Raw genomic sequence first — 72,089 nt, 5'->3', positions numbered from 1 at the left:
CTCTCCTGGGTTCCCGATTATACAGCAAGCGCCAGGTTGCTAAATTCGCCGTTGCTTTCTTGTTCGGGATCAATTCAGCAATTGGGTACCTCCTAATGTTGGCGGTCATGTCTTACAATGGAGGTGTATTTGTTGCAGTCGTATTAGGGCTTTTTGTGGGTTATTCGATTTTTAAGAGCGGAGAAGAAGAGATCGTTGTCGTCGATAATCCCTGTGCGTGTGCATGATGGAGTGTTAGATCACTGGTTTGGATCTCTTTCTATTTCTTAATATGGGTTTTCTTTTATTTTTTTCTGATGTTTCTTCTATGTCGTCAATTTCTTTCTGTAGAGTTTTGTTTTTTTTTTTTCAGTTTGTAGTTGCTTCTTCTTCTCTCACTCTTCCACCCCTCCCCCTCCTCATAAATTTATAGTGTATAATTCTAAGATATGTAGCAATTCAAACATGGAATTGCAATGATTTAAGATGATATGATGAATTTATAATTGAAAAATAGTTTGTTTTATTGCTTTGAAGTGGAGCGAAATCGATTGGGCACCTGCACCAGGTCAAATCTTATGATATTTAAAAAAATCGTGCTAATTGTCTGCCCGAGATATTATTTTGTCTTCATTGGGCTTATCATTATGCAGGAAAAGAAAAAAAATAATGGTGCTTTTGATTTTACAATATTCAAAGGCTTCACTTTTTTATCCTAATGCAACTTGTGACACTTGTTCTGCCGTATTCAACTACTGCACTTACGAGTGACAGCCTGGGCTTTATATTAGGATCATAGTTGTGATTCTCTAACAGGAATCCCCTGTAAATGGTATGTGCATCTTATAGCTAAATACGGATCATGGATTCCACTGTGAGTTTTCTTCGTAACTTCCTTTGAGAGAGTACCTGCTGGTCACTTCTGGTTTCTTAAGGTATAGACAAACAGTACTACTTAAGTGGTATGAGATCTGTTACAGATGATAACCCACGTCTTATATTATTGTGACTTGAAAGTGAAGGCACCACTTTACTTAGGTTGCAAACATGTTTTCTGATTTACAAAGTTGTTTTGCTTCAATTGAATACACTTGGTTTTATTGGTCGATCCTCTTCATCAAGGTGGTTCCTTTAGTGAGTGAGTGAGACATATGCCTACCATTATTGAATGACCTGCATTCTTCAAGAGATAAGAAAACCAATTCAATGTTGTCAAGAACACTGGAACACTTGTCTCTAGGACTGAAAAGCTCATCTAGATTGGTATTTTATCTCCTTCTCTGCCTTTAGAATTTAAAATTGTATTATTTCTTATTCTCGTTAGCTTCCCATTCTTTCTCCAAAGGACACAGTGTTGTTGCACATGGAGGGGCAAACATTCCCATTCACCAATATCTAATATCTAGTATAGAAGGCAAAGGGAAGTTGAGGATGAGAAGATTGCTCATAGGATATGAACTCATTTTAGTGGAGATTGACATCTCTGGAATGTTTTGTCTGGCATAATGCTAAAAATGCTGAAGGTGAAAATCTACTAGCCAATTGTTAGATCACTCATGCTTTATAGTGACTATTGTGTAGTTCAAAACTGCATTAATTGGAGATAGAGGCAAAAGTGAGTTCAATGTTGAGATGTGCCTGTTGCACAATTTGGGGAAAAAAACTTGAAATGAACATATTGGAGAACACTGAGTGATACAAGAAGCTGAAAATTAAGAGAGAGTTGATTGAGATAGCGTACCTCGAGGAGTTCAGAGAAGCAGAAGAATAGGTGACATAGATCAAAGTTTTGGAGAGAGACTTGAAGAAGGATAGCTTTTTGACAGTGTTAGGCCAAGTAGAAAGGATGACTCCTAAAGGCTTAGAGATTGAAAGAAGAGGGTATTTGTGGTGTGTGATGTATTGGGTAGCGACTGAGTGCACTGTCTTTTTTTTTGCAGGTGCTTTTCTCTAAATACCTTCTAATATGCGAGAGCTGTATAAATCAACTTCATTGCTGCAACTGATAACTAATCAGTATCCCAAACTTTGAAATAGACATAATGAGTAAACGTGCCATTTCCAGTGGGTTGGTAAGTGTAACTGGCAACCTCACATGCTGTCATGAGTATACAATTTGCATTTCCAGTTTCTTTTGCATGGATGAATCACCTCTAGTTTTTTTAGTGTGTTAATCTTGGGTGATGGTACTATTCATTGAAATGTTTGGCACAGAAAGAAATTTATAAACTTATAGTCAAGGATGGTACAACGTGTGAAAGGCTTTTGAATTTGAGAATGCTGCGAGGTGATACAAGCCTTAGGATGAATTATTCAAGTTTACCTGTCCAAAGGAATTATCGCAGGAGAATGCTGCCAGGTGATACAAGCTTTAGAATGAATTACCTTTGAGTTTATTTACCTGTCCAAAGGAATTATCGCATGAGAATGCTGCGAGGTGATACCAGCTTTAGAGTGAATTACTCTTGTTTATTTACCTGTCCAAAGGAATTATCTCAGGAGAACGCTGCAAGGTGATACAAGCTTTAGAGTGAATTACTCTTGTTTATTTTCACGTCCATAGGAATTATTGCAGGAGAATGCTGAGAGGTGATACAAGCTTTAGAACGAATTACCGTCGAGTTTATTTGTACCTGTCCAAAGGAATTACGCTTGGTTTGATTTAGATTAGGAGTTTTTTGGGTCAAATCTTTCAATAGAGGTAATATTTAGTTAATAGTGTAATAGGTGGTTAAATCTCCCAAAAATGTCTCAATTCTTCCCTTTATTTCTTCAAATAAGACCCAAGTGTCGATCATTCCAAGCATTAACTAAGCCAAATTTCAAAGTGCAAATCTTGTGCGTTATTCATAGATGAGATCAAGTGAGACTCATACAATAAAAATCACACAATTATACATCGTCTAAATGAATGGCCATAACAGTCTTATATCGAATTTCCCTAATTTCATGATGGTAAGTGCTCCTTGTCATATAGACATCACTCCATGACACTCCCCAAAAATATGCTAAAAAAATTACTCTATTAAATACTATACAAATGAAATCATATAATAACAAATGAAATATATCAAAAATTTTAAAAGTAAATTGTGAATTTTTAGGGTTTAGCTCTCCTGATTATTTGGATGTATGAGAGTTTTATGTAAAAATATCTCCTTGTACTTCTAAACTTAATCTCTCCCAAGTCTCAACTTACAAGAGTTTGTTATTTTTAGGAAACTATAAAGATGATTTCTTTATGTTGGATCATTGTTGATGCCTTATTAGCTCTGATTCTTGAAGACCAAGAGGTTTAAATCATCTAGTTACTACTACAATAGATAAAAAAAAGAGAAAAGAAGAAGAAAGAGAGATGAAATTTGACTATGAGGGTGTTGAGAGAAACAGGCAAAGAACATGGGAAGGTGGAGAAGAAAAGAAGTTATGTTGGCCTAGGTGACTTCTCAAGAAGGAGAGGGAGAGTGAATTGAGTTTTCATAATTTCAAAACAAGTGTCCCAATTTGAAATTTAAAGGCAGTTGCAAAATATAACATGCATACACCATAATTAACACAAAAATATTTTTTTATCGATGTTTCCCCTAGTGGTAGTCACCACCAAAAAACCTTGCTTAGAAATTCCATGCATTTTCTCTATTTGATGGAATAGATTTTGTCTCTTTTTTAAGCCGTGTGTATGATCAAATACTTGATTACAATAATCTCCCCTGAGATTTTTAGCTAGATTCTAGCTATAGCAAGCTCTTCTATCTAGAAATAAGGTCCTAGATCAATCTATGAGTATAAATGTAAAAATACAAAAGAAGAAAATTTTGTTGACCATAAGTTGACTTAATAGACCTAACACTTTGCAGACTAAGTATTTCAAATACTTTAACTTCAAGAGTCAATACATCTGAAGGTCTAAAACTTCAAAACGATTAAGCCTATTCATGACTTCAAGCAACATTGAAAGAGATCTTTTGAAGAAGAACCTTCAAGGAAGAAGACAATGAAGACTAGAGTTTAAGTGTAAATGTCACATGACAAAATTCAGTGACAAATGTAAGAGAGATTTTCTAACTCCCTTCTTACAGTACAATTGTGTATATGGAATTTTCGGACATATATTGCATATTATAATGTTTAGTAACATCATATTCATCTTTCAGAACATGTTAGATCACTTAGAAAAATCATTCCCATGCTTTAAAATGTCAACTTAGTTGAACTAACACTGGAATAATCGATTAGCCTTTGCCAATGATTGATCATACAAGAGTGTGCAGGCCAAGGCTATAAAGCATGATTGGTCAACCTTAGTCAATTGATCGATCATCTAGAACATAGCCATATCAAGCTATAATACATGATCGATCATCCCATTTGGATTGATCGATCAATATTGTCCAAGCAAGAGAAAATCACATGAAATGATTGATCATCCCACACGATTGATCGATTAGAAAGAATCTTGCCAGTCAAGGACATAAAGCATGATTGATCTTAGGAAACTCACTGATCAATCATACTTGTATTGCACAACTAAAGGGAATTCTGATTGATCAATCATCCCTTGGTAATGATCGATCAACTTAACCTTTCAGGACCAATGGATATATATTGATCAATTAGTCTATCGATCAGTAAGTCACATCCTGACAAAAAAAAACTGTTATGATCGATTCATCAATCAATCACTTTATAGTGATCAATCAACGGTTTGAATTTTTCAAACGGGTGAAAACGGCTAGTTTGGCTTGGGAAAGTTATAAATACCCCACTTAACCATACATAGAGAAGTTAATCAACATTTATGGACAAATCATTTGAGCATTTATTCTCAATTATGAAAAACTTCTCAAAAGTGCTTTGGAGTGAAAGAGAGAGACTCAACCTTGAAAAATCGTTTACTCTTTACATTCCTTTCCTTGCATTAGATACTAAGCAAGCTCCCCCACTCCACATTGTGCTGCAAATGAAGTGGAAGCTTGGATCTCTCAAGGAAAATGAACTCTTTAAGTCAAATGTGTAAGTTTTACTTTCTTTTATTTTCAATTTATTCAAGGTTCATCTAGAACCTATTCAATCTAGATAGAAAGTGCCAACTAGAGCTATTTTCTAGCTAATATCTTGGGGAGATTGTTATTTTAAAAAGCGTGTACTGAGCTACACGTGGCTTGAAGAGAGCTGAATCTCTTTCTGTAAATTCTAGTTATTAGAGCTTTGAAATAGTGGAATTTCCCAAGCAAGGGTTTTTTGGGTAGTGAATACTAATAGGGAAATATCGATTACAAAAATTCTCATTGTCTCATGGTGTGTGAATGTTTATTTTTCATTGAAATTGTGATTTTGCACGATTCCTTGTTTACATGCCTTAGTTTTTAAGTCAAAATACACATCCCCCCTCGGTGTTAAGTTGTGGAGCCTAATTAACGCCCTACACTGAGTTGGTCACAGATCGTTAAGGGTGCCACAATTAGTAATTAATGCCCTATGCTGAGTTGGTCCCACTCCACAATATATTAACTATTATTTCATCAAGGGCAGTCTAGAAATTTCTCTCTTGTAATGCAGTTGCCTGAATTTTCTCTTTATAATTGAGGGGCGCCACTATTAGGGTTTGATAATCATCTTACACTGAAGTGCATCTCAAGAGGTTAGAGAGAAACACCTGTAAGTGTGCAATTTCACTTGTCAAGTATTTCATCTTCATAGTGCATTATTGTAGTAACGGAAGACAGGACGTAGTTTCACCTTGAGGCGAACTTGTATAAATCTTGTTGTGATTTTTCGTGCTTGTTTTTTTTCCTTCTTCCGTGTTTATTATTATTGCACTCGTTAGTTTGGAATTAGGGTGCCTAATTCCTAACACTCGGGCTAACAAAACTTACATCCTTGTTGATTTTCAGGATTCCATATCATTAAGGTATTTGGTAATGAGAGAGAGAAGGAAGAAGGAGAAGAACAGAGGAGGACAAGATAGAAGAGGAGGTAGAGAAAAAAAGGAGCACATTGACGAGAGAAGGAGAGGAGGATTATGTTATGAACTTATGTCATAATTTAAGCTTTATTTATAGATAGCAATAATACAAAAATTACAAATGTACCCTTCACCCTTAAAGGAGTGAATAAGAGACAAAGATCATAGGATAATTACATCAATGGCACCCACGTTTGTCTATAACTTCTAAGACTCCCCCTCAAGTTGGCGGTGAGAAGACATCATGTATCCCTAGCTTGGTGCATGCAATGGAGAGAGTTTTTGAGTTAATTATTTTTGTGAATATATTAGCAAGTTGTCTGTGAGATGAGACATGTTTAAGACATATAATGCCTACTTGCAACTTTTCTCTCACAAAGTGAAAGTCCACTTCGATATGCTTACTTCTCTCATAAAAGACTGGGTTGGAGGCCATGTGGATTGTAGCTTGATTGAAGCAGTGGAGTTCCATCGGGCCTTCTTTGTTGAATCCCAATTCTGCTAGAAGAGATTTAATCTATGGGAGCTCACTTACTGAATGTGCCATGGCTCTATATTCTGCTTCTGTATTGGATCTTGCAACTATATTTTATTTTTTACTCTTCCATGTAACAAGGTAGCCTCCAACTAGAGTACAATACCCTGAAGTGGATTTTCTATCATCTGGGTATCTAGCCCAATTTGAATCATCAAAACTTTCAATATTGAAATGACCATGACACTTATATAGAAGCCCTTGTCCTAAGTACCCGAGAATTTCCTCCAATGCTTTTTAATGAGAAATCTGAGGTTTATGCATATATTGACTGATCACACTAACTACAAAAGAAATATCCAGTCTAGTCACAATGTGACACAGTGAGATAAATCAGGTTCCCAACTAGCCTTTGGTACTTGCCCATATTTACTTCATCTCCAAAACCAACACATAATCTTGTATTTGTATTTGTATCCATAGGTGTGTCAGTAGGGCGACATCTCATCATTCCTATTTCTTTGAGCAAGTCAAGCATATATTTTCTTTGTAATAATATAATGCCATGCTTGAACCGAAGAACTTCAATATCAAGGAAGTACTTATTGAAACTTAGAATTCCATGATGTATAATCACATTAGAAGAGGATTAAGGGGTGAGAAGAAGAACAAGATTTTTAGAGAGAAGGTTTTAGGAGGAGAAGAGGAAGAGTGAAAATTTTGGAGAAAAGAGGAGGGACAATAGGGTAATGGACTTAGTCTAAACCTTTCCCTTAAGATCTATTTATAATTGATAAAAGTACAATGTTACAATTATGCCCTTCACCCTAGTAAGAGTGAAAAATAGACAAGAAACATAAACTAATTACATTAATGACACCCTATTTACATCATATTTTCCAACACTCCCCCTCAAGCTGGGCGGTAATGGCAGTGATCCCATCTTGAAATAAATAACATTGACGTAGTAATAAGCTCCTCCATCATGGTATCCCAAGGATAAGTACGACATTGGGCACAAACTCTCAAAGGGTAGAAATGTGTGGTAAGTCAAAATCAACCTCAAATGATTTTGAAAAAATATAGTGACAATAATCACTAAAGTGGGTAATGCTTGTCATTCACAAGGCGATGGTAAAAAAACCAAGGGTACCAATAAAAAGTCTTAAAGGACTTAAAAAAACCTGTATGTATAAAAGGGACCAACCAAAGCAACACTCCAAAAGATTTGGCCAAAGGGTAAGTGGATTTTTTTTTGTCCAAGTTGGGTCTCTACGTTCTTTTTATCCCTATCTTGAGAGGGAGAAGTAGAAGAAAAGTAGAAGAAAAGTACAAGAAAGTGGTATTTTGTTCCATATGTTGTGGTAATTTTTATGGGGCCAAAATATTCAAAAAGAGTGAGCACAAAAGATGAAGTTTCTACATAAAGATGTAGCTTTTACATCCATGGAGAATTTTTTCAGCAAAAGAAAATTGAAGACCAAAAATTGTTTTCTTTACGAACTGAAGTTATAAACTCCAAAATGAGGGCGAGTGTTGAAGAGCAGGCATGGAATAGTTTTACATGACTCTCATAGTAAGAAGTTCACAAAACTAAAATTAATATAGTGGATTCTAAGAAGAATCTCATGGAAGGAGGTCTCACAAAAGAGTCTCAGTTAAAAATGTTTTAGTTATGTTAGTCTTCTATTTATGTTTAGTAGTTCAATTGCTCTAGGACTTATCTTGTAGTGTTTAACTTTGGGTGTAACTAGGATAAGTGTAGTTTAATTGTAATTGGATTCTACTTGTTTCCTCTAATTATAAATAAAGTCTCATTGTATTCAAATTATAACAAGTTAGTGAAATATTTATCTTTTTCCAGATATTCAACAATATGTTTTTGGCTCCATCTCCCTAGATCATTGACTATGGAACCTCTAAACATTTGAGGAGTACATTGACATCAATACCTTGTTGTAATTGGAGTACATGAACCTCTATTTATAATAGAGGAAGGTGGTAGAATCCAATTACAATAAAACTACCCTTGTCCCAATTACACCCAAACTCTATCACTTAAAGATAAGTCCAAAAATAATTAAATAACTCAATATAAATAAAAGACAAAAATAACTCATACTAAAACTCTTCTTTGACGTGACCATAAGATAAGATACTTTTGTGAGTCCTTCTTGATTTTCTAACTGATGTGATAAGGATGCCAACTCATGGTAATCATTGTGGGTCCTACTTCTTATGGGCTTGGCCCATCTTATGGGCCTTCCTTGGTCGTGTGGCCCTTCTTATAATAATCTTAGATATATCGGCCTTCCTTGGTTGTGTGGGCTTGAACTTATCTTCTAACACTCCCCCTCAAGCTGGGGGTGAGAGAACAACGTGAACTCCCAACTTGCTGTAAATGATGTATATAATATTTTTGTATAAAATGGCACATCTTCCAATATGTCTTCATCTTCCAACATTCCCCCTCACGCTGTTGCGTTCTTCCATGAGGCCCTGCGGCATTATATAAGTGAGAGTAAAAATCACTCCTAGCCGGTAAGCCATTGCTTCATACTCCAGCCCTAATGTTGGATGTAGGGCACACTCCATCTTTTATCGGTAGTGTCTATCGGCATTGCTCTGAAGTGTCCACCACCATGTCCCTCCACAAGACAACGACTCTCAAGTGGTAGGAGACATAAAAGCCTTACAGGGGGGGGGGGGGGGGGGGGGGATAACATAGATGTAATAATAAGTTCCTCCGTCATGGACTTCCAACCACAAATAATTTTGATCCTTTTGAGTGGATGAAGTTCCTCCGTCATGGACTTCCAACCACAAATAATTTTGATCTTTTTGACGGGGATGAAGTTCCTTCAACATGGACTCCCAACCACAAATAATTTTGATCTTTTTGACGGGGTAAAATAAATGATGACATGAGGCCAGCTCTTCTTCAATAATACTATCCCCAAAGCAACATAATAGCTGCAACCGAATATAACACGACCATCTTCCAACACATATAACATGAACCAAAATAATAAACCTTGTAGAAGGACCCATGAAATAATCATAATCCGATATAAATATTTTTTCTTAGATGCAAAAACTTCATCTTTTGTGCTCTCCCTTTCTTGAATATTTTGGTCACATAAACTTATCCACAACATAAGGAATAAATACCTCTTTCATGTACTGCTTGTACTTCTTCCCCTCAAGCTGGGAAGTAATGGCAGTTATCCTAGCTTGAACCAAATATCATAGATATAGCAATAGGCCCAAATAACAGAGATGTATAAATAAGCCCTCAAACCAGGGAGAAGTGAGATATTTTCTTGATATATCAACTCAAAAAGGGACACAAAACAATCAGCTTAAATTCAGATTTTCAATGTAACAGAATACCAACATGACCTTTGATTCTTATAATGCTAATATATCTTTAAATATAAATCAGATTGACATGAAATTTTCTTCGTCTAAAACTAGACTTAAATAAATTTCATCCAAGTATAAAGTCTCTTCATAAAATATAATTATCAGAAGACAAATAATCTGATAGATTTTGGTCTCTATCATCTAGCCGAACTAAATATTGTTTCTCCTATTTTTCTAGAATAACCATTGACTCTTCAAAGATCAATATCTCCTTATAAAAAAATCATACCGAAGATTGGTTTTATAGATAAGAAAATAGACTTACGTGTATTTATTTTGATATATAATTCTCTATATAAAGTCTCTTTCTTGATAACATAAAATACCTCGTAATTTGAAGCATTCTGTTGCAGCTCGAACCTCTTTTTCAATATGACCTTTGTTGCTTCAAATATCGATTTATCTTTATAGATAATTTAGATAAAAAATTGGTTGAATAGGTAAAAGAATAGACTTAAAGATATTTATTTTTATATAAATTTATCCATATAAAGTCTAGTTCTTGATAGCAAAAAAATACCTCGAAATCTGAAGATTGCTGCAGTTGCTCGAACCTTTTTACAATCTGACCTTCGCTCATTCAAATATCGATATCTCTCTGTAGATAACTCTGATTGTAACAATAGTTTTTATTTAGAAATTAGACTCAAATATATTTCAGTCAATATATAATTTCAATATGAAAAACTAAATATAGAGGTGAAAGACGAAAAGAAAACTACAGGTGTAGGGACCTAAAAAAATAACTACGAACCTAGACTTAGAGTTTAGGATTTAGAGAAAAGGATCACATTACCTCTGTGAGTTGACCAAGTGAACTCACAGAACCTGCTCTGATACCATGTTGAATTTATGGACAAGTGAAATACTTCATTGACATCAATACCTTGTTGTAATCAGAGTACATGAACCTCTATTTATAATAGAGGAAGGTAGTAGAGTCCAATTACAATAAAACTACATTTGTCCCAATTACACCCAAACTCTATTACTTAAAGATAAGTCCTAACATAATTAAATAACTCAATATAGATAAAAGACAAATATAACTCATACTAAAACTCTTCTTCGACGTGACCATAAGATAATATACTTTTGTGAGTCCTTCTTGATCTTCTAACTAATGTGATAAGGATACTAGCTCATGGTAATCATTGTGGATCTCTTATGTGCTTGGGCCCATCTTGTGGGTCTTCCTTGGTCGTGTGGCCCATCTTATAATAATCTTAGATATGTGGGCCTTCCTTGGTCGTGTGGGCTTGAGCTTGTCTTCCAACACATACCTATGATGGTAGTGGCAGGAATAGTAGTAGAAGAGCCAGTGGTGGAGGGAGTTTGGAACATAGTGTTGAGTTTTTGGAGTAACTCAAAATCTTCACCGGTTAAAGATTTTTTACCCTTTGATGTGTCTACATTCCATTTAGGTATAGTTGAAGGATTAGGAGAGGCTTGATTACCAATAATCCACTTGGGTTTGACATGAATTTTCCAACATGTATCAATTAAGTGATTTAGCCCCCCATAGTTGGTACACATATGATTGTGATTATCAACCCTTTGAGACCCTTGACTTACATTGCCACCCCATCCTCTACCAATCTTATTTTGCCTACCTCATTTTTTGTTACTTGTATTTCCTTCCCTATGTTGGGAGTACATTGCGGAGGACACATCTATTGAAGTACTTTAGGATGAATCAGGAATACGAAGCATTGTGGCATAAATGTCATCAAATGATGGTAAGAAATAGAAATCAAAATTTGAGTTTTGGCCACCTCAAGGTAAAGTTTCAGATTGGTGAGACAAATAGAGTCCACTAATGCCTCCCGCTGCTTCTCTTGAATAGTAATATCGGTAGAATATGGTTGTGCAATCTTTCATTCTTGTATACGACCTTCGAATCTCGCAAAGGAATCATGTAAATTCTCCCCTTGTTTAGTGTTATACCTTGTCTACAATACATCATATAATTTCTATAGACTATCAGTGCTCGAATATAATTTTGCACAAGTATCCTATAGTAACTTTGCAATCTCAAGATGAACCACATTGTTAGCAACATTTTCTTCCATATTATTAACCAGCCAACTAATAACCAATGTGTCCTCTTCAAGCCATTTCTTATATATAGCATCTTCCTCATCAATAACCGGAGGAGGCTTAACCAGATGATCAGACAAATCACGAGTGATAAAAAGTCATTTAACTGTTTGTGACCATCTCAAATAACTTGATAATCCTTTGAGTGGTATAGTGGTAATTTTAAGTAGGTCCCTTTTTCCAAACATGTTGGAACAATTGTCATTAGCCATGAAGAATAAATATTTTTGCCTCAATTAAAAGATAATAGCCAATTTTATCTATTCCAAGCAATTGTATCAAACTGCCTTTTAGCAGCAAGCACATGACTTGGCAAAAGTAGTACCAGAAGTATTACTAAAAAGAAAAATAAACACTCTTAAAAATTGAATGACGTAGCCAAGAGTTGACTTATCAACTTCAGAAACATCATTTTATTTCATGAAGATACCAATTGAGAGTCCTTCAATAGAAGGACTCAAAAGGAGATCGAGTCACCTTTCAAAACCTAAGAGTTGTCTCCAAAGCTTGTCACTCTAGAGAAATCCTATAGACTCGTGATTTCAAAGTTTTACAATCCTTAATGTTGATTTTCATGACTCCATGAATTTAGCTCATGGAGAAATAGGGAAAGAAACCCATTGGGAGAAAACAGGAGGAAGAAGGGTTATGGACTTGATCATTAACCCTCCCCCTGAAGCTCTATTTATAGATTAATGAAACTACTTAGGGTATTATAATAATACCCCTGAACTTAGGGTTTAGGGTTTAGGGTTTTAACCCTGTAACTTTAACTTAATTACATCAATGTCATCTTTATGAGATGACCCTTTATTTACCATCCTACCATCAATGTATGTGGGCCTATGGGTCTTCTCCTTAATCTAGGGGCCTTGAGCCAGTCTTCTATATCTCTTAGATGCATGAGTCTTCCTTGATCTTATGGGCTTGGGCCCATCTTCTAATATACTTGGATACGTGAGTCTTACTTGGTCGTGTGGGCTTGGACCATGGCTTCCAACACTCCCCCACAAGCTGGGGGTGAGAGAATAGCATGAACTCCCAGCTTGTTGCAAATGATGTATAAAATATCTTTTGTATAATATGCTTTCATCTTCCCCTCATGCTGGTGCTCTCGTTCAGGAGGCCCAACTGGTATAATATCAGTGAAAGTAAATCACTCCTAGCTGCTAAGACATTGCTCTAAAGTGTCCACCTCCACCACCATGTCCCTCCACAGGAGAACGACTCTCAAGTGGTAGAGTAATATATGATATTAATGGGGGGAAGTAAAATAAATATAATAATAAGTTCCTCCGTCATGGACTTCCAACCACAAATATTTTTGATATTTTTTTAGGGGGATGAAGTTCCTTTGTCATGGACTCCCAACCACAAATAAATTTGATATTTTTGACGGGGATGAAGTTCCTCCGTCATGGACTTCCACAACCACAAAAAATTGATGTTTTTAACGGGGATGAAGTTCCTTCGTCATGGACTCCCAACCACAAATAAATTTGATATTTTTGATGGGGATGAAGTTCCTCCGTCATGGACTCCCAACCACAAATAATTTTGATATTTTTGACGGGGATGAAGTTCCTCTGTCATGGACTCCCAACTACAAAAAAATGGTATTTTTGACAGGGATGAACTTCCTCCATCATGGGCTCCCAACCATAATAATTTTGATATTTTTGATGGGGACATAAATAAATAATGGTATGAGGCTACCTCTTCTTCAATAATAATGTCTCAAAATGAGACACAATAATAGTAGCTGAAATGGGCTCAGGCCCATTTAACACGACCCAAAATAATCCTTGTAAAATTGACCCATGAAATAATCCGATGCAGGTATCTGTACCAAATAGTATCCTGACCAAGGAATAACCTGTCAATTCTTCAAAAATAATATTCCAGTCAGAGAAAAAATTTACCAAGTCTTGTCGAAATATTTATAAAACTTGTGCACATATACCAAGGTAGAAAATATGTGGCCCGGGTCAAGTTGATCTGGACCCGAGTTGACCCGGACCAAGTTGGTCCGAGTTGACTTGGTCTGGCTGGTGCAGGAGTAGTACCCTCGGGTTGCTGGTTCGCTGGCTTGCTAGTCCGAGTTGACTCAGGCGAGTTCTGGTCTGGTTGTGCTGAACCCGGCGCTCAATTAAATCAAGTTTCCTAACTTAGGAAACTTGATATATCTACAATATTCTCTTCCTCCCCTACTTCTTCAGCAGAAATAGAGCTCGGCTCTTCGGCAACGACAACTTCGACAATGGCAACTTTCCAGAAAGAGACTCCTTAAACTACAACGGAATCATTGTCCAAAAAGGTAACTCATTCCTTCCCCAAGGTGACGATCCTGGCTTCCAAATAGAGCAAAAAACCCGGACTCAGACGGGCTCATGCGGACGTTGAGGTGCCGCGGGCCAGCCTTACTTTGATGCAATGACCGTTTCAGACATGCTGAGAATTGTTGAAGTATGCAGGTACTGTGACAAAGACGTTCTTTACATGAAAGATGAGGAAAGCTTCTGTAATCTCCCTCATCTTCATGAGGACCATGGAAGAAATCTCCTCGACAGAAAATTGCTTATCCTCACCCTTGTAAGAAACAATTATCATAGGCTTGTCGCGTGGTCCAACAATGACCTGATTCTTGGCAGCGTTTACGATCAAACGCTCGGTATCAATGAAAGCAACATAAGAAGACGTCGTCCAATTGCCTTGATTATTGGCAATGATCTCAACACGGTTGTGCTGCCATACACCAATGCACGAGTAGGTAGTACCATGTCGATTCTGATTGCCAGACCTTCACAGAAAAGACTTCCAAAGAATTGACAATGGGAACTCAGAAAGAAGGCTAAGCTAAACTAGAAGCAAAATAAAAAAATAAAAAAATAATGCACAATTACTAAGAGATGAAAAAAAAATTCTAACAACGGACGAGAATGAACTTTAAAAACCCATAGTCGGAGTCCTAAAAATGAAAGATTTGATACCATGTTGATTTTTAGGACTCCATGAATTTAGCTCATGGAAAAAAGGGAAAGAAACCCATTGGGAGAAAACAGGAGGAAGAAGGGTTATGGACTTAATCATTAACCCTCCCCTTAAAGCTCTATTTATATATTAATCAAACTACTATATTATAATAATATCCCTGAACTTAGAGTTTAGGGTTTTAACCTGGAACTTTAACTTAATTACATCAATATCATCTCTATGAGATGACCCTTTATTTACCATCCTACCATCAATGTATGTGGGCCTATGGGCCTTGAGTCCGTTTTCTATATCTCTTAGATGCATGGGTCTTCCTTGATTTTATGGACTTGGGCCCATCTTCTAATATACTTGGATATGTGAGTCTTCCTTGGTCGTGTGGGCTAGGGCCTTGTCTTCCAACACTTAAAACACGCAAAAAAAAAAAAAAAAAACCTTGAATCCTATTACTGAATCCTCTAATGCGATGAAGATAAAAACTCTTATCAATTGAGTTTGATTAGGATTCTGCATGTTTTGAGTTTCAGAACGTAAGTGGCATCTCTTTTAGATGATCCAAAAACCTTATCAGAACAACAACTTTATTTTGGTCAAGCAAAAATCAACAATGGCTATTTTTGTTGTCATTGGTTTCTATAAATAGATGATCTTTTCATCTAATCACCATCTCCTCTTAGACAAATTCTTCTATTAAGTTGTGGAGCCTAATCAATGCCCTACATTGAGTCGATATGCGGATCGACCTTTTCGATAAGGTTGCCATGAGGGTTGGAAGGGATGCAGGAAGCCCCCCTCTAGGGGTGTGAGGGCGGAGCCCTCACCTGGTCCACGATATATTAACTGTTGTTTCATTAATAGCATTTTGAGAATTTTACTCTTTGTATCGCGATTGCCCTAATTTTCTCTTTATAATTGAGCGGTGCCACTATTAGGGTTTTAATCATCACTGAGGAGCTAGAGTTTTAGCCTGATAGAGGTTAGAGAAAACATGTGGAAGTGTGTGCTATTTCATCTTTATAGTGGATTATTGCAACAGTAGAAGATAGGACATAGTCTTACTTTGAGGCGAACCCTAAATCTTGTTGTATTTTCGTGCTTGTTTTTCCCTTCTTCCGTGATTATTATTATTCCTCTCATTAGTTTGGAATTAGGGCGTCTAATTCCTAACAAGTGGTATCAGATCTTTGGTTTGTGATTGAGAGCAACAGTTGGCGGAGAAGGGTCGACACTTGGAATCAACAAGTTCAATGGTATGGATTTTGTGTTTTGGAGGTGCAGATAGAAGATTATCTATATAGTAAAAAGTTGTAGGCACCACTTTTGGATATGAAACCAGAAGGTATGAAAGATGATAAGTGGAATCTCCTCGATAGACAAGTGTTGGGAGTAGTCCGGTTAACACTATCGAAGAATATTGCTCACAACGTGGCGTCAGAGAAACCCATAACGGGAATGATGAAAATTTTGTTTGACATGTATGATAAGCCTTCCAAAAATAATAAGGTACATCTCATGAAAAAACTTTTCAATTTAAATATGATAAAAAATACATCAGTGGCGTTACATTTGAATGAGTTTAGCACTATTTTTAATCAATTGACCTCCATTCAAATTAAATTTGATGATGAGGTTTGTGCTTTAATTCTTTTGGCTTCCTTGCCAAATTTGTTGGGTGCCTATGAGGGTTGCTGTCAGCAACACTGTAGGCAACGGGAAGTTGATCTTTAATGATGTTCGGGATACCATTCTAGTAGAGGAAGTTTGTAGAAATGAATCTGGAGAACCGTCAACATCTAATTCTCCCCTAAATGTCGATACTAGGGGGAAGAACTTCGAGAGGAATTCCAACAAGGGCAATGGTAGAGGAAAGTCAAGGAATGGTCGAAGAAAATCCAAATTCGGAAGGAATGTGGAGTGTTGAAATTGTGGCAAGTCTAGTCACATAAAGAAAAATTGCACCGAAGAAGGATGAAAAGAAAAATGATGCTGCAAATGTGGTGACTAAAGAGGTACATGATGTTTTACTCTTGTTTGTTGATAGCCCTATTGATTCTTGGGTGTTAGATTAAGGGGCCTCTTTTCACACCACTGTGCACCACGAGATCATGGAGAATTATGTTGATGGTGATCACATGAAGAAGTATCTTGCTGATGGAGAACCTTTGGATATTGGCAATATTGGTAATTTTAGTTTGAGAATGTCAAACAAGACAGTGTGGAAAATTCACAATGTGAGACATGTACCAAAACTAATACGTAATCTTATCTCAGTAGGGCAGCTTGATGATGAAGGTCATAATGTGACTTTTAATGGTGTTACCTGAAAAGTCACTAAGGGAGCCATGGTTGTTGCACGAAGAGTTAAAACTGAAACTTTGTACATCACTTCCAGTTGCAGAGACACAGTTGCAATTGCTGATGTTGTTACTAATTCTGATTTGTGGCATTATAGGCTTTGTCACATGAGTGAGAAGGGAATGAAATTGCTTTAATCCAAAGGGAAGCTACAAGGGTTGAAAACTGTAAATAACTGTTTGTGTGAAGCCTGTATTTTTGGCAAACAGAAAAGGGTTAACTTTTCTAAGGTTGAAAAAGAGCAAAAGACAACAAAATTGGAGTTGGTTCACACAGATGTGTGGGGGCCTTCAACTGTTTCTTCCCTTAGTAGTTCTAACTACTATGTGATATTTATTGATGATGCAAGCAGAAAGGTACAAGTTTATTTCCTGAAAAAAAAATCTGATGTCTTTGATACATTCAAGATATGGAGAACAATGGTTGAGAATGAGACATATTTGAAGGTGAAGTGCTTGTAGTCAGATAATGGGGGAGAATACATAGATGATGATTTTAAGGGGTACTGTGGTGATAATGGAATCAAGATGAAGAAGACCATTCTTGGGAAACCTAATCAGAATGGTGTAGCAGAGAGGATGAACAGGACCGTGAATGAGCATGCTAAGAACATGAGATTACATGCAGGATTTCTAAAGATGTTCTGGTCTGAGGCTATTAGCATCACTGCCTATTTGATCAATAGAGGTCCTTCAACACCATTGGATTGCAAAATACCAAACAAGGTTTGGAGCGGCAAAGAGGTAAACTTTTCTTTCTTAAAAGTTTTTGGTTGTGTTTCTTATATTCATAATGATTCTTCTATTAGAAGTAAACTTGATGCTAAATCTAAGTTTCTTTATTAGTATGGTGGTACCGAGTTTGGTTATCACTTTTGAGATGACCAAAGTCATAAGGTTATCAATAGCATGGACATGATCTTCAATGAAGGTGTCATGTATAAAGATAGGTTGAGAATAGAATTTGAGAGCACAATTGTTGAAGCCAAGAAGTTTGAAGTGATTCAGTTGAGAGATCTTCCAGTTATGTAGACAAAGAATATAGCTCAGGAAGACTACGAAAAATTACCCCCAGAAGTAAATCAGAACATTCCTATGACTGAACTCTGGAGATCTGCCAAAACTAGTAGACCACCTCAGAGGTACTCCCTTGCATTGAATTATATTTTATTGACTGATAAAGGTGAACCAGAGAGTTATGAGGAAGTCGTGCAAGCTGATGAATCAACTAAGTGGGAGTTAGCCATGCGAGATAAAATGGATTCACTGTTATCAAATCAGACATGGTAGTTGACCGAGTTACCGAAAGATAAGAAGACATTGTAGAACAAATGGGTGTACTGAATAAAAGATGAACATGATAGCAACAAGCGGTACAAGGCAAGACTAGTGGTAAAGGGCTTTCAACAAAAAGAAGGCATTGACTACACTGAGATTTTCTCTCTAGTAGTGAAACTGACTACTATTAAAACAATGCTTGGACTAGTGGGAAATGAAGACTTACACATAGAGCAGTTGGATGTGAAAAGGAAGAGTGATGAATTTGGAGAAAATAGGAGGAAGATTAGGGTAATGGACTTGTCCAAACCTTTCTCCATAAGTTGTATTTATAGATATCAAAAGTACTAATATTATAAGAATACCTTGCACCCTAATAAGAGTGAATAAGAGACATAAATCATAAACTAATTACATCAATGCCATCGTTATGAGATGACTCTTTATTTACCATCATGCCACTATTGTGTGGGCTTGAACGCATCTTGCACTCACTTAGATGTGTGGGCCTTCCTTGGTAGTGTAGGCTTGGGCCCATCTTCCAATACTCCCCCTCAAGTTTGGGTGAGAGAACATCATAAACGCACAACTTGCTGCATTTGGTATATAAGATCTTCTCGTATAAAATGGTAGTCCATCATATCTTCCAACATGAGTGTTGAAAAGTTTCCTCCTTCAGGGTAAAGTTGTTTTCATTTAGTATTTCTTTAGTTTATCATCTTGACTTTTTATCACTTCAGAGTAATGTTTAAAGCCACTACCTAAAAGTATAGGAGTGTGCCTAACATCCAGATTAAGTCAAGTATTTTTTTTTCTTTACCCAAGAAGTGATTTGTGTTTGAGCTACCCTTAAAAATGAGTAGTCTCTTTGTTAAGCCATAAAGTTAGGTAGTTTCTTTTTGCCTTTAAAATTGAGCAAAATGTGTTTTAGACTATCATCATTTTGACTGGTGTATGGACCTTTGTCGTATGGCTAAAAGTGTTTTGTTCTCCCACATTATGTTTTGTCAAAGTTGGACCTGTATGTCCTTTTTATCCACAGCTTGAGGGGGAGAAGTAGAAGAAGAAGTACAAGAAAGAGGTATTTTGTTCCATATATTGTGGTAATTTTTATGTGACCAAGAAATGGGGAGTCAAAAGATGAAGTTTTTGCATCAATGAATTTCTTTTTTCTGCAAAATAAATTGAAGAGCAAGAATCCTTTTCATTGCAAGTTGAAGTTATAAACCCCAACTAGAGGGGGAGTGTTGAAGATAAGATATGGAAGAGTCTTACATGACCCTCAAAGTAAGAAGTCTCACAGAGCCAAAATTAATATAGTGGAGTCTTACAAGAGTCTCACATGAGGAAGTCTTACAGAAGAGTCTCAGTCAAAGGTGTTTTAGTTATGTTAGTCTTCTATTTATGTTTTGTTGTTCAGTTGTTCTACGACTTATCTTTTAGTATTTAATTTTGACTGTAATTGAGATAATAGTAGTTTAATTTAAATATATTTTACTTGTTTCCTCTAATATAAATAGTGGCTCATGTACTCAAATTATAACAAGTTAATGAATGTTTTTCTCTTTTCCAGAAATTCAACACTATATTGGACTTTATTTATTGCTAGAACAAGTGATGCTAGTGTAGATTTCATCAAGTGGATAGTTAGTCTAAAATGTGACAGGATACAAGATCAATTGGATTATAAGTGAAAGAGGAGGAAAGTTTCTTGGAGAGTTTGAGTAATTTTTCAATGAAAAAGGGTACACAAATGAGTTTTTAGCACTTAGAACACCACAACAAAATGGAGTAGCACAAAGGAAAAAGAGAACCTTTCAAGAGATGAGTATAACTATGCTAAAAGAGTATCATCTTCCAAATATAGAGATTTAAAAAAAGAAGGGAGATTCGATTATTTATGTTGCAAGGGTAAAATAAAAAACTTGAGGGACAAATATCTATAGAAGGATTTGGGTATTCAATATAAGAGGAAGAGAGTTTCTTGGAGAGTTTGAGTAATTTTGCAGTGAAAAAGGGTACAAAAATGAGTTTTCAGCACCTAGAACACCACAACAAAATGGAATAGCATAAAGGAAAAATAAAACCCTTGAAGAGATGAGTAGAACTATGTTAAATGAGAATAATCTTACAAATATAGAGATTTTTTAAAAAAAGGCAGATTTCAATATTTATGTTGCAAAGGTAAAATAAAAAACTTGTGGGACAAATATCTAAAGAAGGATATGGATATTCAATATAAACTCATTGAATGCATGGGGACGTTTATGTCGACACTTTATGGATTTAGTAGCAAAATTAGTCATTTTTTAACACTACACAAAAAGTCGTTTTGCACAATTGATCAATCATTGAGTTCCAATGCCTATATTTTTTTAATCGCCATGGCCTAATGAATAATCAGTCATCAATCATGTGTTTTACAAAGTTTAGCAAAATTTAATGATCAATCATATTTTATAACCTAGCTTGCAACATTCAGTAGAGATCGAACAATTCCTTCTGTCATGTATCCCCAATTGATGCAACCTTAGATGCTTCAATTATCGATTTTAGCATTGAGGGAAAGGTTACACCTATAGGTTTTGTATTGCAGGTTAATCCTACTCCACCCATACCAATAGGCAGAGCATAGGGGAAGAAGCACTACACCTAGGAATCAATATGAAAACTTTGTTATATATTATACCCCTTTTCCTTATTGGGATCGAGACTAACAAGAATGGTTGGGACAACAAACATCCATCTCGTTTGTGCTTTGGATACCCATATAACCATCGAAAATTGTTGAAGTGACTAATTCCTACAAATCAAATAGAGGGCGTTGAGAACAAAGAAATTGTTGGAGTGAGCATTTCTATCTAGAATCAACAAGTTTAGTGTTAAAAAAATGACCTCCTAAAGGAAGGTTGGTAAGAGATTTCTTGTAAAAACACCAGCCCCCATCAGTTCATAATGAAAATATTTCAATCATTTTTTATTCCATGGGTTATTCCCTTTATTACTATGTGTTGGAAGATATGATGTAATTAAGGTGGCATTGATGTAATTAGTTTAAGTTTCTTGTCTCTTCATCACTCTTACTAGGGTAAAGTTTATACTTGTAATATTGATATTTCTGGAATCTATAAATACTTGTGATATCAACTACCCTAATTGTTCCTCATTTTTTCTCATTGTGCTCTCTCTCCCTCTCCTTGGTCGTCTCTTTTCTTTTACATTTTACTTCTCCTTTTTTCTTCTATCTGTTGCATTACAATGTGATCTATAAATCAACATGGTATCAGAGCAACGATTTTTAGGATTCTAATTATTTTTTTCTGCTCTAATAATGCTTCATGAAGGCATTGTTATTTTTTGAATTCAGGATCCCTTTTACAATATTCCGAGCAAGAGAAAGAAGAAAGAGAAAGAATAAAATGGAAGAAGAGCTCTCGAGTAGAGAGAAGAAAAAGAAAAGAGAAATAAAGGGTGTGTGCCAAGCAAAGAGAGAGACAGAGATTAACTCAAGAAAGAGATGTATAACTTTATTAATTCTGAATTACAACACCTCTATTTATAGTAGAGGAAGTGATAGAGTCCTTATAGAATTAGCCTTTCAATCATCTACTCACATTCCAACTCTAACTCTCTAAGATAAGTCTATCAACACAATTTACTAGAAGACTAATATGAGTTGAACTAGAACTCTTTCTTCAATCACATGAATATAAGGGAGGAGGCCAACTTGTGGCCTTATCCTTGTGGGTCCCACGTGATCTTCCAGCTCATATTGATAAGGTTGCCAGTTCGTGGTATCTTTGTGGGTCCCATTTGATCTTTAAGTCTTCTAACTCATTTCAGATTATGCTTCTTAACTCCTTAACCCGTGCTAGCTTGGGTGAGGACTCTTTTTGGTTTCCCACGTCTTCATGACTCAAAAGATTATGTCTACCATATGCATTAAGTTGGGCATTTATGATGTTTTTTCACCCCCAGCTTGAGGGGGAGTGTTACAATGTGGGACCCACCAACTTGTGCACCATGGTGGGTCTCACATTGTAACACTCCCCCTCAAGCTGGGGTGAAAAAACATCATAAATGCCCAACTTGCTGCATATGGTAGACATAATCTTGTGAGTGACTGACTTGGTGAGAAAAGCTACAACTTGACTTTGTGATGATATATGCCTCAGAGATAAAAAAGCCTACTTGGAACTTTTCTCGTATAAAATGGCAGTCCACTTTAATATGCTTTGTTCTTCCATGGGAGACTAGATTCGATGTAATGTGTATTGCTACTTGAATATCAAAATATAGATCTATTGGAGCTTCTTTGTAGAATCCCAATTCAGTGAGAAGATATTATCCATAGGAGTTCACTAACAATGTGTGACATGGATCTGTATTCTGCTTCTGCACTAGACCATGCTACTACATTTTGCTTCTTGCCTTTCCATGTAACCAAATTCCCTCTAACCATTGTACAAAATCCCGAAGTAGATTTTATGTCATTCAGAGATCCGGCCCAGTCTGCATCTGAGAATCCTTCAATGTTGAAGTGACCATGGTTTTTATAGAGAAACCCTCTTCCTGGAGCTCTTTTCAGATATCGTAGTATCCTTTCAAGTGTTTCCAATGATTAAGTTGTGGTTTGTGCATGTATTGACTTACCACACTTACTATGAAGAATTTAGGATCTCATGAGAGGAAATTTAGATCAACGAGGAAGAAGAAGAAGAAGAGAGAAGTAAAGGAGAAGAAGAAGGACGTGGAAGGAGAGAGTTTGGATTAAGAGAAAACAGGTTTGCATCAAAGAGAGGATGAGGGCTGGACGAATTTATGGAATGAGATGAGAGAGCTTCAATACCCTACTGCTTAGACAATGCCTTTATTTATAGTCTTTACAATGCCCTTAGGGTTACAACTTGATGAAACAAAAGACATAAAAAGAACACGTATGTCATCTTTAAGAAAAACGCCATATTTCACACATATGCCACTCCTTTGACGTGTGGGCTTCTTGTCTTAAGCTTGTGGGCTTGGGCCCATCTTCCAACACTCCTCCTCAAGCTGGAGGAGAAAAGACATCATAAATACCCAACTTGAGATGTAACGGGTTTAGTGAGAATGTCAACTACTTGCTCTTGAGATGAAACATGTTTGAGGGAGATTATTCCTGCTTGAAACTTCTCCCGTATAAAGTGACAATCCACCTCAATATGTTTAGTTCTTTCATGGAAAACTGGATTCAAAGTAATATGAATGGCTGCTTGATTATCACAATGCAGACCAATGAAACCTTTTTTATAAAAACCTAATTTGGTAAGAAGGCTAACCCATAAGAGTTCACTAATTGTATGGGCCATAGCTCTGTATTCTACTTCGGTGCTAGATCTTATAACCACATTTTGCTTCTTACTTTTCCATGTAACCAAGTTTCCTATAACCAAAGTACAATATCCTAATGTAGATTTTCTATCAACAGGTGATCCAGCCCAATCTGCATCTGAGAAGCCATCTATGTTGAAGTGCCCATGTTTTTTAAACAACAATCCTCTTCCTAGAGCTCCTTTTAGGTATCATAATATTCTCTCTAAGGCTTGCCAGTGGGTAATCTGTGGTTTGTGCATGAATTGACTCACCACACTTAAAACATATGATATGTCTGGCCTAGTTACCGTGAGATAGATCAGTATTCCCACGAGTCTTTGATATTTGCCAATATCAATATCTTCTCCATTTGTGGCACAAAATTTTACATTGGTATCCATAGGTGTGTCAACTGGTCGACAATCCTTCATTCTTGTTTCTTCAAGTAGATCCAAGACATATTTCCTCTGAGACAAGATTAGCCGATGCTTAGATTGAAGTATTTCTATGCCCAAAAAATATTTAAGAATACCCAGATCTTTAGTCTTGAATTTCTGACATATCATCTTCTTCACTTCTCGTATGCTCTGAGCATCATCACCAGTTAAGATAATATCATCAACATACACAGCCAATAATATTTTTCTTTTGACAATATCTTTATAATATATTGAATGATCAACCGAACACCGATGAAAACCAAAACGTAGAAGTGCTTGACTAAATTTATCAAACCAAGCCCGAGGGGACTGCTTAAGCCCATATAAAGATTTTTTTAACCTACATACCGACATCCCCTAAACCACATAACTAGGTGGTTGAACCATATAAATTTCCTCACTTATATCACCATAAAAAAGGCATTTTTAACATCCAATTGATATACGGGCCATGATGAGTTAGCCACAATAGCTAAGATGATGCGTACCGAATTCAATTTTGCAATAGGAGAGAAGGTCTCCTCATAATCAATCCCATAACACTGAGTATAACCTTTAGCAACTAGTCAAACTTTAAGACGAGCAACCAATCCATTCGGATTATTTTTTACCGAAAATACCCATCTAAAACCAACCGATCTTTTACCTTTCGGGAGTGAGGTTAAGGACTAGGTTTGATTTTCATATAATGCGTGCATTTCTTCATCCATAGCGGCTTTCCAACATGGACGCTTCAAAGCCTCCTGATATGACTGTGGAATGGAAGTAGAAGAAAGAGGCAAGAAATTGAAAACACTTGGAAGACAAGCGATGGTGAGACATAAAATTTGAGATAGGATGTGAAGTAGTACAAGAACGACGTTCCTTTCTTAAAGCAATAGGCCTAGTATCAAATTCAGGCCCAAACATAGGAGGAGAATGACTTACCGCTGGGGGATCCGACAACTCCACAGGTAAAGGTACGGCTGGTGCATCAGGGGTTGGGTTAACTTCAATATTGAAGGGCACAAGAGGACATGGAGTGGTAGAAGGAAATGTCCATCCTGGAGGAGCATCATGGGAGGAGTAGAAGGAGATGTCCTCAAAGAAAGTCACATCCCGAGAGATAAACATCCTCTGAAGGGTAAGATTGTAATAGACATAACCTTTTTGGGTGCGAGAGTACCCCAAAAAAATGCACCTCATAGACCGAGGATCAAGTTTATTTTGTTGTGGAGCAGTAACATGTACAAAACATGTACATCGAAACACTTTTAGATGGAGAGAAAAAGGATCTTCACCATGAAATAACACAGAGTAAGGAGTTTTATTATGAAGAACGGATGAAGGTAACCTATTAATAAGAAAGCAAGTAGTGTATAGCATGAGGCCAAAAAAATAGGGTACCTTCATGGAGTAGAGGAGACCCCGAGCAACTTCAAGAAGATGACGATTCTTCCTTTCAGCAACAACATTTTGTTGAGGGGTATAGGCACATGGTGTTTGATGGATAAGCCCATTACCCTCACAAAATGATTTGAAATCATTAGACATGTATTCCTTAGCATTATCAGACCTAAGAATTTGAATTTTCTTCCCAAATTGTGTCATTACCATAGCATGAAAATTTTTAAACAAAGGAAGAATTTTTTAACACTCTTTAAATAAATATAACCAAGTCACTCAGGTAAAATCATCCACAAAAATGACAAAATATTTAACTTGGGAAATATTTGAGACACTTAAAGGTCCCCAGACATCAGAATGTATTAACTCAAAAGGAGCAGTACTTGTAGTTGTAATACGAGGAGAATATGTACTCCTAATATGTTTACTTAATTGACAAACCTGACAAATGAATTTAGAAAGTACTTTTAAAGACGGAAGCAAAGAACGAAGTGAAGGGGTAGACGGATGACCAAGCCGGTTGTGCAAAAGTTGGGCCTCAGATGTAGTGGATGAAAAGGCAGCTAATGGTGGAAGAGTGAAGTAGTACAAGCCCTCCTTTGCATGGCCGCCACCAATCACCTGTTTCGTAGTGAGATCCTGAAATACACAAGAAGGCGGAGAAAAGGTGACAGAGCAATTTAACTATTTGGTTAATTGACTAACAGAGAGCAAATTTAAAGGAAATTGAGGGACAAATAAAACATTTTGAAGAGGAATAGACAAGGTAAGAGAAGAGGAACCTTTGCCAAGGACCTTGGTTTGGGTACCATTAGCAGTAGTAACGAATTTCTGAGGAAGACAAGGAGATAATGACTGAAACAAGTGTTTGTTACCTAATAAATGTTCGGAGGCCCCAGAGTCAATGATCCAAGAGGAAGAGGATGAAGAGGAAGAAAGCATACCTGAGGCAATAGTAGTAGCATCAGTAGATAATGGGGGAATGGAAGATTCCATGAAGGACTTCATTTTCTGAAATGCAACATAGTCTTCAGCAGTAAGAGTCACATTTCTGGAGTAAGAATCAGCCTTTTCTTCATGTTTCTCAACACTAACAGATATTGGGTTAGCCATGGCCCAATCAGGCTTGCCATGAAGTTTCCAGCATGTTGCCACAAGGTGGTTCTGACCACCACAGTAAGTGCAAAGTCGAGGCTCTGTACTGGAATTATTCGGACCCGTTCGACCACCTCTATTTTCTACCCCCTTCATAGTTCTACCCCCTCTCATATTTCTGCCCCGTCCTCGGTATGATGAAGATGTACCCCAATTGCCGGAGAGCATCATTGATGGAGCATCAATAGGAGAAGGAGGGGATGGATCAGGTATCCGTAGTAATGTAGCACTAATGTCATCGAAGGATGGAAGAGCGGAGGAACTTAGAAGCTGAGTTTTAGCAACCTCAAGGTAATGCTTAATATTCGACAAACAAATAGCTGCTGCCAAGGCTTCTCATTGTCATTCTTGAACGGCAATGTCACTGGAGTATGGCTGAGCTATTTTCCATTCTTGGAGAAGGCCCAGAAACTGGGCCAAAAATTCGTGAATATTATCAGTATGTTTAGTATGCAACATACTTTGTAAGACATCATATACCCTTTGTAATGAGACAGTACTCATGTAAAGCTTAGAAAAAGTGGTCCCACATGTCCTTGGCTGTTTCCAAGTGGATCACATTGTTAGCCACATGCTCTTCCATGCTATTGATGAGCCAACTTATAACCATATTATCATTTTTAACCCACTTGTGCTAAGTTTCATCTTCTTCATCAATCGGAGGAGGGAATTTAATAACGTGGCTTAAAAGGTCACGAGTAATGAGAACCCTTTGTATTGATTGTGACCAGCTAAGGTAATTGGAGAGACCTCTGAGTGGAATCATAGTAATACGGAGTATATCACTCTTATTACTGTTGTGTCCACTCTCCATGATGAGGCAAATCAAATGTGGAGGTCAAGGGAAGGGGCCTTCTTCAAATAACAATTACTCAATGTAATTTGAAAAACCCGTGGACCAAATCAGTCTCCAAAAAAAAAAATTCCTTCACGACAGTAAGCACCAAATTATCAATAAATTTATGCCTTTAGCAAGTGAGAATATGATCCAGCCATTACTCAATTCCTCTTATATTCTTAAAAACAAAGAGGAGAAGGTAGATGCAACCGATTAGGCCTTAATCCAAACTCCAACACAAACCGAGAGAGAGAGAGAGAACAAATATTTAGAGACAATTTAAAGGAAAATCACGACACTTGGAAGACAATTTATCTTCAGCTCATGGGAATACTTCAACATAAAAAAAAATTCAATTGTTGAAGTTCAAGAGAAACAACAAAGGGTAAGTGAATGTTGGAATTTCATCAAACATATAATAGGCATCCAACAACATAACACAAACCCATGAGCACCATTAAGTAGGAGAAGTTACAGCAACATGTGCTGGAATTCTACCTCAAATGAGATTGATCCAAGTTACATAAAGGTAATTGAATCTTAACCATTAATCTTAATAAGACAAACAGCAAATGATCTTGATCAAGATTGTAATTGATTTACAAGAAGATCAGTATTATAACATCATTTTAGTTATAGAAATAAATCTTCACAGCATATAAAGATATATCTTGACTTGATGTGATTCAAAGCTCAAGAAGTAGAAAAGCCGTAAAGAGGAGTATGTAAATAAGGAAAGGAAAAAAATTGTAAATAAGAAGAGAATTAACTTATCTCTTCATGGCTAAACTTCTTCTTTTACAAACTTATTGAACAGATTCCATAATAACTTCACCAAGTGAGATCCTAAACTCCTTGGTCTGATACCATGTAGAATTTAGGATCTCATGAGAGGAACTTTAGATCAACGAGGAAGAAGAAGAAGAAGAAGAGAGAAGGTAAGGACGTGGAAGGAGAGAGTTTGGATTAAGAGAAAAGAGGTTTGTGTCAAAGAGAGAATGAGGGTTGGATGAATTTGTGGAATGAGAGGAGAGAGCTTCAATGCCCTACCTCTTAGGCAATGCCTTTATTTATAGTCTTTACAATGCCCTTAGGGCTACAACTTGATGAAACAAAAGACATAAAAAGAACATGGATTTTCACCCCTATGCCATCTTTAAGAAAAATATCATATTTCACACATATGCCACTCCTTTGATGTGTGGGCTTCTTTTCTTGAGCTTGAGGGCTTGAGCCCATCTTCCAACATACTGCATATGATATATTCGGCCTTGTTACACACAGGTAAATAAGTCTTCCCACTATTCTTTGATATTTTCCAATATCTACATCTTCTCCAGTGCCTCCACATAATTTTGTATTTGAGTCCATAGGAGTGTCTGCTGGTTTGCATCCCATCATTCATGTCTCCTCTAGTAGATCAAAGGCATATTTCATTTGGGATAGCACAATCCCATGTCTAGATTGTAATACTTCAATACCCAAAAAAAATTTGAGTAGTCCAAGATCCTTCATCTTGAATTCAGCACATATTTTTTGCTTTGTTTTCTGGATGCCCTCAGAATCACTACCGGTTAAAATGATATCATCAACATATACAACCAGAATTACCTTACCTCTTAGTGTGTTTTCAATAAATACTGAGTGATCTCCATAGCATCTGTAAAAGCCGGCCCGTATGAGGACTTGACTAAATTTCTCAAACCATACCCGAGGGGACTGCTTTTTACCATATAAATATTTTTTTAGGCGGCAGACTGACTCCACCTCAACCACATACCCTGGTGGTTGTTGCATATAAACTTCTTCTTTAATATCCCCATTCATAAATGTATTTTTCACATCAAGTTGTTACATCGACCATGATCAATTGGCCGCCAGAGAAGGTTTGAGCCCATCTTTCAAAAATACATACCGAGTTCATTTTTGCCACTGGAGAGAAGGTTTCTTCATAATCAATTCCATAACATTGAGTATAACCTTTGGCAACCAGTCGAGCCTTCAGTCGTACAATTGACCCATCCGGATTATGTTTGATAGTAAAAAACCACTTGCAACCAATGGGTTTTTTATCTGTTGGAAGAGAAACCAGTGACCATATCTTATTGTTATTAAGTGCCTTCATTTCTTCATCCATTATTGCCTTCCACCTTGGATGTTGTAGAGCCTCCATATAGGACTGTAGAATAGATATGGAAAGAAACTGACAACGTAAGGGTGAGAGGTGATGATGAGACAAGAAGGTCTAGTGCACGATCTAGGTTCTTTCCTTATAGCAATAGGACGAGTATCATATGGAGGGCCAAAAATAACTGGCGATGAAGGACTTACCTCTGTTGGATCTGTTAACTCGGCAGGTGTGGTGTTAGCCACTTGCTCTGGGGGTTGAATAATCTTGTATCACTGGGTACAACCGGTCGATCGAAGGGAACTTGGTATTGAGGACAGACCAGGAGGAGCACTATCAAAATAAAATGAGGAGTTTTCAAAAAATGTTACATCCCTCGACACAAATAAACGTTGAAGAGTGGGGCTATAACAAACGTAACCCTTTTGTGTGCGAGAGTATCCCAAGAAGATACACTTGATAGATTTAGGATCAAGTTTGTTGTGTCTAGGAAATGAATTATGAGCAAAACATTGACATACAAAAACTTTCAAAGGTAGTGAAAACGGATCATCATTTTGTAATAATCTAGAGTAAGGAGATTTATTACCAAGAATGGAAGATGGTAGACGATTTATAAGAAAGCAAGCCGTAAGGACTGCATGAGGCCAATAAAAGTATGGAACTTTCATGACATATAATAAACGTCGAGCTACCTCAAGAATATGATGATTTTTCCGTTTGGCTACACCTTTTTGTTGAGGAGTGTAGACGCATGATGTTTGATGGATAATGTCATTTTCTTAACAAAAAGAGTCAAGGTCTTTGGAAACATATTCTTTGGCATTATCAGACCAGAGAAATTTTATTTTCTGACCAAATTGTGTGAGTACCATAGCATGAAATGACTTAAAAATAAATGGTATCTCAGAACGCTCCTTAAATATAAATAACCAAGTTGTACGAGTGAAATCATCAATAAATATAATAAAATATTTTTCTTGAGAAATGTTGGAGACACTCAAGGGCCCCCAAACATCACTATGAATTAAAGAAAATGGAGTAACACTTTTGACTTCTGGACGAGGAGAGTATGTACTCCTTTGATGTTTACTCAATTGACAAACTTCACAATGAAATTCTGACCTTACTTTAAGAGAAGGAAACACATAATGAAGAGATTGTGCATATGGATGTCCCAACCAATTGTGCCATAACCGTGTCTCATTTTCTATAGTGGAAACCATATTCATTTTTACCACGTCCAGTAGTAAAGACCCCTTTGTTCATGGCCTCCACCAATCACCTACTTCGTTATAAGATCTTGAAATACACATGAAGTGGGTGAGAAGGTAACATAGCAATTAAAATATTTTGTCAGCTAACTAACATATAATAGATTCAAAGGTAAAGTAGGAACGAAAAGAATATCAGTGAACGGAAGTGATGGTGTGATAGAAGTGGATCCTTTCCCTTGGACTTTGGTTTGAAAACAGTCAGTTATGGTAACAAACTTGTGTGAAAGACTCGGAGATAGAGAATGTAATAAAATTTTGTTACCTGTAAGATACTCGGAGGCTCCTGAGTCAATTATCCAGGATGAATATGAGGCAGATAGCATACCTGAGGCAGTACTGGCTGCAGTAATTGTGGAGGAACTAGGAGAATAACCCAACATTGTCTTCATTTTCTAAAATAGCTCATACTCTTCATCAGTAAAAAATTTCTATTCTGCTGATTTTGTGGGGGGGTCTTCTTTTGTATCACTTACAAAGGCTTGATTAGCCTTTGTCAATTCTAACTGTCCATTGGCTTTATAGCATATTTCTTTATAATGACCATGTTTTCCATAGTAACTGCATGCCTTGTAATCCTTGTAATAGCATTGATCTATAGTGTGGCCAAATTTCTTACAATGAGTACATTCTTTCCCATCTGCTCTATCAACACCAATCCTTTCACCTCTTCCTCTGCCTCGGCCGCGGTCAGATGATGATCCTCTATGATCGGAATACAGAGTGGATGATACTTCAATAGTGGAGGAAGAACTGTCTGGAATATGAAGTAGTGTTGCATATACATCATCAAACTTGGGGACAACAGAAGCACTCAAAAGTTGACTCTTGGCAATCTCAAGATGAGGTTTAATATTTGTAAGGCAAATAGCAGTAATTAAGGCTTCCTTCTGCTTGTCTTGGATAGAAATATCTGTGGTTGAAGGCTGAGCTAACTTCCACCCTTGAAGAAAGCCTCTAAAATGGGCCAAGTACTCATGGATATTTTCTCCTTGTTTAGTATTCAAAATCATTTGGAGAATGTCATATGGTCTATGTAGAGTATCCGGGCAAGAGTACAGTTTAGCACATATCTCCCAAATTTTTTTAGTAGTGTCAAGATGAATGACATTGTTAGAGACATGTTCTTCCATGCTATTGATTATCCAAATAATAACCAATGTATCAATTTTCAACCATTTATATAAAAAATATCATCTTCATCAATAGGTGGTCCTCGGGTGGTGAGGTGACCAAGTATGTCTTTTGTTATAAGGAACCTCCAAACCGATGTGGACCAACTCATAAAATTTGATACCCCACATAAGGGTATGGTCGTAATTCTCAGTATATCCCTTTTGATATTCATATTCTCTTCAGCCATGGCAAGTCCTTCTTCAAAAAAAATCTAACAATAACACCAAGTAGTATTCTGCAAACAACTTGAAGTATGGGGAACTTTAGCATTGATGCTAAATTATTATTCTAATTTTTTTCCCTCTAATGTCACTCATATGAGACTCAATAACAATCTTCTATATCAAGGGACTCATGTTCCCACAAAAAACAAATTCCAACAATCTGATCATGGACTGGTCTCGGTTAACAGAATTTCAAAACCGACAAAACTGTTTTGATAGCTTCTTCTAGATGGAAAGGCTTGCATATCCATAATATAATAAGATGAAAGTATTCACATACTCATCTTTAAATCATCTTCTAAATTTAGAAACCAGTAACATGAAGAAAAAAATTAAGCACTTATCTCATGGTTTGTGATCTTTCTTCACAAAAGAGCCTTCTTTGAGTGGTGTTGATCATCACTTCTTTAGAGCATTCCTTTTGATGAGGGATCCCTTTTCCAACATTCCTAACAAGAAAAAGAAGAAATAAAAAGAAGAAAAGGGAAGAAGAGTTGTCGGGTAGAGAGAAGAAAAAGAAAAGAGAAAAAAATGGGGTGTGCGCCAAGCAAAGAGAGAGAGAGAGAGAGATTAACTCAAGAAGGAGATGTGTAACTTGATTAATTCCAAATTAAAAAACCTCTCTTTATAGTAGAGGAAAAGATAGAGTCCTTATAAAATTAGCCTTTCAATCTCCTAATTGCATTCCAACTCTAACTCTCTAAGATAAGTCTATCAGCACAATCTACTAGAAGACTAATATGAGTTGAACTAGAACTTTTTCTTCAATCATATGAATATAAGGGAGCAGACCAGATCGTGGCCTTATCCTTGTGGGTCCCACATGATCTTCCAGCTCATATTGATAAGGTTGCCAGCTCATGGTATCGTTGTGGGTCCCACTTGATTTTCAAGTCTTTTAACTCATTTCAGCTTGTGCTTCTTAACTCCTTAACTAGTGCTAGCTTGGGTGAGGACTCTTCTTGGTGTCCCACGTCCTCATGGTGGGTCCCACCAGCTCGTACACCATGGTGGGTCCCACGTTGTAACATTTTTTTGAAGAAAGTTGACATAGTCTTATTCTGAGAATCATCTTATTCTCTATTTTGTTGATAGTCTTATTCTGAGTATCGTCTTCTCTGTTTTGTTCACTACTGCTCGGTGGATGATCAATCTATAAATTTGTTTTGTCTTTGCTGCCCTAGTTTTTCTACTGCATCGTGGTAGTTTTTATACTATGTGTTTTCTTCACTGGTTTGTGAATGGACGTGATTCAAATAATATTGTATCTTATCTCTTGGTTATCTCTGAGTATCTATGGTCAATGTTACTAGTTTTCAGGAAGTTCCTTATCAAGTCCTTCTTGGTTCAACACAGTAATTGTTCTGATCCTATACTTATCAAATCAGAAATTTGAACATGTGTTGTCTATTGTCTTCTATTGCGTTCTATTTTCCGCTACTAGTTTTTTTTTCTTGGGGTATAGTCGTTAATGTTGTTGTTGGTAACATTACTATGCTTACCATTGGTTGTATCTTACTTGGTGTAGGCATAGGATTTTGAAATCACTTTGTTCCTCTTTATCTACCTGGATACATCAGTAGAGTAAAGGAGATGACTTCGCAACAACCGTCTATTTCTTTTATGATCATCAGAGAGTCCTATAGCTCTTCCAGCCTTTGAAATTATTGCACTTGAGCCTTTGAGATTATCTTCTTTCTACTGGCATTGCGGTTATCTGCTACTTACAACAGTGATTTTCTTCTTACTGGTGGCATTGCTACAATTTGCTGCTTACAGTAGTCATCATTTTCTTATTGTTGGTGCCCATTATCTTCTCTTGTTGGAGAGGTATTTGCAGACGTTGATTACCATCAACAGACTTTATACAGAATGAAATTTTTGTTTGGAGACTGTTGGAAGATATGATGTAATTAGGGTAGCACTGATGTAATTAGTTTATGTTTTCTGTCTCTTATTCACTCTTATTAGGGTGAAGGGTATAATTTTAATATTGATACTTTTGATACCTATAAATATAACTTATGGGGGAGGGCTTGGACTAAGTCCAAGACGCTAATTTCTTCCTCTTTTTCCCTCACATATTCTTCACTCTTTTTTCTATCTTGGATGTGTATCATACTCTCTCCTCTCTTCTTTTTCTCCCTTCTTCCTTCTTTCCTTTGTTTAACCTTATTACCTATGGAATACTGAAAATCAACATGCTATCAGAACGGAGATTGATTTTTAGTATTCCAATTTTTTTTCTTGCTCAAATTATGAATCATGAAGGCATGATTTATTCTAAGTATCCTCTTTTCTTGTGTGTTTACTGTTGCTCGTGAATGAGTTTGTAAATCACATCCCTTGTTACCAGAAGAGAAGAAGACGTTGTTGCTCTAGTGTTTGCTTCTCTCTGCCATTGTGCCTCATTACTCTATTTGTGAATGTTTGTTCTAGAAGATCCAACGAATTCTCCATGGAGGTAAGAAGGCAATTACAACAGCTCTCTGCTAGTCAGTTTCATTTTTTCGTTCCACAACTTCTGCTTGTTTCTATAAGCTCTGGAACTCAGACTCTATAAAGTCTTGTTTCGTTCATGCAAGCTTCAAAAGAAAGCTTAAATAACATAGTTTCCAATTTGAAAATAATGTTCAGAAAGAGCTGAAGAGAAGATACCTCTTACATGACTCTCATAGTAAGCAATCTCATAGAGTTAGAATTAATATGGTGGAGTCTTACAAGAGTCTAACAAAAGGTGATCTCATAGGAGAATCTCAGTTTAAAGGTGTTTTAGTTATGTTAGTCTTCTATTTATGTTGAGTCATTTAATTATGCTAGGACTTATCTTTAAGTGTTAGAGTTTGGGTGTAATTGGGACAAGGGCAGTTTAATTTTAATTGGACTCTACTACTTTTCTCTATTATAAATAGGAGCTCATATACTCTGATTACAACAAGTCAATGAACTATTTCTCTTTTCCATAAATTCAACATGGTATCAAAGCAGGTTCTATGCGTTGACTCGATCAACCCACCGAGATAATGTGATCCTTTTTTTTATCTAATATCTCTAGCAGTTTAGGTTTCTATCTATTTTTTTTCTCTTTTCAGTCCCTATACCAGTTGTTTTCTTTACATTTTTACCTCTATATTGAGCTTTAAATATTGCATATTATATATTGATGAAATTTTATTTTGAGAATCATCTTCATCTCTATTTTAATCAATGTTGTTGCTTGCTATAAGTCAAACGTTACTAGCTGGAATCACTTCTCCACTGGCAAGCCAAAACTATCTCGGCCAGTTGCTAAATTGACGGGATTTTGTTCTGTCACTGTGTTGCTGATTTTAAGCCTGGTTTGTCGTATCACTAGCGTCGTGAGATTTTTTCTCCATTGTTGTTGTCGATTGATTTCAGAAACTCCTATGGTCTCCTCTAGTCATTTTCTTGCTGATTACTCTACTGAACCTGTTGGATAAGATCTTATTTGTGTCGTTGCTGCTATTTTTTCAGAAATCACAGAGCTATCTCTACCGCACATCCCGATCTACTTAGTAATCACCAGGAGCCACTTTGGGAGGATGAAGACATTGGACCAGCCTGTCGGGTTCTATTTATGACTCATTTGCCATCATTGGTTCATTGCTGGCAATCCTCTCTATTCGTTGAGTGATTCCCGTTGTCATTGCTTGAGAAAATGACTCTGCTGAGTCCATTTTCTATTTCGACTAGCTGGAGTATTTCCTCCGCCGAGAACTTTTTTTTCGCCAAGTTATTTTCTCTCATCAGTTGTCGACATCTTCCAAAAATACTTGCTTGAGCGGACGACCAAGACAATGTCTTTTTTCAATCATCGGCGCCATGAGGAAGAAGATGCATTGTTGCTGATTTAATTTTTCCTAAGTTAGGAAAAATTAAACCAGCGTTGGTTATGCCTGAGCCTTGGACCGGACCCGCCTTAGTTCACCCTGCGATGGTTTTGCTGACCTGAGGATCACTTGCTTCTATTTTGCCAAGTCAAATCGATCTAGGTCAACTCAGTGTGTCAACTCGGCCCAGGTCAACCTGACTCGGCCTACTTATTTTCTGCCTCGGTTATACATGTTATACGTGTTTAGGTCCCGAGTTCTATATATAAATTTCTTCTACGACTCGGTTATATTAGTCTACTATTTGACTCGGTTCTCTATCTTCAGTTAAATTATTATCTTGGATTATTACTCGGTTCCAATATACTATTTTGTGTAACTTCCTTATTTACTAATGGACTCATTGCGGACTATTTCATGTATCCTTTTTACTCTTAAGGACTTTCATTATTTATCGATTATTACTGCTATACTACTACAAACTTGATACATGTTATTTAGGCATTGGCCCATTTCCATTATTGCTATTGTGTCTCTTTGATTGAGACATTATTTCTGAAGAAGAATTCCTTGGTTGCTTGTCTGGGGTTCATTATTTGTTGACTATTGTTGGTATTGGTTCGTCTGATATGGAATTTGAATTTCTTAGAAAAATAAAGCACATGGTGGCCTCAACATCTTATCTTCCTCTTTTTCCATTACCCATTGGTTATTTGGTAGTCTTTCTCCTACCATCCTTTACTTGACTCTCACATACCCCTTTGAGCCAACCTCATGTGTGTTGCTTCGCTTGGTTTACCTTTATATATATATATATATATATATATATATATATATATTTATTTATTTATTTATATATGTGGGTGTTTTTTAAGTCTATTGAGACTTTTTATATGTATCCATGGGTCTTTTATCGTCGTCTTGTGAATGATAGGCATTACCCACTTTAGTGATTATTATCATTGTATTTGTTTGAAATCCTTTGAGTTTATGTTTTATCACCCATTTCTACCCTTTCAGAGTTTGTACCTGGTGTTGTACTTTGTTAGGATCCTCACGAGCCATGGATCTTGTCACTCTCCTCTCTTCTCTTCCTTCCATCACCGTGCTTGACATTGAGATGGAATGAGGGATTGATGGGTATTGAATTTCGGAAAGGAGAATTGGGGAAAACCGGAAGAGAGCTTGAAGGAGCTCTTGACCTGTTTATCTAATTTACTCTAGCTAAAGTAGACTCAATTCATACTTCTCATTACCCTAGCCATCCCCTTAAATAGGGTTGAGGACGTCCAAAACACTAAAGACCTCTTGGGTCAATGGTTCAAACCAATAAATGCTAAACCAACCCAAACCAAAGACAAAACCAAACCAAGAAACAATTACATGGAAATTGAAAAACACATTCATTAATTCCTACGCCGGTTGGTAACTCGTGATGCTATAGAGTCCATAACATACTTATACTTGGAACATCGTGATGGAGGAGCTTATTACTACATCTATGCTATTTGGTTCAAGCTGGGATCATTGCCATTGCCTCCTAGCTTGAGGAGAAGTAGAAAAAAAAGTACAAGAAAGAGGTATTTTATTTCATATGTTGTGGTAATTTTAATGTGACAAAAATATTCAAGAAAGGAAGAGCACAAAAGATGAAGTTTTTGCATCTAAAATTTTTTTTTTGCAGCAAATAAAATTGAAGACCAAGAATCCTTCTCATTGCAAGTTGAAGTTATAAACTTGAGTTTGAGGGGGAGTGTTGAAGAGAAGATATGAAAGCCTCTTATGTGACTCTCACAATAAGCAGTGTCACAGAGCTAGAATTAATATGGTGGAGTCTTACAAGAGTCTCACACAAGGTCGTCTCACAGGACAATCTTAGTTTAAAGGTGTTTTAGTTATGTTAGTTTTCTATTTATGTTGAGTTATTTAATTATGCTAAAACTTTTCTTTAAGTGTTAGAGTTTGGGTGTAATTGGGACAAGGGTAGTTTAATCGTAATTGGAGTCTACTACTTTCCTCTATTATAAATAGGGGTTCATGTACTCTGATTACAACAAGTCAATGAAGTATTTCTCTTTTCCATAAATTCAACAGAAAGAATGAAGAAGGAAAGCCTTTCTAAACTTGGGAAGGTTTTATTTTTTTGAGAATTTTATATGCGTTCAGCCATTGTGGTTCTTCCATTCTGGAATTCAGAATAAAAAAGATTTGTTGTTGCTGTAAAAGTAGTACAAGATGTGTTTGTTGCTGAAATATGTTGGTTTTGTTGAAAACTATTGAGGCTCTAGCTGGATGAGGTCTACTCCTCTCGTTAATCTGCTAACTCTAGTCTCTGGTTGTATTGGCTGGTCATTAATCTTCATCCCCCAATATATTGTTGCCATGGTGTCATTGAAGTTATATTGATTCTCTGGTATATTGATTTTGTTATCCTTTGGTTTTAGGCATCGCTTGAGGGATCAACTCTATCTTCCATTGCTAATTTACTTAAGGATCCAGTAAGGTGTATTCAATCTACCGAAGGATCAGGCCACACCTCTGTCATCTAGATTTTTTGGAAAGTTCAGCCAACAATTGGATAAAATATTTTTGCTTTGGATCTTATCTACATCATTTCTAGAATTATTTTCGTTAGCATTGTTGTTATCCTACACACTGACAGAGGAAACTCAACGGAGAGATCTTATTTTTGGAATCAACAGCTAGCACTCTAATTGGTATCTTCGTTATTTTTGAAAATATCTCTTTAGTATCTTACTATCTTGTTTGATCATTGATATCAATATTGGTGTGATCTTACTTGTTCCAGATGTCCATCGAGAAAATAGTGAACCAGACAACCACGGTTCATGATTTTCCCTAAAAGCTCACATAATCTGAGCTACAACAGAAGATTATCTGATTTCATCTTGTATTGCTATTGTTCCATTCCGTTCACTATTGCTTCTTCGAGATCTTGCTGCTATTTTTTTGAAAACTTCTCTGCCTCGTCTCTTCGCCGGCATTGGATCCGATTGATCTTCCTGGAGTTTCTCTATTCGTTGGTGTCTCTGGTTATCGTTGTTCTCTATTCTCACCGTCGATCATGCTCTGGTTGCAGTAGATATTGATTCATCAAACCAGATTATTACTGATCCGAGCTATCTCCTTCAACTGCTGTCCGAGTTTTTGCATTTCCTCACTCGGACCAGAATCTTAATCTAGCGAGTTATTATTGTCCAAGTTACTTCTTATTACTATTGTTCTACCATGTTAGTTCAAATAAACTCAGACTCGAGTCAGCCCGACTTGGTCCACTTGTTCTTTGCTTCTATCATACAAGTTCGGGTCTCGAGTTTTATACCAATTCCTCCCACGACTCATCTATATTGGTTAGATATTTTACTCGGCTCAATTTGGTCGATTGCCTCAATCTGACTCGGTCCCTTGGCTCTGGCCTAATTATTATCTTGGATTTTTGGTAGCTTATTACTCAGTTCCAGCTTATTATTTGTTGCACAACTCTCTTATATTCATAAGTGGACTCGCAACGGATTATTTTATGTGTCCTTGTTAAGGACTTTCATTTTTTGGTATAAGTTATTTGGGCATTAGCCCATATCCATTATTTTTGTTGTGTCTCTTTGACTGAGACATTATTATTGAAGAACTCCTTAGATGTTGATTGTTGTTGACATTGGCTCGTATGATGGAGATTTGAATTTCTTAGGAAGATAAAGCACATGGTGGCCCCAACATCTTATCTTCCTCATTACCCTTTGGTTATTTGACAGTCTTTCTCCTACCATCCTTTATTTGACTCTCACTTACCCCTTTAGCCAACCCTTTTTTGGAGCATTGGTCCTTTTATGTATATGGGTCTTTTAAGTCCTTGAGACTGTTTATTGGTACCCTTGGGTCTTTTATCGTCAATGACAAGCATTACCACTTTAGTGATTATTATCACTATATTTAGTCAAAATCGTTTGAGGTTGGTTTTGACTTATGTTATATCACCCATTTCTACCCTTTGAGAGTTTGTACCTGGTGTCATACTTATCCCCAAGACACCGTGATGGAGGAGCTTATTACTATATCTATATTATTTTGTTCAAGCTGGGTTCACTACCATTACCTCCCTTCTTGAGGGGGAGTGTTGGAAGATTTGATGTAATTAGGGTGGCACTAATGTAATTAGTTTAAGTTTTTTTGTCTCTTATTCACTCTTATTAGGGTGAGGGGTATAATTGTAATATTGATACTTTTGATACCTATAAATATAACTTATGGGGGAGGGTTTGGACTAAGTTCAAGACGCTAATTTCTTCCTCCTTTTCCCCTCACATATTCTTCTCTCTTTTTGCCTTGGATGTCTATATACTCCTCTCTTCTTTTTCTCCCTTCTTCCTTCTCTCCTTTGCTTAACCTTATTACCTATGGAATACAGAAAATCAACAGAGATGATGACGATTGTTGAATTTAGGACCTCATGAATAATACCTCGAGCAAGGGGAGAGGGAAAGAAAAAAATGAAAAAGAGAAGAGCACTTGGGTATAGAGAGAAGAGAAGAAAAATAAAGGATAGTAGAGAGAGAGAGCACTTCCCACGAGAGAAGAAAAAAATAAGAAACTTGCTTGATATTTCCAAGTTACAATCACCCCTATTTATAGTTGAGTAGGTGATAGAGTCCATGTACAACTAACCTTAGGACTCCTAATTACATTCCAACTAGAACACTCTAAGATAAACCTATTATGATAAGATTACATTATCTATTTGAGAGACTAATTTAACTCATCTACAAACACCTTCTTCAAGGACATGAATTAAGCTAGAGAGCCAGCTCTTGGTCTTATCTTGTAGGTTCCACATGATCTTCCAGCTCATGAAGATAGAGATACCAGCTCGTGATATCTTTGTGGGTCCCACTTGATCTTCAAATCGTCTATTTAATTCCAGCACATGTTCCTTATCTCTTAGCTAGAGCCTCTTTGTATGAGGACTCTTGTTGACACCTCTCGAGCTCATGGTGGGTCCCACCACCTTGTGGGGCCATGGTGGGTCCCACATTATAACACTCCCCCTCAAACTGGGGGTGAGAAAACATCGTAGATGCCCAGCTTGCTACAAATGTTGGAAAAAAATTTCTGAGTGACTGGTTTGGTGAGAATGTCTACAACCTAATTCTGTGAAGATACATGTTGGAGAGATAAGATGCCAGCAGTGAATTTTTCTCGTATGAAGTGGCAGTCTATTTCTATATGCTTTGTTCTCTCATGGAAGACTGGATTTGACGTGATGTGAATTGCAACCTGATTATCACAATATAAATTCATAGGAGCATCTTTGTAAAAACCCAATTCAGTTAGGAGAGATTTGATCCATAGGAGTTCACTGACTGTGTGTGTCATGGCTCTGTACTCTCTTCTGCACTAGACCTTGCAACTACATTTTGTTTTTTGCTCCTCCATGTGACCAAGTTTCCTCCAACCATCGTACAATATCCCAAAGTTGATTTTCTGTCATCCCGGGATCCGGCCCAGTCTGCGTATGAGAATCCTTCGATGTTGAAGTATCCAAGATTTTTATAGAGGAGCCCTCTTCCTGGTGCTCCTTTCAGAGATAGTAATATCTGTTCTAGTGGTTGCCAATGACTGCGTTGTAGTTTGTGCATATACTGACTTACCACACTGACTACATATGAAATATTTGGCCTCGTTACGCAGAGATAAATAAGTCTTCCCACCAATCTTTGATATTTTCCGAAATATACTTCTTCTCCAGTACCTGAACATAATTTTGTATTCGAGTCCATAGGATTTTCTGCTGGTCTACATCCCGGTATTCGGGTCTCCTCCAGTAGGTCATGGACATACTTCCTTTGACATAATATAAATCCATGTCTGGATTGTAGTACTTCAATACCCAAAAAGTATTTGAGTAGTCTGAGATCCTTTGTCTTGAATTCAGTACATATCCTTTATTTTGTCTTTTGGATGCCCTCAGGATCACTGCCAGTTATAATAATGTCATCGACATATAAAGTGATCTTCAGAGCATCTGTGAAATCCGGCTAGTATGAGTGCTTGGCTAAAATTTTCAAACCATGCACGAGGTGAATGTTTGAGACCATAAATAGATTTTTGTAGTCGACATACAAACTCCCCCTCAACCACATACCTAGGTGGTTGTTGTACATAAATGTCCTCCTTTATATCCCCATTCAGAAAAGTATTTTTGACATCAAGTTGATAGACCTACCGGGAAGAGTTAGCTGGCAGAGATAATAACAAACATACCAAGTTTAATTTAGCCATTGGAAAGAAGGTTTCTTCATAATAAATGCCATAACATTGTGTATAGCCTTTAGCAACAAGACGAGCTTTCAAGCGAGCCACGGACCCATCCGGATTGTGTTTCACCGCAAATACCCATTTGCAATCAACGAATTTCTTATCTGAAGGAAGTGGGACTAGAGCCCATGTCTGATTTTCATAAAGGGCATGCATTCTTCATCCATAGCCGCCTTCTACCCTGGATGTTTGAGAGCCTCCTGATAGGACTTTGGTATAGGTACAAAGGAAATAACCAATAGAAATTGACAACAAACAGGGGATAGACGATGATGAGACACAAAGTTTGTTATGGGATGAGAAGTAGAAGGCATGGTGCATGATTTGGGCTCTTTCCTAACAGAAATAGGACGCATATCATATTTTGGGCGAAAAATAATCAGAGAAGATGGACTTACCTCGGTAGGATCCGACAACTCAGTAGGTGTGGTATCAGCCAGTGTTTCTCGGGGCTGAGTAGTTTCTATAGCATAGGGCACAACTGGTCGAGGAGAACCTAGTACTGAAGATAAACCTGGAGGAGCATTATCATAATAATATGGAGAGTCTTAAGAAAATGTGACATCCCTAGACACAAGTAAACACTGAAGAGAAGGATTATAGCAAACATAACCCTTTTGTATGCGAGAGTATCCTAAGAAGATACACTTCATAGATTTGGGATCAAGTTTATTGTGTTTTGCGGAGGAAATATGGACAACATTAACAGCCAAAGACTCTCAAGGGCAGTGAAAAATTATCATCATCAGGTAATAAGAGAGAGTATGGAGATTTTTACCAAGAATGGAAGAGGGTAACCAGTTTATAAGAAAACATGCAGTAAGAACTGCTTGCAGCCAATAAAAGTATGAAACTTGCATGGCATATAGTAAACCACGAGCCACCCCAAGAATAGGACAGATATTTCGTTTGGCTACACCATTTTTTTGAGGGGTGTAGGCACATAATGTCTGATGAATAATGCCATTTTTCCAAAATGAGTCAAGATCTTTGGATGTGCATTCTTTGGTATTATCCAACAGAAGGACTTTAATTTTCTGCCCAAACTGAGTGAGTACTATTGCATGAAAAGATTTAAATATCAATGGTATTTTAGAACGCTCTGTAAAAAAAAATAACCAAGTGGTACGAGTGAAGTCATCAATGAATGTAATAAAATATTTCACCTGAGAAATGTTGGAGACACTCAAGGGTCCCCATATATCAGTGTGAATTAACAAAAAAGGAGACACTTTTAATTTCTGGACAAGGTGAGTATGTAGATCTCTGTTGTTTACTCATTTGACATGCTTCACAACAAAGGTTTGATCGTGCTTTAGGAAAAATATGATGAAGAGATTGGGCGGACGGATGTCCCAACCAGTTGTGCCATAACTTGGTTTCAGTGTCACAGGTCGATTCGGTATTTATTAGTGGCACATCCAGGTAGTAGAGGCCCCCTTGTTCACGGCTTCCACCAATCACCTGCTTCATTGTAAGATCCTGAAACACACATGAAGTGGGTGAGAAAGTGATAGAGAAATTAAAATTTTTGGTGAGCTGACTAACCGATAAAAGATTCAAAGGGAAAGTAGGAATGAAAAGGATATTAGTGAGCGAATGTGGTGTGACAGAAGTGGATCATTTCCCTTGAACTTTAGTTTTTGAATCATCAGCAATGGTAACAAATTTATGTGAAAGACATGGATAAACTGAGTATAGTAGATGTCTGTTACCTATAAGATGCTCGGAGACTCCTGGGTCAATTATCCTGGAAGAAGAGGAGGTAGAAAACATACCTGAAGCGGTGGTGGTAGTGGTGGGTGAAGAAATGCTTTGGAAGGACCCCATCATGGCCTTCATTTTCTAGAATAGTTCATTGTCTTCATCAGTAAAAGTATGCTTTGGAGTTGCTGTGGTAGACTGCTCTACCTTTGTATCAATCACTAAGGCTTGGTTAGCCTTATTCTCATTAGCGTTATAACATCTTCCACGAGAGTGGCCCAATCTACCACATATAGAGCATTCTTTCAGGTGAAAGCATGTGTCTCTAGTGTGGCCATATCCCTTGCAATGGGTGCATTCCTTCCCATCTGTTCAGTCAAAACCAGTCCTTCCACCTCTTCCTCTTCCTCCTCTATAAAATCTACCTCAGTCTCAGCCTTGGTTAGATGGTGTTCCCCTATGACCAGAGTACATAGCGGATGGTATTTCAGTAGTAGAGGGAGAAGCGTCTGGAATACGAAGAAGTGTAGCACAAACATGAGCTAAGAGCTAAGAGTCTTAGCAACTTCAAGATGCGGTTTAATGTTAGCAAGGCATATGGCAGTAATCAAGGCCTCTTTCTATTTATAATAGACAAATATATCTGTAGAGGTTGGCTGGGCAAGTTTCCATTCTTGAAGAAAGCCTCGAAAATGGATCAAATATTCATGTATATGGTCACCTTGTTTGGTGGTAGCATCCATTGTAAAATATCATATGACTTTTGTAAGTTGTCAGAGCTTGAATACAACTTGGCCCTTGTCTCCCAAATTTGTTTAACCATCTCTAGATGAATAACATTATTGGAGACATGTTCCTCCATACTATTGATAAGCCAACTAATAACCAATGTATCCACCTTTAACCATTTGGTATAGAATATATCATCTTCATCAATATGTGGTCCACGGTTAGCGAGATGACCAACCCCAACCCCCCCCATAAGGTTACAGTGGTGATTCTGAGTATGTCACTCTTGTAACTCATATTATCTTCAGCCATAGTAGGAAAATCTAGTAAAATAGTTCTCCAATCAAGTAATCAAAATATGACCAAGTGGAAGGCTTTAACCAACTTGGTTAATGGAGATGCTTAGCATAAACACTAAGTAATCAATTTTAATGGACAATGACTCATAAAAGGCTCAACATCATACTTCTTTATCCAGGAACAATATGCACAGGTCTCGGTCAAAGTATTTGCAAACCGACAAAAAATGCCTTGATAATCTCTTCTAATCAAAGATAATCCAAGATACATATATTCTCACAATTTCATAAGATGAAAATATGCATAAGGACATCTCTAAAACACCTCTTAATACCAAAAACCAATAGCATAAAATAATTAATATTATAAATAAATACTTATCTCTTTAGCTTCAATCGTGCTTCATAAGGAGCCTTCCATGAACAGCTTTTAATCATATCTTCATAGAGCATAATGGGGATCCTAAATTGGTAGGTCTGATACCATGTTGAATTTTGGACCCCATGAATAATACCTTGAGCAAGGGGAGAGAGAAATAAAAAAAATAAAAAAAAGAGAAAAGCTCTCGGGTATAGAGAGAAGAGAAGGAAAATAACTGAGAGTAGAGAGAGAGCACTTCACACAAGATAGATTAAAAAAAAAGAAAATTGCTTGATATTTCTGAGTTACAATCACCCCTATTTATAGTTGAGGAGGTGATAGAGTCCATGTACAACTAACCTTAAGACTCCTAATTACATTCCAACTAGAACTCTTTAAGATAAGCCTTTTATGATAAGATTACATTATCTATTTCAGAGACTAATTTAACTCAACTACAAACACCTTCTTTAAGGACGTGAATCAAGCTAGAGAGCTAGCTCTTGGTCTTATCTTGTGGGTCCCACATGATCTTCTCATGTAGATAAATATACCAGCTCGTGGTATCTTTGTGGGTCCCACTTGATCTTCAAATCTTCTATTTAATTCCAGCACATGTTTCTTACCTCTTAGCTAGAGCCACTTTGTATGAGGACTCTTGTTGACACCTCTCGAGCTCATGGTGGGTCCCACCAGTTTGTGGGGCTATGGTGGATCCCACATTGTAACAACAATGAAGTTTGAAATGAAGGTAGTTTTAGAATAGATTTAGGTTTCTCTCTATGGTTCTACCTTTCCTAATTGGCAACAACTTTTGCTGCTTTGTCCACCTGAATCCTGATGGTCGTTGCCACCAGTCATTGAAGCTCCTGTCAAGAGGCCTTTTAATCCATCTTCAAGGCATGCTTATCAACATGTTGCGGCCATATTTCAGCACGTTGCTGATTATTCAGCAGACCAAAACACATAGTCACCTACTTTGATAAGAGAAGCAGCTGCTGCCTTCTCTTCTATCTTGAATTCCAACACTTTATCTCATTGCTGCTCATGTGCAATCCTGGTGTTTTAATGAAGCATACACTTAGTGATGAGATAATTGGGTGACATTGTTGTTGTTGTTGTTTTGTGTTATTTATTTGATGAATCAGCAAGAAGTTGAGTTTCAAGTGTTCTAGAATCTATATCATCTAGCAAGTCACATTGCAACCTCTTTTTTGAATTCCAGAAAAATGGTTGTTTTATCTAGTTGGTGAGTCAACTGTTGTAATCAGCAATGGGTTTAATAAGTCTGCTTTGATTTATTGCTGAAAAATAGCACTATTGCTATTTTTATCAAGCTGGTGAATCAGCTGTTGTAATCAGCAATGGGATTTAATTAGCACTTTCCATCTTCTGTTTGAATCAAGCTGGTCAATAATTACTCTCCATGGGGTATCATGGACGCACATGTGAGTTCAACTAGTCCACTTAAGGATTTGATTTTCTCACTCTTATGTTGATTATCATATGTTGTTATCTAGTATACGTATCTGCATTCTTTATGTATTGATTATCAGCAAACATAATTCTAGTTATTATTAAAGTCTCTTGTTGTCTAAGAGGCTGGTGGTGTTTATTGGTGGTAATAAATTTGCATTTTGTTACATTAATGGTATATTGTTCATATACGGATGTTTGCTGCTGGTGGGAGGATATAAAACCCATCAAATTTGGACTATCTATATTAAACAATCAACAAGTGTTTTGTGATTGTTGTTTGGATAACAAAAATTGAAGATTAATGAATTAGATTCCCAATGAAGAATTCAGGCTTCATGTTGTTGTTATATGTAGCAAATCATTGGTTCAACAATTATCATCGGTGTCGCCTGCTCAATTTAAGAAATCCTTTAGTTCTGGAGTTATACCTAAGCTTATTATTTGATTCAACTTATTATTGGCAATCTATTACTCAAATCAAGCTTATTACTTGGGGCACCACTTTCTGATGGATTTGCTATGAATTATTTCATGTGTCTTTATTACTCTTTAGAACTTTCATTATTTACCAGTTATCTGCTGCAATACAATTGCACATTTGGTACATGTTATTTGGGCATTGACCCATTTCCACTGTTGTTATTGTGTCTTTTTGATTGAGACATTATTTTTGAAGAAGAACTCCTCAGTTGCTTGCCTTGGATTCATTATTTGCTGACTGTTGTCGGCGTTGGTTTGTCTGATGCAGAATTTGAATTTCTTAGAAAAATAAAACACATGGTGGCCTCAACATCTTATCTTTTGCTTTACCCATTACCCATTGGTTATTTGGTTGCCTTTCTCTTTTATTTGACTCTCACTTACCCTTTTGGCCAAACCTTTTTAGAGCATTGTTTTGGTTGGTCTCTTTTATTTATATGGATGTTTTAAGTCCTTTGAGACTTTTTATTGGTATACGTGGGTCTTTTATTGCAGTCTTGTGACCGATAGGCGTCACCCACTCTACTTTTTACTGCCTCCCTAGGGTCTTTTATCGTTGTCTTTTAAATGACATGCATTACACACTTTAGTGATTATTATCACTATATTTGGTCTAAATTATTTGAGGTTGGTTTCGACTTATATTTTATCACCTATTTCTACCTTTTGAGAGTCAATGCCCAGTGTTGGGACACCGTGATGGATGAGCTTATTACTACATCTATGTTATTTGGGTCAAGCTGGGATCACTGTCATTACCTCCCAACTTGAGGGGGAGTGTTGGAAGATATGTTATAATTAGGGTGGTATTGATGTAATTAGATTAAGTTTCTTGTCTCTTCTTCACTCTTACTAGGGTGAAGGTTATACTTGTAATATTGATATTTTTGGAATATATAAATAAAGCTTATGGGGGAGGGTGTGATATCAACTATCCTAATTACATCATATCTTCTAACATGTTATCAAAGATTGTTGAAGTGACTAATTCTTCCAAATCAAATAGAGGGCGTTGAGGACAGAAATTGTTGGACTGAGCATTTCTATCTAGCATCAATACGTTTGGTGTTAAGAAAAAGACCTCCTACAGGAAGGCTGGCTAGAGATTTCTTGTACAAAAACACTAGCCCACATCAGTACATAATGAAAATATTTCAATCTTTTTTTATTCCATGGATTATTCCCTTTATTACTATGCACACAAGAGAAAGGAGGAGCCTCCTCTATATAGAGAACGAAGATTCTTTGAATAGAATGAATGACCGTAACGGATGTCAGCTCAATCCAAAGGAAATTATGCGGAAGCTTTACAAAATTATTATGAAGCTACGCGACTAGAAATTGATCCCTATGATCGAAGTTATATACTCTATAACATAGGCCTTATCCACACAAGGAATGAGGAATATACGTAGGCTTTGGAATATTATTTTCAGGTGATAGAGAGATACCCATTCTTACCACATGCTTTTAATAATATGGGCGTGATCTGTCATTACGTGCAACTATCTTCGCTATAGAAAGAAGGGAATTTCACTTAAATACCTATTTAAAATAAAATATTTTTAAAAATATCGACATCATCAAAATATTTCTAAAACTACCCAACTTTGACTGGTCAAATGCCTATGTGTGCAGTCAAAAGCGATACATAAGCTTTGACTGCTTATGTGTCACCACATCATCTGTGCAGTAAACATAGATCGACACGTCATTATTTTGCCATGTCATCTACCACGTAAGCTGACACGTCATTAAATAAAAATTAAATAATCCTCACTGTATTCCACCGCATTGTATTTCAAAATAATTTATTGTAAATGCCTTATGTGTCCCCTCCCATCTTTCTCTCTCCTCTCGCCCTCTCACCGCCCCGCTCGGCCTCCTCTCCTCTTGCCCCCTCTCGCCCTCTCTCCTCTCGCCCTCTCGCCCCCTCTCCTCTCGCCCTCTCACCGTCGCTCGGCCTCCTCTCCTCTCCTCTCGCCCCCTCTCCTTTCGCCCCCTCTCCTCTCACCTTCTCGCCGCCGCTCTGGCCTTGCCGTTTCTCCTCTCGCTGTCGTCGTGCGGCCTCAACCTCCTCTTCTCTCCTCTTTCCCCCTCTCCTCTCGCCCTCTCACTGCCGCTCGGCCTCGGCCTCCTCTGGCCTCGCCCTCTCTCCTCTCACTTCCGTCGCTCAGCCTCAGCCTCCTCTCCTCTCCTCTCCTCTCCTCTCCTCTCCCCCCCTCTCCCCTCTCCTCTCCTCTCCCCTCTCGTAGTGCCTGTTGCCGCCGCTCCCCACTGCTCGGCCTCAAACTTCGCCCTCGACGCCCCTCTCTCAAAAAATTAAAAAATATTTTATATCGATAATAAAATATGTTAAATTAGTAAGAGTATATTTTTTAAATTAATTACATATTTATTTTATTTTTAATTATTTTAAATATAAGGTAAAAATAAATTTGAAAAAAAAACGTATTGATAAATTTGATTTTTAAACTCAAAACTAAAATTTTCAAAAACATTTATTAACATAAATTTTAATTGATAATAAAAAGGTGTTAAAATGATAAGAGTAAGATTTTTTATAACTTATTATTTTAAATATAAGGTAATAAAAAGTGTACCGGTACATTTATTTTTTAAACTCAAGTCAATTTTTTATATTTTTTCAGTTAATAAATATTTTTAATTGATAATAAAAGGTGTTGTAAGATTTTTAATTAACTAATATATATTTTTAATAATTTATTATTTTGTAAATAATATGATAAAAATTATACAAATAAATCGTATTTTTAAACTCTAAAATAATTTTTAGGCTTCGAGACATAACATTTATTACTTTTCCCAAAGATGAATGTCCAAAATTGTAGATATTAAGTAATAAAAAAAGTATCTGATTTTTTTATTTTTTAAAAAATATTTAATTTTTTTTTAATGACATGTCAGCTTACGTGGCAGATGACATGGTAAAAATAATGACGTGGCAGACGACGTATCAATCTATGTTTACTGCATAGATGATGTGGTGACACATAAGCAATCAAAGTTTATGTATCGCTTTTGACTGCACACATAGGCATTTGACTGGTCAAAGTTGGGTAGTTTTAGAAATATTTTGATGACGTTGGTATTTTTAAAAATATTTTATTTTAAATGGGTATTTAAGTGAAATTCCCTAGAAAGAAGGAAAGAAAGATCAAATACACTAGTCAATACTAGAAAAAATAGGCTTTCTACGTATGCATCGTCCAAAGCAATGATTTTTATCAGCTGTTGTAAAGAAAAACTTCATAGAGGCCAAAATATGAAGAAATAAGTATGACCTATATACTAGATTCCATGGATATAGGATCTAATTTAATTGATAGTGTAAGCATAGTAAAGATAAATTAGAGAGGTTTTGGGGCCGATACAATAAGAATTGCTTATAGAACATATCATATCTTATGAGATGAGATAAAAGTTAGGAATCAACTTATGTAATAGAGTCCATCTACTAAGCATTAGATCCCAAAGATAGTAAGTCTTTTCTTTCTTATGGAGGAAAGTCTTTTTCAAAGATTCTATATAATTCCTATATGAAACCGAGATAGTTACCTTTCAGAAGATTCTAATGATAGAGGGGGGTACGATACCTATGCTTTATTTTTTTGAAGGTGGGAGAAAAGATAAAATGAATTATTGATCAAAATAAGAGTTTCAAACTAATGTAATTAACCTTTTCTAGTTAACCCGGGATAGATTTACGAGAAATCTCATTCAATTATAGATATGGTAGATTAATATGGGACACCAAAAGAATTGACGGCGGAGCCGTATGAGTTTGGAAACTCAAGATGGTTGATCATGCACTGTAAGGATGATCGATCATACTTTATAAACCTGCCTTACAACAAATGATCGATCATGCATTATGTTGGAAGGTTTGTTGCTCTCTACATGATCAATCATATGTATAGAACAATGATCAATCATACTAGCTGGCAGAATTTTTGAATAAGTTAAAATCATAGGAAATGCCAAAATATGACGGATTAGATATTTCTAAAACTTTCATATGACACTTTAGGACATGGTTATGGATAACTTTTGATGACCTAATGATCCAATTCACACTTTGACCCAAGTTTTGAAAATTGGCTAGCTATTCTCTTGCATGGTTAGAGTTCTTAAGGATTTCTAAGATGTTTGGACTCTAGTTCTTCAATTCTCCATGCTCCATTCTTTGTAGGTGCTTCTTCAAGATGACTTGTTCTTCATTTTGCTTGATATCTCTTATGTTGATGTAATCGATTCTTCCTCATAGACCTTGTGTGAGTGTCTCTTGAAGGTAGTATGCATTTCTTCTTTCTAAAATGCTTGATATACATCATTAACTCATAATCATAAGTTTTGTTATCTTCAAAATTAGGGACTTGAGTCAACATAAGTCAATAGGTTAGTCTGATAAGTCTACTTGTTTGGTGAGATGAGTTTGGTTTAACTCATAATCGTGCAACTAAGATATCTTGTATTGATTGAATAAAATAGCATATTGTGTGCCTGAAACAAGACAGTCTAACTAATTGAAGTCGAGGTTTGCAAAATACATTGATTAACCAAGTTAATCCAAATTTGAGTATCATCCAAATCTAAATCCAATCAACCCAAACTCACCCCTTCTATCGGACTTGGGGTGAATCCTTGACGTAACTTGGGTGATCTGACACAAGTTTTTAGGTGCCCAAGCTGGTTTCCTAGCTCCTATCAAAGAACTATATTCAAAACATTTTACATAATTTCCATGGAAATTATACTAATAAATAGTAGAAAAAACTTTTGGGATTAAGATCCTCATGAAGATAGTCTTGATGATAACTAACACTCTTAAGTTATTAATGAAATGCATTAAGATTGATTTGCAACTCGTAAAGCCTCCATAGGAATTTTTTGGCAGCATACTCACTCAACTGGTACATGACCAATAAAACAACCAATACAAAAAGGAAAACAAACAGCTCATGCTAGAAATCAAACTATCAAGTAGCCTAGAATTACCATTTACCTAAGAAAGGGATCTCAACACAGTAAGCAAGCAAGCTCCACAATGAAGGAAAAAGAAAATAAAAGGGGAAAGGAAAAAAGAAGCAAGTCATCCAAATGGGTCAAATTTGATGAAGAGAAGGTAATGAAGGTCAACCGCCTGACTTCTAGTTCTTCAAATGATAGGAGAGAGAAAAACATATGTTATAAGTCATACCCAAGACGACTAGAAAAGTAAGATGCACAAAGACATGAAGAATAAGGTGTGTTGAAGTAGTTGACTAAACGATTCGAAGTTGACAAAATGAGTTGGGAAAAAAAGTCTTTATTCTAAGTTGATCAATCACATGATCAGATCACTAATTCAAAAAAAGGCAAATGAGAACGAGAGTCCAAAGAGGATAGACCGGATGAGAAAGAACCAGATGACTAGTTTTGGAAAAGTTTTTGAATGAGATTGAACACTTCGATTTGGCAAAAATAGGTCTCTGAAATCTGTAAGTGAGCCATCCATGTGGTTAGTAGGTCAATAAGGGGATTTTAAGTATTTTCTTGAGATTTTAATCACATTTTGTCAATATTTTAATAAATACAAAATGTCTCTTTATAAGCTCAATAGCTAGATTTTTTAATGTTGAGAAGTCAAGCATTTAAGTCAATTTAGCCCCAAAATTTATCTCTCTTGAATCTTGAAGAAAAAAATGACTCCTAACTCATAGTTTGAGATCAAATTTTGAGGTTAGATTGTGATTTTAAAAGCTACATATGAAAGAGCTAAGCTCTTGTACTTTCAAATCTTATAAGTTTGGTTTGAGTATTGATAGATTTCTCATGCAATACTTTGAAATCAAATCATTTATTCTAGCAAGTAAATTGGGTTGGCCCAGGTGGATTCTCAAGGTAAAACTTACACCCTTACCTTCTTCTTGAGAGTTCCAAGCTTTCAGCGTTTGATGCACAATGGATTACATAAGTGCTTGACTAATATGATTGCAAGGAGTTGGAATGAGAAAGGGATGGCAAATATTTGCAAAAATAAGCTCTCTTTCTCAAAATAGAACTCCAAAAGGAATTTCAAGAGAATGCTAATGAGCAGTTGTTGGTATGCCAATAAAAACTCATTAGCTTCTCAATGGGAGGTTTGATGGGGGCATTTTTAAGTTTCCCAAGCCAAACTAGCCATTTTTTGTCTATTTAAAAAAAGTTGATTTGACATTGATCGATCAGTGTAAAGTGATTGATGGAGCAATCGTCTGTAATAGCTATATTCCTACTAGAAAGTTGATCGATGGTATGATTGATCAACATCTTCCCATTGGGTTTGATATTTTAAGTTGACCAATCAATGTACATAGTATGATCGATCAGTCAGAATTCCTACTAGCAGTGCATAACAAGTATGATCGATCAATGGCTTTGCTATGATCGATCATACTTTATGTCCTTTTTTGTCAAAATTCAATATGATCAATCAGTCTTTGAAGGTTGGCCAATCAATCAACATGTTTTTGCTTTGCCTAGATAATATTGATCGATCAGTCCACTTGAGTTGATCAATCATGCTTTATATTTTTTGGCTTGTGCAATTCTGGTTGATCGATCATTTCAGTTCTAGTTCACTTTGTGAATTTTTAAAGCATGGAATTTTGTGACCCTAAGTGATTCTAACATGTGTGAAATGTTTATATGCTTTGGTAAAAATATGTTTGAATACAAATATGTCTACCTCAAGTTTTGGAAAGATTGGGCTACTCTCTTACATAGATTGAGTTTTGATATTTTTTAATACTTCCTAAAACCTAGTTTTCAATTTTTCGCTTCTTTCTGGGTTAGTCAACAAACTAGAAATTTGATCTTCATCTTCATCTTCATCTTCATCTCATGCATCTATATGTTCATCTTCGAAATGGGTGTTAGTGTGGACAAGTTCATGTCCACTAGAAAACAATTTCCAGTGTTAGTGCCCCCAAATGAGGAAAACACAGAAACTAAGAGAATTAGTAACTTGTAAAGTATACTTAATTAAAATATAATACTTAAACATCAAATTAGGTAAAATAAACATTTTTACTACACAAATAACTAGTTTAATGTATAACTAAAATATATTAATGTACTAATTAATTTTATTATATATTATGTTAGTTAAAGATTAATGTTTATTGTACATTAATACTATAATTACGTGAGTCAATTAACTGTGTACATGATTAATCATAAAAAATAAATAAATAACGTTAAAAATAACATAAACGAATATAATACATTTAAGTTATTAATTTATTGATAATATATGGTGTTCTTTAACATAAAAAAGTCATGATTAAACAAGAAAAATCTATCAAATACTAACTTTAACACACTATATATTTTTACATATTATTAATTAAAAATATTTTTCCTTTAAGTATAAAACCATTGATTTTATTAATTATAAAAATGAGTTAATTAAACCAAGTGCTTGAGTTAACAATAATTTAATTATCACCGTTAAATCACTAATACAATAGAGTAAATGGGGAAATCGAAATCAAAATCAAAATGGGGAAATCGAAGAAAATGGGGAAATCAAAATCGAAATCGAAATGGGGAAATCAAAATCAAAATCAAAATTGAAATGGGGAAATCGAAATGGGGAAATCTAAATCGAAATGGGAAAATCGAAGAAAATGGGGAAATTGAAATTGAAATTGAAATCGAAATTGAAATGGGGAAATCGAAGAAAATCGAAATCGAAATGGGTAAATCAAACGAGATCGGAAGGTATTTTGGGGGAAAGGAGAATTGCGAGAGAGAGAGAAGGGAGTGGGAGGCTGAAAGGGAGAAGAGAGGGAGAAGAGAGAGAAGAAAAGGAGGTCGAGAGGGATAAGAGAGAGGGAGAAGCGAGAGAGAAAAATGGAGAGTGACTCCAAGAGAAGAGAGGGAGGCACGGAGACGAGAGAGGAGGTGCGAGAGAGAGGGCGAGTCCGAGAGAAGACCGAGAGACCAAGGCTGGAGACGAGAGGGAGCAGAGACGGAGGCCGGAGGCCGGAGAGGAGAGTTTGAGAGAAGAGAGGGAGCAGAGACGGAGGTCGGAGGCCGGAGAGGAGAGTTTGAGAGAAGAGAGGGAGCAGAGACGTCGGGGTGCAGGGAGACGAGAGAGGGGATGTGGGAGAGAGGGAGGAAAAAATGAAAATGAGGACGCGCGAGAGAGGGAAAAAAATGTCGCAGGTTCAAACCCCCACGCGTCCTTCATCTGGATGAATGGCAAAAAGGGTGGGAAAGCACTTGAATTTATTTGTAATGTGGAGATGAAGGACCGCTTCATCCCCAACATCCAGATGAAATGTCATTTGCGCTCCACTAACGACTTCAACTGATGAAGGGCGTAATACGGTTGATCTTCTTCAAGAACATTTTGACTTCCATGGAGCTCGAGGTCTTTGAGAAGCTCGTGTTGATTAATTGGTTAGACCTTTGAGTTGTGTCACTTGAAGGAAATGCATCTACAATGATAGAATTGCATTTTTTAGCTCAATTGAGTTATGTTATCATCAAAATCAAGAAAGAAGTAAACACTCGATCAACAAATTTCAAGCAGCATTTGTGTGATATGAAATTGTTTGGGGCATTTAGAGACGGGCAAAGTCCAAGCATCATTGCACTAATAATTAGAAATTTTTTGATTAAGTTTGGTCTAACAAATCTAAATGCGAAAATTCAGATCCCTGACTAGTGTACCTAAATTGTGAGATCATATTTGAGTCGAGTTGCTTTAATTATTTCTCTCATTTGTAAAACTAATCCATTTTTTCGAGCTTGAATTTTAAAATATGGTCAGTTAAGGACCTTTGAGCTGCAATTTCGATTGAATAGGAACTTAGGATAAGATTGGTGTGCCTATTTGTGGTGCATGCATTGTGAAATTGCTTATTGAGAGGCATGTTTTTGAGCTTAAATTTTAAAATCTGGTCAATTAAGGACCTTTGAGCTATTATTTATATTGAATAAGTACTTAGGATTGGTGTGCCTATTTGTGGTGCATGAATTGTAAAAATAAATATGCTTATTGAGAGGCATTTGATTTGGGTTGACGTAAGAGAAAACAACCCTTGCTAATTTGGTCACGCCTTGGCAAGATCAAGACCATACCTTATCTCAATAAAATTGAGAGAAATTATTGTACCTATGAGAAACGGTTGGTAAGTCTTGTTTGATATTGTTGTAAGCCATGTCCTTGCAAGTGGTGTTGAATATCTCATTGTGGGTCTAAGCCTCGTGTGCCTAGGGTGTTGTTATTGTAAATCTCAATTGCGGATCTATGCCAGTTTGACTAATGTACTTATGAAAATCCCTTTTATAGGTTTAGGCTCAAAGCCTAGTGTGCTGCTATAGACTAAGTGAGGGCATATTATTTTAGGTTGGTTGCTGTAGTCAATTGAGTGGTATAAGTCCCTTTGTGGGCAGTATAATAATTAACCTTAGAAACGATTTGTTACATATGTGGTAAAGTAACCCAAACTTAATGGAACTCCAAAGTGAAAAAGAAAAAACATATAGTGACTAGAAGGATTATGAACTACTATAAAGCATGTGTCTGCATTTCACTTTATCATTTTCACTATTACTCTGATTACATATGTGTATATGCACATTGCATAAGTAGACTTAATTATTAAGATTCAAGCGTTAAAGTACGCAATAAAAGTCAACAAACCTGTTCCTCACTGCCTGATAGTAATATATTTAAAAATTATATTTTTTTAGTGTGTAACACAAAAAACAATATCAAACTTTTCCTATGATAAACATTTCCTGCCAAGAGTACTAATAGAGTTGTAGAGTTGAAATTTCGGTTTTGAGTTTCAAATATTTGATTTATTCTTACTCTTTTGGTCAATTTTGGGTGTCATTTACTCTGTGTAATTCAATTCATGATGGTCATAATGCTAAATTGGAAAGCACTTACAAAAATATGTACAATGTAGAAAGAGGCAGACCTAAGGGTCCATGAGCCCCCTAAAATTTGGGACATGAAAGAGGTGGGCTAACTATTTATATGTAAAACTTAAAACCCTTTACTTGAATTCTTAAAACACTTTACTTCCTGACATGGCAAAAATTACATGATTAAAAAAGTAGATTTGTTTCATTTTTATTACATATTTATAATTATCTTAATAATGATAATTTTATTGGACTAAATTATCTTTGTAAATTTTTTCACATTAATGTAAATCATTATAAAAATACGCAGGCTAGTGATTCTTTTAAAATGTCATTAAGTCATAAAATTGTCCAAAAGACACTTAAGCTTTAGGTGATTTAACTTCGAAATTGAATTTTAAGAAGCCGAATTTTGATTAATGTATAATATTTTGATTATTTGTTGTATTTAAAAAAATTTATATTTGTTTTTACTATATATAACCCCCCCGAAAATCAAAATGTGACATTAAATGTAGATAAATGTTTACTTATTTCTATGTGAATAAAATATTAAGATTATTTGAATGTTTGGCCAATGTAGAGAAATTTGTGATTAGATTGTAGGTTATTATTGAAGAATTAGGTTTACTAGGTCCCTCCATATGTTATAAAAAAATTAATTTTTAAATATATTCTTTTGTGTTATATATATATATATTATTTTAAAAAATTAAAATTTATATTTATGTGATTGTCCCAATTAAACCAGATGTCAAGATCTGACTTGATCAGCACATGATATCAGGTGTCTGAATGAAATTCTGTTACCATGATACAAATATTATTTTTTATTAAAAAAAGGAAAAACGTGGAGGTGGTCTTACAATTCATGTGCTCGGCCAGAGCAGCAAGTACTCAGACATCATGCAACGGAAACGTCACATGTGCGTGTCACACACCAATGCTCCCTGCGCGAGATCCGCACAAATGCTAAATCATTACGAAATAAAGTTAAGGTGACCCGCCCATCCCAGCCGTTGGATTGGTAAAGCACCATTCTATCTCTCAGTAACGACAAAAAGCATCATTAGCCACTTAAGTCATGGGTCCACTGGAACTCCATCGACAGCATGTGATTAGGATCCGGCGTCCCGGTTGTCCTCATAATATAAAAAAATCGCGACAAAATAATATGGGCGGCCCAACAACGGGCCCACCCGATTTCGAAATCCAAATTCAAATGACCCGGTTCGCACAAAATAGAAAATACAAACCCGGCCCGGTGTTAGGCCCCGTCTGCAACGTCAGGCCCCGGCGCCCTATACGTGGCTTTGGTCAACTCCTCCTCTATATAGAGACAAATCTTCTCCTAAGCAAGCACTCTCTTCACATTTACTCCTGCAGAAACACAAGCCAAAGTTCCAGTTCTTCCATGGCTTCAGAAGACGAACGGCAGCTTCTGGTGCAGAATCGCCGGAATATTATCTTGAGGTGGCCGCTGCGGCGAAGTCGGGCGACGTCGTTTGGTCCTTCCACGGCTCGAACGAAGCGAAGAAAGCTCCCGTCGGTTCGTCTGGGTAAGAGACGAGTTGGAGGAGGGTCTTTCCTGGTGAAAATCTTCCGTCGGATTCGAGTCCGGTGGTTGAGACTGCATTACTCGACCCTTTTGAAGAAGCTTAAAGCTTTCTACTCGTCGCTTTTGAGAGATCTAATCGAGGCCGGGGCGACGATGGAAGCCATCCAGTCTAGGATTATGATGGAGACGTACTTCTCCGTTCCCGTCATGCCAGTCACTGTTGCCAGCATCCCCTCTCATGTCTCATCCCCACGATCGCGCCTTGCCAAGTAATTTTTAAAATTTCCTCTTAATTTGGTCTACTCGTTGTCTTCGGTTGAGCTCCAAATTAACTATCGCCTCATGGATATTTGCTTAAATTTATTATTATCCCAATCCAGCTTCTTATAAATTCTCTACTCTACTGCTTCCGCACATGATTAATTTAAATGGAGTCCTGGTGATTTCTATTCTAGTACAAGAAAAAGACCCAGATTGAAGAAGAAGAAGAAGGTGAAAGAAGTGAGGAAGCAGAGCAGCAAAGAAATATTTCAATAGATCATCAATATGATCTTCAAAGCTGAAAAAGGTGTAGCCGACAAATTAGTAGGGGTGGAGAGATAAGGGTGAAGTCCGTAAATATTAAGAAATTTATATCCAAGAGTTGACAAATATTTGACAGGCCACTCGTCCTCCAGCGCATACGTGGGCCCAGCACAGTTCGAATATTTAAAAGAGAAATTTATGAAATTATATATTGATCCGTATGATGTGGACATTCCCGCCCTCCCAGGGAATCAATTAAATCATGCGGGCCCTTTTAAATCCGGGGATGACAAAGTAAAAAATCGGAGTGTCCCATTTCTCAAAGAGAGAGAATCTTATGATGTGTACATACAGCTAAGTGTCCGATTTTTATTCCAATTATTAAGTAACAGCTCGTGACATGTTGCAGCTTTCTATACTAATTTAACTACCTGCCATTTTGAATTGTTTGGACGTCACATACCAAACTTGTACTTAAAAAAAAAGTTATTGAAGAAATTAATATCATGGACTTCGGACGAGATACTTGAAGCAAATAAGGGGGACCTCTCAATTGCTTTGATCTAAGACGTTGGGCCCCATTCGGCGTGGCTTTTCTTAGACGTGTGCTTCAAAACATAATTCTTAATGGTTAAGACGGACAAAAAAAGACAATGCGGCCTAACAGTTTGACTTGCGTCTCGCCGCCAGGTGACACTTAATGTCACTCACGTGTAATGTATAATGACATTTTTTTCATTATTTACAATATGGTGGGTGGTAGACTTGAGTGTGAAATATGTGATGTTGATAGGATGGTTGAGATAATCGTTGATCATGATCGGACGGTTGATATAACTATTTTGTACCAAATGATTTTTCTATCCTAATAAAGTTTAGCCTTACTAGGGCTCACACTACACCTTCTACAAGCCACCCAACATCCATCCTAGTAAAGTCTAGCCTTACTAGGGCTCACTTGAAATGACAATTCACTTACCACACCATCCAAGTCCTACTATTCCTAGGACTCCTCTTCTTTCCCATTCACGCACCTAACTCTATTCTACCATTCTAATTCAATAATTTCCATTCTCCCAACCAACCATAATCTCCTCTTAAGCCTCCCAAATGCTTATACCTACAACCCTAGCTTACCTAAAACTCAACCTCTTGCATTTAGTCATCCTCCAAGGTTATTCGAATTATATCAATTTATTCTAAGGGTTGAAGATAAATATGATCAACAGATGAGTAGAGAAGGCAATCATTCAAATGAAGTAGGTCAATTTCAAAGATTATCAAATAGGAGAGAATTTGGTCAAAGCCCCAAATCACTTGAATGATTGTTTGAAACATAAGTTACCCACACCTTAAACTTTCAAATGCTATTGTTCCAAACATCTAAATAGAAGGTCAATGAAAAAAATTCATTTGAATTGTTGAAGAGCAGATATGGAAGTCTTACATGACTCTCACAACAAGAAGTCTCACACAGATAAAATTATTATAGTTGACTCATACAGGAATCTCACATGAGTAGGTGTCATAGAAGAGTCCCAGTTAAAAGTGTTTTAGTTATATTAGTGGTTAATTATGTTAAGATACTATCTTTAAGTGTTAGACTTTGGGTATAATTGGGATAAAGGTAGTTTAATTGTAGTTGGATTCTACTTATTTCCTTTATTATAAATAGAGGCTCATTGTACTCAAATTACAACAAGTTAGTGAGGTATTTCTCTTTTCCAGAAATTCAACATGGTATCAGAGTGGATTTTGTGAGTTGACTCGGTAAACCCACAATGATAACGAGATCCTTTTATGATCTATCATCTCTAGTAGTTTATGTCCCTATTTTATCTTTTTTCTTTTTTTTATTGTTCTAGTACTCATTGTTTTCTTGGCATTCGCACCTCTATACTAAACTATTCATATTACAAATTATATATCGATGGAAAGATCTTCGAGTTTACTTTCCAACTCAAAATTTTTAACAATCGAAGTTTTATACAAAAAGAAATCAATATTTGAAGCAACAAAGATCAGACTACAAGAGAGGTTCGAACAACATCAGAAGTCTTCAACTTTCGAGCCATTTTATACTATCAAAATAAAGATCTATAAGTATATTTTTTTACCTATCCAACCAATTCTCAACATGAGTTTTTTGGAGGGAGATATCGATCTCAAAAGAGTCAATGGACATGCTGGCCAAAAAAAAAGAGCATACAGTTTCGCCAGATTAAAGAGTCCAGTTGATTTTCAAGACTCCATGGATTTAGCTCATGGAGAAAAGGAGAGACAACATATTGGGGAGAAAACAAGAGGAAGAAAGAGGTTATGGACTTGTATCCTAACCCTCCCCATGAAGCTCTATTTATAGATAAATAAAATTATAATATTACAATTATACCCCTAAAACTTAAACTAATTACATCAATACCATATTTATGAGATGACTCTTTATTTACCATCATGTCATCACTTGTGGGCTTGTGGGCCTTCCTTGGTCGTGTGGTTTGGGCAGATCTTCCAACACTCTCCCTAAAGCTGGGGGGTGAGAGAACATCATGAACGCCCAACTTGTTGTAAATGGTGTATAGGGTCTTCCTGTATAAAATGGCAGTCCACCATATCTTCCAATACTTCTCCTCAAGCCGATGGTTTCTTTGTTCTTTTCCAAGACACCCAGTTGGCATAATATAAGAGAGAGTAAAATCACTCCTAGCCATAAGACATCACTCCATACTCCAATCAAATGGTCATAGTCAAAAATACTTTCTGCTCAATTTCATAGGCAGAAAAGTAGCCCGACTATGGGTGGGTACAGAGTCTACTCACTTTCTTAGAGTAGCTAAAAAATACTACTTGGGTGAATAATAGACTTGACTCACGTTGGATGTTGGGTACACTCATATCCTCTGTAGGTAGTGGGTCTATAGACATTGCTTAGAAGTGTACTAATAAACTCCTCCATCACGGTATCCCAACACAAGGCATCGACTCTCAAATGGTAGAAGTAAAACTACCAAATAAGGGGGTAAAGGGTAATCACCGAAGGATACTATTCTGGGGCCACTATGTACTTTCTTCTTCATCAAAATAACTAAAGCTAACAATAGTCAGCTACCGAGAAGTCCTTCTTCAATAATAATGTCTCAGTCAGAGAGATACAATAGCAACAACTGAAATGGGCCTATGCCCAAATAACATATACCAAATAATGAAAGTCATTAATAAAGACACATGAAATAATTTGCAATAAGTCCATCCTTGAATAAGGAGAATGTGTACCAAATAATAAGCTAAAACCGAGGAATAAACTGCTTGTAAAGGATGAAATAAGAGAGTAATTTCCAAGTCTTGGTAAACTTCAAGTCAAGAGCTACTGATCCTCTTCAGACTGGCAAGGGCTAATAATCAACTCAAGAAACAATAAATTAAATACAACCTCACCAAAAAATTTCTGAATCACCTTATCACTAAATTTAGCTTGAGATGTCATTCCTTGGTAACTTGAGCTAGCCCGAGTTGATGATGGGTTTAGGTCAATTTTCCATCCACTAATTAAGGAGGCTAGTAGTAATAACTTCACAATAGCTCAAATATCATTTGACATAATTTGTGTAAGAAGAACCAAACCAAATCAAAGAGCTCAAGTAAGTGACAACTTGAACCAACTCGACTCAAAGAAGAATCCGAGTCCAATCTTTCAATTTCGATTTGAACTCAATTGTTAACTTTAGACAATTAATCATGCAGTTAATTAAGAAAATTCTTGGCTGGCCAAAAAATCATTTCTTTTTTAATAAAAAATATAATAATCAAATTATCCACCAAATCATGATCTTGAGAAGATCTTTCATAAAATCAACCACTTACAAATATTAATAAGGAAACTTTCCCTTGTATTATGGCTCCACTTACCAAAAAATCAATCTTTTCTTGCTTTAATATTCAAGGATATCAAATTAGATTTTTGTAATCTTTCCAAATCACCAAAAAAATCTCACAAAAATCGTTACTGGCCAAAAAAGTTCATAATTCATAATGGGAACACTTATTCTCGTTGACAAATAAATCAATGAAAGTTTTTGAAAATAATATGATCTTCTAAAAATTCTTTTTAGATATTGTTAGTTAACAAACGAAAACTTTCAAAGGGTAGATAGTTTCCTAATATATTTTTTTATCAATAACAACAACTCAAAAAATTCGGATATTCGAAGACAACAGGATATTCAACATGACCTTTGATTCTTCCATTGTGAATATCTCCTTAAATTAAATCAGATTGACATGAAATTATCTCCTTAAGAAACTAGACTTAAATAAATTTCATCCAAGTATAACTTCACTTCATAAAATATACTTATTTTGAGATAAATAATTTGATAGATTTCGAACTTTGTAATTTGGTCGAACTAAGTACTCTTTCTCCTTTGGCCAGGATGACCATTGACTCTTCCAAGATCGATCTCCATATAAAAAACTCAGATTGAGAATTGGTTAAATAGGTAATAAAATAAACTTATAGGTCTTTCTTTTGATATATAATTCTCCATATAAAGTCTCGTTCTTGATAGCATAAAATAGCTCAAAATTTGAAGCTTTCTGCTGTTGTTCAAAACTTTTCTGCTTCTTGACCTTTTCTACTTCAAATATCAATTTCTCTTTCTATAAAAATCTGATGTCAACGATTTTTTTGAGTTGGAAACTAGACAAAAATATCTTTCCAATGATATATAAGTTTCTAATGAAACATATATTAAGAGAGTTAAAGATCCAATGAAAAACATGAATTTGGAAAGAAGACTAAAGGAAAAACGAGAAAATCCGCTTGTTTTTTTCTTTTTATTCTTCATCTTCTTCCTGCCCTTTTTCTCCATCGTCTTCTCCTTTTCTATATCAGATCTTTTCCTACTCTGATACCATGTTGATTTTCAGGAATCCATGAATTTAGCTCATAGAGAAAAAGAGAGACAATGTATTGGGGAGAAAATAGGAGAAAGAAAGAGGTTAGGGATTTGTGTCCTAACCCTCCACCCGAAGCTCTATTTATAGATTAATAAAACTATAATATTATAATTATGCCCCTTGAACTTAAACTAATTACATCAGTGACATCTTTATGAGATGACTCTTTATTTACCGTGATGTCATCACTTGTGGGACTGTGGGCTTGAACCCATCTTCCACCTCTCTTGGATGTGTGGAACTTTCTTGGTCTTGTGGGTTTGAGCCAATCTTCCACACACTTGGACGTGTGGGCCTTCCTTGGTCGTGTGGGCTTGGGCCCATCTTCCAATAAGCATGAAATCTATTCAATTATTTCTCTCAAAAGAAGTATATTTTATAAATAAAACTTATACTTAGATGAAAGGTTTCGAAGTCTACTTTCATAAGGAGAAAATTTCATGGCAATCCGTTTTATATTTGAGGAGATATTCACATTATAGAAGACAAGGGTCAAGCTACGAAATGAAGAAAATAAAGAGGTCATAAAAGATTCAAGAATGAAGAATTTTTTGTCAAATTAGAAATAAATTTAAATCTCTTTGAGTTTAATTTCTTTAGCAACAAACCTTTTGTGATTTTGAGCAATATTTTTGGAGATATCGATAATAGAAGTGCAAAGGTCAGTTCTACCGAAAATCTCTATTTGTTTCTTATTTTCTCTTCTATTATCTCTCCATGCATTGATGTGAATTGAGTTTCTTTTTCTCCTAAAGTCCGAGTTTTTTAGCCAAATTTGTCTTCTAATTAGAGAGTTTTTTTTTTCAGATTTAATCACTCCATGATGTGCTAATACAAGGTATGCAATATCTTGCTTCAATGTTGTTTTCAAGTTTTGTATTTTTATTACTTGGTTGTGTATCTTTTGCATAGTTAACTCTCAAAAATTGTAGTTACCCCAAAAAGTTATACTTCTCAAGTTTCTTAAGTTCTATCATTATAGTCTCCCCTAGTTTTTTTTTTTTAAACAGATCACTATGGAAGTATGAGTGTTGCATAGTCACCTCCTTCCAGTTAGGTTTATTTTCCCGTAGAATTTCTTCATTTTATCTTCTTGTGTTTTCATCGCTTCAGGGCAATGCCTAGACCCACTACCTAAAAAGTATAGGAGTGTGCTCAACATCTAGCTTGAGTTAAGTCTTTTATTCTTTGCCCAAGAGGTGATTTGTGTTTGAACTACCCTTAAAAAGTAGCGTATTTGTTAAGCCCTAAAGTTGAGTCATTTTTCTGCCTTTAAAATTGAGCGGAGTGTGTTTCAAACTAAGACCGTTTTGACAGATGTATGATGCTTTGTTGTATGGCTAGGAGTGATTTTCTTCTCCCACATTGTGTTTTTTCCAACTTGGGTCTCTATGTCCTTTTACCCCTAGCTTGAGGGAGAGAAGTAGAAGAAGAAGTACAAGAAATAGGTATTTTGTTCCACATGTTGTGGTAATTTTTATGTGACCAAAAATTTCAAGAAAGGGGGATAACAAATGATGAAGAATTTTTCATATATGAAAAAAAATTTCAGCAAAAGAAGATTGAAGACCAAAAATCTTTTTTCAATGCAAGCTGAAGTTATACACTCCATCTTGAGGGGGGAGGGGGTGTTGATGAGCAAATATGGAAGAGTCGTACATGACTCTCATAGCAAGAAGTCTCACAGAGCCAAAATTATTACGATGGAGTCTTATAGGAGTCTCACAAAAGAGTCTCAATTAAATGTGTTTTAGTTAAGTTAGTTTTTTGTTTATGTTCAATTGTTTAATTATGCTAGGACTTATCTTTAAGTGTTAGACTTTGGGTGTAATCGGGATAAGGGTAGTTTAATTGTAATTGGATTCTGCTTATTTCCCCAATTATAAATAGAGGCTCATTGCACTCAAATTACAACAAGTAAGTGAAATATTTATCTTTTCTAGAAATTCAACATGAATGAAAAGAAATCATTTTGATCAACAATGCAAAATACAAACTAGCTATAAATATAAAGCATGATTGATCAATCTTAGTGATTGATCGATCAAACAAAACTTAGCCAGAATCTGATATAAAGCATAATTGATTAATCCCATTGGATGAGTTGATCAACTTTGCCTAGTGTTGGAAGATATGAATAAGTTGGAATGTAATTGATGTAATTACTTTATGATTTTTGTCTCTTATTCACTCTTACTAGGGTGAAAGGTATACTTGTAATATTGGTACTTTTAGCAACTATAAATAAAATTTAGGAGGGAGGGTTAGAAAAATACCATATACCTATTTCAAGACTCTTCGTCTTGGCTCAAATTCGTCCATACACATCTCTCTCTTTTCCTCTTCATTTTTTTCCTTTGGTTTCTTCTCTCCCCTCTCAAGAGCTAGAATTCCTCTCTTCTCTCCTTCCCTTGAGATCTCTTGTGTTTATATCTTGGTCCTAGAAATCAACATGGTAAGCAAAGATCTGAGATGGAAAAAGGAGAAGAAGATGGAGAAGAGCGAGAGGAAATGTCAAACGCTTAGCCAATACAACCCAAAAGATCGGTTTGTTAAGTGTGAAAAGCCAAGTACCTAGCCCATCAGGGGTGGACGGAACCTAACCCAGGTGGACTGGAACCACCTAGCTCTGACACCCACCGTTCCCGTTCCCTACCGCTTCTGCCGGGATTCAAATACAGAATGTGGTGCCCAGCTCTGATACCATGTCAAACGCCTAGCCAATACAACCCAAAAGACCAGTTTGTTAAGTGCAAAAAGCCAAGTACCTAACCCATTAGGGGTGGACGGAACCTAACCCAGGTGGAACCACCTAGCTCTAAAAGGAAAAAGAAGAAAAAGAAAAAAAAGTCGTTTCTTGTTTTTTCTTTATTCTTCTTTCCCAATTCCTATTTTTCATTAGATGATTTACTCTCTTACCATATGTTTCCTATATGAAATTATATACTATTTGAAATCTCTTTGAGTTTGGTTTCCAACTAAAAAATAATCGTTGAAATCAATTTATTTTAGAAAGATAAATCGACATATGAAGCAGCAAAGGTCAAACAGTAGAAAAGTTTCATGTAGCAGCAAAAAGCCTCAACTTCCTGGATGGTTTGTACAAAAATTACTAAGGATTTATATTAACAATTATATCTCAAAAGAAATCTGAAATCTATACGAGTCTACTTTATATCACAATACACCGTTTCTCAATATGATATTTCTAGAGAGAGATATCCTCATTGGAAGAAGCAAAAGTCATTTTGGTATCCCGTTGCATGTGAAGATCCGAATAAGCCGAGTTTTTTTGCTTCACTTTTTGAGTTGTTGTTATTGATCAATAATATCAGGAAAGTATCTCATGATATACCCTTGGAAATTTTCTGTTTGTTAACTAACAATATCTAGAAAGAATTTTTAGAAGATCATCTTATTTTCAGAAACTTTCCTTGATTTATTTGTGAAAGAGAAGAAGTGTTTCTATTCTGAATTATGGTAACTTCCCAAAAAAGTAGTTATTTGATTTAATGCTACAAATTAAAGAAGTATCTATGTAAGGAGATTTTGATCTAGGATCAGATTCAAAACATACGTTTTTCTCTGGTTATGAGAAATCCTTGTAGCATACTAACATCATGTTGGACCAACACTCGGTTTACTTATCCCCTTATGAAGTAAGCAGCCTCGGTCAACTTATCACTATATTAAATCCTTTCAAGCTATAATTGGTCTAGCATCAAGATTTTCCTACAATTTTTTATCTTGCCTTTTAGAATCGGTTCCATTTTGTAATTACATCTCTAAGTATGGACTATATTAAAAAATAGGACACTTATGTCATTTTTTGCTAATTAGTTGGTTTAACATGACTAACTCTTGGTTTGGTGTCTGATTAGTCACTGATGTAGTAAGCGTGGAAGCATCATCCATTACTGTTTTATTCATTCTTCTTTGTTTTTGAGAAGACCTTGCGGCTGCTCTTAGGACCAGCAACACTCAGTTAAGTTATTCTTTTTTAGAAGATTAACATCACTTGGTTCAACTTATTGGCAAGTTATTGCTTGGTTCCAAATTTTTATTTGGTCTAAATCTTCCTTATTCGAGCATGGACTTGCTGCAAATTATCTCATGTGTCCTTATTACTCTAAAGAACTTTTACTATTTACCGGTTATCCGCTGCTATATAATAACATATTTGGTATGTGTTATTTGGGCATTGGCTCATTAATGTAGTTTCTATTGGGCCTCTTTGATTGAGACATTATTATTGAAGAAGAATTCCTCGTTTGCTTGCTTTAGGTTCATTATTTGCTGACTGTTGTCAACATTGGTTCATATGATGAAGAATTTTCTTCTGCAATTATTATTATTGATCTCGTTAGTTTGGAATTGGAGAGTCTAATTCCTAATAGCTTCTTCATCTTATCTTCTTATTGATTCATCATTACCCTTTTATTATTTGGCAGCCTTTGTCCTACCATCCTTTATTTGACTCTTGTTTACCCCCTTTGGCGAACCCTTTTTGGTGTGTTGCTATGGTTGGTCCTTTATATATCTATATGGGTCTTTCTTTTTGTCCATTGAGACTTTTTATTGATACCCTTTGGATTTTTATCGTCGTCTTGTGAATGATAGGCATTACCCACTTTAGTCATTATTATCACTATTTTTGTTCAAAATCCTTTGAGGTTGGTTTCGACTTATGTTTTATCACCCGTTTCTACCTTTTCAGAGTATGTGTCTAGTTTCTTACTTATTCTTGGGACACCATGATGGAGGAGATCATTATTACATCTATTTTGTTTGTTTCAAGTAGGGGTTACTACCATTACCTCCCACCTTGAGGGGGAATGTTGGAAGATATGAATAAGTTGGAGTGTCATTGATGTAATTAGTTTATGATTTTTGTCTCTTCTTCATTCTTACTAGGGTGAAGGGTATATTTGTAATATTGATAATTCTAGCATCTATAAGTAAAGCTTAAGGGGGAGGGTTAGAAAAAGACCATAACCCTATTAAAGCCTCTTCCTCTTGGCTCAAATTCGTTTGTACTCCTCTCTCTCTTTTCCTCTTCATTATCTCCCCTGGTTTCTTCTCTCCTCTCTCCCATGAGCTAGATTTCCTCTTTTCTCTCCTTCCCTTGAGATCTCTTGCGTTTATGTCTTGGTCCTAGAAATCAACATCCATGCATTGGAACATTATAAAGAATGATTGATCATACCAACTGTATTTGTTTTTTTAGGACTCAATTACTGACGAGTCTTCAAGATTGAGAGAACGAAGAGGAGAAGAAAGGAGAAGAAGAGAGGAGGAGGAGAGGAGAGAAGAAAGGAGAGAGGAGAGGTGAGAGAGAGAGGAGAGGTAAGGATGACAGAGAGAGAAAAGAGTGGGGGAGGGGGGATTAGGGTTATGAAACTTATCCAAATCATCCTCCTTAAGATTTATTTATAGAGGATAAAAGTATCAATATTATAAGTATACCCTTCACCCTAGCAGGAGCGATGAAGAGACAAAAAGCATAAGATAATTATAATAATAACACCCAAGCTTGCCTATCCCCCTTAAGCTGGTGGTGAAAAGACACCATATATCCCTAGCTTGATACATGCAGAGGAGAAAACCTTGGAGTTAACTGACTTTGTGAAAATATTAGCAAGTTGTCTATGATTGGATACATGATTAAGACTTATAATCCTTGCGTGCAACTTTTCTCTCACAAAATGACAGTCCACCTCGATATGCTTAGTTCTCTCATGGAAGATTGGGTTGGAGGCAATGTGTATCAATAGGAATTCCTACTGACAGTGCATAACAAGTATAATCAATCAATGACTTTGCTATGATCGATCATGATTTATGTCCCTGATTGGCATAGTTCTTTATGATCGATCAATCACTGAGGTTGATCAATCAATCGGAATGAATTTTCTTTGTCCGGATAATATTGATCAATCAACCTAAATGTGTTGATCGATCATGCTTTATAGCATAGATTAGCCATGTTCTAGATGATCGATCATGGTTTATATTTTGGGCCTGTGCACTTCTAGTTGATCGATCATTAGAAAATGTCGATAAATCATTCTAGTGCTAGTTCACCATGTGGATATTTAAAGCACATAATATTTTTATCCTAAGTAATTCTAACGTGTTTTAAGTGTATGTATGCATTTGTAAAAACATGTTTGAATGCAAAATATGTCCTAAAACTCCAATTTTGCATTTTAACTCAATTTTTGGAAGAAATAGACTACTCTCGTACATAGACTGAGTTTTTGAATTAACTCAATGATTCCTAAACTCTAGACTTCAATTTTCCTTTGTATTAAGAGAGTGTCTATTCAAGAGTTCTTTGACATTCCATGGAACTTGAAGTCTTTGAGAAGCTTGTATTGATTCAATGCCTGAGACCTTGAATTTGGTGTCCCTTGAAGGACATGTATCTTAAATACTAGATTCTTATTTGTTAGCACAATTAAGTTTTGTTATCATCAAAATCATGTAGGGAGTCAACGCTCAGTAAAAAATCTCCCCCTTTTTTATGGTGACAAAACCTTATGTGGAAAAATTAAAAATGCAACATCCCTAAATGTTGGAGCTTAATGAATTGTGTAAGTTTTTGGAAATGGCTCCTCATTAATCTATGCATATGTGATTTCACAATTTAAGGTTTGAGGTTTTATTAGTATGTTGATCTTGTCTTGTTTCCCCCTTTTTGTCATACTTAAAAAGATATGCAATTGTAAACATGAGTAATAAAGGTAACTCAAAGACCATTCCATATATGATATGCAAAATTAACAAAAAAGTATGGTAATTACTAAAGCTCAAATCAAAATATAGGGTAGTAGGCAAATCTAAGTACACAAAGGGAGTCAGGGCTATAAAAAAGATAGGTCAAAGGGCAACAAAGAGAACTATGGAGTGGCACAAATTGACTAAGTAGAGTCTCGAGCACGCTCTCTGCTAACTTACCCATATCTCGATTTGGAATGACTGCTTGAGTGGCCCGTCATCCACCACATCCTCTAGAGTTTTTAGTCAGTCCATAGACGAGGAAGCTTCTTCAGCGGTCCTTCTCTTGGCAAACTCAAACTGCTCGGCTTGAAGTTCCAGGCTCATCTCTTCCCTAGAGCCAACAACTTGAGGTGCCTCCTTCCCAATCACCTCCTTTTGAACCCATAGACATCACCTTTTGGTGAAGCTAAACTTTGCAACCTTTGTTTCTCTTATTGACATCTTTCTTGTCATGTCTATGCTTTCCTTGTATATCAAGTCTGTTAAGAGATAAACTAAATCATGTAATAATTTAATAAAATAATGACAAATCAATCATGATTTCCTAAAATCAAGAT

The 72,089-nt window shown here is 36.2% G+C and overlaps 2 protein-coding genes across 2 annotated transcripts in view; one reads left to right on the top strand and one right to left on the bottom strand.

The window, feature by feature from the left end:
• Positions 1 to 505, top strand: part of LOC137956819 (copper transporter 5) — an 883-nt gene extending 378 nt beyond the window's left edge. The window contains exon 1 of the mRNA XM_068804454.1: positions 1 to 505. This exon is cut by the window's left edge and continues 378 nt beyond it. Coding sequence (XP_068660555.1) covers positions 1 to 227 — 227 coding nt within the window. The 3' untranslated portion in view covers positions 228 to 505.
• A 24,526-nt stretch (positions 506 to 25,031) lies between these two features.
• On the bottom strand, positions 25,032 to 44,558 carry LOC137955021 (uncharacterized). The gene is made up of 6 exons (XM_068801901.1): positions 44,507 to 44,558; positions 43,127 to 43,242; positions 26,694 to 27,174; positions 26,545 to 26,624; positions 26,191 to 26,388; positions 25,032 to 25,115 (listed from the first exon to the last, which is right to left on the bottom strand). The coding sequence occupies exons 1-6, from the start codon at positions 44,556 to 44,558 to the stop codon at positions 25,032 to 25,034; spliced, it is 1,011 nt and encodes a 336-aa protein (XP_068658002.1).
• Between the last annotated feature and the right edge of the window lie 27,531 nt (positions 44,559 to 72,089).

Source organism: Aristolochia californica, unplaced genomic scaffold (assembly GCF_029961685.1).
Source record: "Aristolochia californica isolate CCGP_79_NKW_82.1479 unplaced genomic scaffold, dmAriCali1.0.hap1 SCAF_2, whole genome shotgun sequence".
NCBI classification, from domain to species: Eukaryota; Viridiplantae; Streptophyta; class Magnoliopsida; order Piperales; family Aristolochiaceae; genus Aristolochia; species Aristolochia californica.
The sequence above is the reverse complement of the archived record's forward strand: the minus strand, read 5'-3'. Positions and strand labels throughout refer to the sequence as shown.

Excerpts from the sequence above, each read along its gene's own strand:
- LOC137955021 (XM_068801901.1), bottom strand. The coding sequence starts at position 44,558 with ATGGGGTCCTTCCAAAGCATTTCTTCACCCACCACTACCACCACCGCT. Across the intron at positions 26,389-26,544 it reads CTAATGGTACCCAAACCAAG|GATCTCACTACGAAACAGGT; the intron begins GTCCTTGGCAAA and ends TGTGTATTTCAG. Across the intron at positions 25,116-26,190 it reads TTTCTAAATTCATTTGTCAG|TCATATCAGGAGGCTTTGAA; the intron begins GTTTGTCAATTA and ends TCCATTCCACAG.